This window comes from Vigna unguiculata, chromosome 11 (genome assembly GCF_037176805.1).
Source record: "Vigna unguiculata cultivar grain cowpea cultivar isolate G323 ecotype 2 chromosome 11, ASM3717680v1, whole genome shotgun sequence".
In the NCBI taxonomy this organism is placed as follows: domain Eukaryota; kingdom Viridiplantae; phylum Streptophyta; class Magnoliopsida; order Fabales; family Fabaceae; genus Vigna; species Vigna unguiculata.
Window position 1 is genome coordinate 9321459 of NC_140802.1, and position 72089 is coordinate 9393547.

At 34.6% G+C, this 72089-nt stretch overlaps 1 long non-coding RNA gene across 6 annotated transcripts; it reads left to right on the top strand.

Moving 5' to 3' along the window:
* The first annotated feature begins 5895 nt into the window (after nt 1–5895).
* Nucleotides 5896–42339, top strand: LOC114170051 (uncharacterized). 6 transcript variants are annotated; one of them, XR_014986493.1, is made up of 6 exons: nt 5896–6275; nt 6378–6752; nt 8534–8630; nt 8714–8779; nt 41811–42191; nt 42321–42335. It is a non-coding gene; the product is annotated as an uncharacterized LOC114170051 (long non-coding RNA). The 6 variants fall into 6 exon arrangements; XR_014986492.1 differs by lacking the exons at nt 41811–42191; nt 42321–42335 and adding exons at nt 9295–9324; nt 9415–22075 and having other exon boundaries at nt 5910–6275; XR_014986494.1 differs by lacking the exon at nt 41811–42191 and having other exon boundaries at nt 5912–6275; nt 42321–42339.
* Nucleotides 42340–72089: the final 29750 nt, after the last annotated feature.

Consider the following 72089-nt stretch of genomic DNA (forward strand, 5'->3'; position numbering starts at 1 on the left):
ATCATACCTTTAATTATATATTTGTTTTCATTTGTGTGATTCCTTCCAATAGTCTCCAAATTATTTATAAGACACACATTTGTTAATTTTTTTATATTTATATTTTTTGTTTATTTTCATCATATAGAATACTATTTCGATAAATTTTATCTAATTATTTTTTATTTTCTAACTCATTACAAGCATACTTTAATTTTTTCACTATAATTGTATAAATAATTTTTATTTACTACAATATAAAAATTTAATGTAATTGCCATGAATATTTTTTTTACCACCATTCAACATATATTATGGTTTAAAAGATACAAGATTTATGTTAAAATTTTATTATTATATTTATTATTTGTTCTTTGCGTTATTTTAATCAAGTGATGTATTATAACTTTTATTAGTGTATAATAAATAGATTCATTATAATTTAAAAAACTGAAGTAAACAAACATTTAAAATATATTTTAATTTAAATATTTTTTTCCTTTTATATATATTTTTTTAAAAAATTTCCTTTTATATTTTTAAAAAATATTTTTAAAATTTATCAACTAGGTTTCATTAATGTTTGCAAATTTAATAAATGTTTTGGTTCTCATTAAATTTTATTTGGTATTATAATATAAAATGTAAACAATTATAATTTATTTCAAAGTATTTGATATCGAAAAAATAACCATACTCCTAATATTGAATATTTGATAATATTATGTTTCCTTTAGCGTAATTTTTTATTATTTTATAAAAATTAATTAAAATTAATATTAAAGTAGTAAGAAAACGGGTACGGGTATGGGTACAAGATTATACCCGTTACCCGATGGGGATGGGGATGAGATAAAAGTTTGATACCCGTTGGGTTTGGGTATGGGGATGAGGATGAACTTTTTTTACGGGGATGGATATAGGATAGTGAAACCCGTCCCCGCCCCGCCTCGTTGCCTAGCCACATGTTAGCTTGTGGTTTTTTTATTTATTTTTTTTTAATTTTTAATTTTTTAAGTTTTTAAAAAAATACAAAAATTGTCACGTGTCAAATTTAGATCATGCTTCGTGATAGTGTGACGTGAAATTGTAAGAGGCACGTGTCATTGTTAATGCAAAAAATCTCAATTTAATCCTTGTATGTTTATGGTGTCTCAATTCAATCCATTTTTTTTAAATCGGAACAATTTCATCTATTCCAAATTTAGACCAAACTTAACTTTTATATAAATGTTACAATGATATTTTTAATGAAATTCAGCTTATTTAAATTTATATTTTGAATTGAACTTTATTTAAATTTTGTTTTAAATACTATATATCAATAATTTATAGACAAAATGTTTGAGTTGGTTTAAAAATAACAACTTTATAAATTCAAATATAAAATTTTAAAATTGTTTTATAATAATTTAAAATAGATGTATTTATTTATAATTTTATTTAACAATTTATAACATTTTAAATTGTTATAAAATTATTTTAAAATAAATATATTTAACAATTTGTAACATTTTAAATTGTTATAAAATTTTACATTTCAATTTATAAAGTTTTTATTTTAAAACCAACTCTAACATTTGTCCAGAAATTATTTATATATAAATATTTGAAACAAAATTTAAGTAATGTTCAATGTAAAGTATAAATTTAAATAAACTTAACCTTGGTAAGAATATCATTGTAACATTTACATAAAAGTTAAATTTTGTCTATAAATGGATACAAATGAAATTGTTCCAGTTTAAAAAAAATTGGGACCAAATAACAAATATAGGGATTAAATTGAGATTTTTCACATTCAATAGTGACAAGTGACACGGTGTAAAACCCTCTTTTTTTGTCCTAAAATGTAAAAGGCCTAGCCCTATCTGTTGGGCCTAAGGGCTGGCCCATAGGGTGCCCAAAACCCCAAAACCAGCCCTAACCCCCTCATTTTTGCATTTTTTTCCAAAACTAATTTCCCTTTCCCTTTCCCTTGGCTGCTTCATAAGCTCTGCTAGGGTTTGGCCCCGTTCTTCACCAAGCTAGTTGAACTCCACTTCGGTTCCACCTCACCAATCTGTTCCTAGAGCTATGGTGCTCCTCCGTAGTGTGCCCATGGTATTTGCTATCCTTTGTCCAGGTAAGGGAAGCTAGAATTCCTTTTCTTTGAAATACAGTGTACTTATTTTTGTTCTGGAATGAGTGTGTTTGATTGATGTGGTGCTACTTTTTTTTTCTACACTGTACATTTTTCGTAAAATGAAGGTTCCTACTTTGTTAACCGTTGGATCGAGCTAAAATTTTAACAACTGATCCTTAACACATAATTCTTAACTTTGACTGGTCGGGTCTTGAATTAGAGCTCTGTAGTGAGAGCAGGTTTTATCGCAAGTTCACAGTAGTTTGGTTATTGATAGCACTACACACTTTTCGTAAAATGAAGGTTACTACTTTGTTAACCGTTGGGTCGAGCTGATATTTTAACAGCTAATCCTTAACATATACTTCTTGACTTTGACCAGTCGGATCTTGAATCGGAGCTCTGTAGTGAGAGCAGTTTTTATCACAAGATCACTGTAGTTTGGTTGTTAACAACATTGACCTTTGTTACTTGTTTGGTGCATAACTTTCTTTATAGTTATTCAATTAAGTTGGTTCTTGTTTCATTTGGTTCTTGATTCAATCATATTTAATTTGAATATAAATACAAAATTTCTTGAGCTTTACACAAGCTGTAGTTTTATTTCTAAAATCCCAAATTGTTTGCATAATGTGTTGTTAAGTTGGATTGCATAAAAAATATAAGAATTAGTTATTTTCCAAGAGAGAAATATGTTATATGATTTTAATATGTGTCTTCAAATGCTTGTGTGAGAATATAGGAGATTCTATTTGATTTAATTGGTAGTGTCTTCATTGGTCAGGACGTAATTCCATGAATCTCTAGGTGAGATCTCATGGTGGTGCCTCATTGGTCAGAACGTAATTCCATGACGGTTGCGTGGTGGTGCCTCATTGGTCAGGACGCAATTCCATGATAGTTTCGTGGTGATACCTCATTGGTGAGGGTGTAATTCCATGAATCTCTAGGTGAGATCTCATGGTGTTGCCTCATTGGTCAGGGCGTAATTCCATGTTGGTTGCGTGGTGGTGCCTCATGGTCAGGACGTAATTCCATGACCCTGTTAGTGGGAGTTTCGCGGTGGTGTCTCGTTATATAATTTAGTAAGGATTCAAGGTAAGGATTACATCCTGACACTCTAAAAAGTCAGTTAATCTTACGTAGAGTGTACTAACTCAAGTGGTGAGAGTAACAGGAGGCTTGAGACACTTTAAGACTAACCTTGTGAGTGGTAGGATGAGACCATTTGACAATTAGCTCGGTAGAGTAGTAGAGGCTACCACAAGTGCAAGCATCCGGTGAATCCGACTAATTATATGTATCCAGATAAGTCGTGTCTTGAGTCGTAGAGGCTTGTTTGCGAGTCATAACATGATTGGTTGATATATGTACTTTGGGCTATGAAAGTGTATGCGATTGTATGATGAAAATGTTTTTCTACTCTAACTTACCCTTTCTGCTTATTTGTATGTTCTGTGTGTGGTTTTCTCTTTTTGCGATGATCATTAATTTATTGATGTGAGCAGATGTGGGAACTCCTTATGGTCAACAAGGTAATAGAGATTTCGCTGCTTAACTCGTCTTGGGTCCGATCTCGCTTCTTCGAGTTCTCTGTTAGGGCCATAACCCATGTTTTACTTTGCTCCTTGAGAATTCATTTTATGTACTATTTGACTTTTATCTTGTTTAGTCTATGACATCGTGGTGTGCATTAGACTTCTCTCTAAGTATCTGAGACTTTGTTGTAAGGAGTGATACTTATATTCCCCGTTGTTACTCTTTATTTTACCTTGTGTGATGTTTCATTTAATTATGTTATTATTTAAATGAGACGTTACACACTGTCACTGCCACATCATACTCCCCCTTTGGTAGAACGTAGCTTGACACATGCTAATAATATTATTATTTTTTAAATAAAAGAAAATTAAAAAAATTAAAAAAATCAAAAAAAGAAAAACACAAACTAACATGTAACACCTCTTTAACGCAATTAGTGCATTATTAACCCGATTTGATATTTTTCTATAAAAATGAAACTAATAAAATATTTAACCTAAATAATTCTACACAAATTTTTATTATTAAATATTATTAGAATAATATTCGTACATTGCACATATACAAAGACCGTTTATAAGTATATACAATGATTTTTTCTTGTTTTAATTTATCTTTAGATTTTAACATTTTTTCAGAGACATTAAAATTTAATTATATTCTAATTGATAATCAAAGTTTAGTTCTTTTAATAAAATATTTTCAATTTTTAAAGTTAAATTATGTATTTTAACATATAATAAAATTACTTTAAATTAGCAAGCTTTAAAAGATTAATTAAAATAAATTAAAATTATACAAGCAAAATAAAGTTTGAAGAGTAAAGAAAAAAAATAAAAGTTTAAGGTACATGCCTGTAAAAAAATAAATTAGGAGAATTAATTGTTACTCCCGGTAGAAACTAATGAAGCAAACTGTTATTACATTGTGCCACCAAAGCGGGCATTAATTAAGATTTATTTTAAGAAAATTAACGACTCATTAGTTTTGATGTAAATAAAATAAAATTATAATTAGTAAGCAAAACCAATGAAAAAACATTAAAGAAAATAGTATTATTATAATTGAATAAGAGATGCCTCTTGATAGAAATTAATGGTTCATTCTTAAGTTTTTTCTTCTTACGTTTGCATAATTAAATTCCTCTCGGATATAAATATATTACGTAAATATGTGATTTATCGGATTATGTTATTATTTATTAAATTCTTTACTTAATAGTTTTCACTATTAAAGGGAAATATTTCGTGTTATCTGTGACATATCTTTCTAAATCACTACATTCTTTAACAATTAAACACAACAAAAGTTAAAGAAATTTAAAAAAAAGTTCATATAATATTATAAATTAAAGATATATATATTTCAAATAATTATATATAAATAATTTTATATAAATTTGTATTATTAAATAATAAATATTATTAGAATAATATTTGTGCATTGCTCATATACAAAGAGTAGTTATAACTATATACAGCGATTTTTTTTTTCTTGTTTTAATTTATCTTTAGATTTTAACATTTTTTATTCCAGAAACCTTAAAATTTAATGTATTCTAATTGATTGTGAAAGTTTAGTTGTTTTAATAAAATATTTTCAATTTTGCTAAAGTTAAATTATGTATCTTAACATATAATAAAATTACTTTAAACTAGTAAGCTTTAAAAGATTAATTAAAATATATTAAAATTATACAAACATTGAAAAAAAAAATCAAGAGAGTTAATTGTTCCTTCTCATGGAAACTAATGAAACGAACTATTGTTACAACCGTTAAAATGATCATTAATTGAGATTTATTTTTAGAAGAATTGCTTATGTTCAAATTGAATTAACTGTTCATTAGTTTCAATGTAAATAAAACTACCATTAGTAAGTAAAACTGATGAAAAAAATTTAAAGAAAAAATCTTAATTAAATTGTTCATTCTACCCGTAACTTAGTCTATGTGACCAAACAATTAAGATGGTTCCTGTTTTTGGATTTACAAATCTTTTTATTCGAACTCATGGACTCAATGCAAGCTCACAGGTTTGAATTAGTCCAGTGAGTTCACCACCGATTTTAGTGAGTTTAGGCAAAATACAAGTTTACAACCGAATTATCTCGAAAAACTAATGTAAAAGTACAAACTCGAACTAGTTAACTTGCTGATAACTATTTTGACGGCTCCCATATGTTATTAAAATGAGCCGGTGTATGTTTTATTAAGTAAAAAAACCTTGCCCAAACCAAAAGCCCAACATTTATCGTTTTTTTATTAGGGTAACTTTCCCACATCAGAAGCAGAAGACTGACTATACACACACAAAAAGTAGTCTTTGCAATCAACACCCTCTTTGTCGTGTCACTGTCCTCGTCTTCGACGCTGGTCGCTGTCCTCGTCTCCGAGGCTCGCCGCAGTCCTCATCAACGACGCTCGTCGCCGACCTCGTCAACGACGCTCGTCGCCGTCCTCGTCAACGACGCTCGTCGTCGTCCTTGCCGTCATCCTCACGACCCTCCCCTGCAACTCTGTTGTTCTACTTGTTTTCTCACTGCATTTGTTCTCCTCTTTTTTTTTTTTCCTCCTCACGTCAAACCCTAACATCACAAAACGATGGAAGATCGACGTGGTGATAGATAGGTTTTCTTCTTCTCCTTCACATTCCTTGTTCATTTCTTCAATTTCCCCATCTCTAATTTGACCGAGAAAATATTTTTTCCTCTATTCCTACTCATTTTTTAGTGACGACGACCTAGCCATTCCCGACAAGTTTCTTGCTCTCGCACAACCCCCATGCGTCACCAGATTCGTCGCCGAATTGACTTCTCGCTGGCAAGGGTCGATACGTGGCGCCGGAAACCCCTGACTTCCCAGCCAACTCAAGGGAAGGCACGAAGCTACGAAGTCGCCTCGCCGAAACCATTCGAGCTTGCGACCATCTCTGAAGAGGTCACTGTTGTTGGCGTCTTCAAATCAAAACTCCAGCAGCGGTGTCAACGAGAACTGCCCGAGTCAGCCGCCGACCGTTCCTTCTCCTACGACGGCAATGTCCTCTGTTCGTTTCTAAGTGTCAAACCGTCACTGTCACCGGTGTCGGCGATCTGAGCTTGTTCTCTAGTAAGTTTGATTTTCTTCGAGCCTTTTCCCTTGTTCTCTATTTTGGTTCATTCATTGTCCCCATTAATGAATTCATGTCTTCAAGAGAGAAAATATCTTGCTCTCGTTTCTCACCCATTTGGCTGGTGGTTTCAATTTTTAATACATTTTGGTCGTAGATGGAAGTTCGAGTTTATAATTTATTCTGGGATAGATGATTTTGTTTGGCTTCAACGAGTATTGAGGATAAAACTAAAGTTCGAACCGGAAGTTTGAAAAATTATTGAATGAAGAGGTGCAATTTGTTTAATTGTTATTTTTAAATAATTGCTTGAGAAAATTGAATGATTTGGGTATTTGTTTTAATGATCATTTTGATTCTTGTTTGGATTTGAATTCATTGAAGTTTGGTACGAGCTGCTACTTTTCGTGATGGACGTTGCGTTTAGGAGGGCTTGTTTAATGTGATTCGATCTTATTAGTGAATGGTCTCCATAAATCAGTGAATTATTAATCAACCCTTCATCATGTTTTTCACATGTTTTCTTCAATCAAGTGAATTAGGTGGTATATATAAGAGATTGAATAACAAATTAGACTGAAATGATCTATATTTAGCAAAGTGTGGATAAAGTTAAAATAATATTTTTCAAACATTTAAGAAAAAAAAATCTTCTGAATCAAGTGAATTAAGTGGTATATATAAACTTAACGAGATTGAATAGCTAATTAGACTGAATTGATCTATATTTAGCAAAGTGTGGATAAAGTTAAAATTATATTTTTCAAACATATACTTAAAAAAAAAAAAATTTAATTATATGGTCTGAGCATAGATATGATATTCTTTTTTGAATGTGAATTTGTTTCATTGGTTAGGGGAATCCATTTTTGAATGTGAATTTAAGATATGTTTAATTTCCTGTAATTTCCCTCTTCTCTCACATTACGAATTTATCATTCTCCTTAATGAAATCCATCATTTAGATGAGTTATCCAATGAAATCTATGATGTTATCTTGCTGTCAATCTTTGTGTGTTTCATTTTCCTATGACAATGGCTTGTTAGGTAAAAATTTGTGATATTCACTTTCTCCATACATATGCCAGTTAATTGGATTGTGGTATTTGTAAGTTATCACACTGATATATGTCATCTTCAGGCATATTGTTTGTAAAAATATTCTTAGCTTGCATGTAATTTTTGGCAACTGAAAAAACATTGTTTGCACTTGTAATATATGTTTTCACGAATATGCACTTTCTAACTCAGTACAGTTGTAGCTCACTTTTCCATGTCATAAGCCAAAATCTATGTAATATTTTTCTGTTATTGCAAAATCTTTTGTTCATACTCAAACATTATATATTTGCTCACTAGTCCTCTCTTTATTTTTGGCTTGCAGACTGATAAGCTTAGTGATATATAGTGTCAGCCTGAGTCACAACTTAAGTTTATTACTTAGCCTGGCTACAAGTAATTTATTGTTTTTTTAGTGTTTTGTTCAGATTGATTTGTAGTATTATTTGAAGCTTTAATAGGGTTTTGATTGTAAGATTAGACCAGTTCATCTGCCCGTGAGAGATAGTTTCAAATGCTTTAGCTAGTCATTGAACATTTCAACAATTCCATGAAACTTGTGATTTGTGAGAACTTTTAGTGCTAGTAATCTTTTTATATTTTTCTTTGCTATTATTATAACTGTAGGGAAATTCATTGTCAACTGCCCCACTATTTCATAAAATTCATTTTGGGAGTGAAATAGATGGCTTCCTTTCTAGTAATTGTTTCATGTTTTCAGATAATCGAGTGAAGAAGAGTACTAAAATGGAACACATATGGGTTCTACTTACCCGAGCATGAACATGGGAAAAAACAGTTCTTTGAGTACTTACAAGGTTCTATTTTTCAATTTGAATTTAATTATAAATGTTTGTTTTGATTACTCCGTAAAAAATACTCAACTATAATTTGTTTTCAGGTGAAGCAGAATCTGGCTTGGGGAAGAGTTCAATGACTTTCGTACTAAACTAGCTGGATTGAATAGGTATATATTACATATGTTTTGTTAAGCATTTGCCTAGACCAGGCAAAAGAGTTGTTTAAATTTGACCTATAATGACTATGTGGTAAAAGAGTTATTTAAATCTGACGTATAATGACTAAGGGAAACAGTACCCTAATAACAAATTCTAATTGGACACTTGAATATTATCTCGAAATATCAGAGAGTTTGAGCAATATGTAATTACAGAGCTGAAACGTAAGACAAATACAATATCTATGAAACTTTTGGGTTCAACAGTAGCATGAGTCAACCTGGAAAGAGATAAGAATGCTATGGTGAAAAGGGAGCAGAGGAATATTTAGAAAGGGAAGAAGCAAAGTATTCAGAGAGAGAGTCATACCACACACGCCTCTCCTTATTTTGCATAGTCTTTTAAATTAGCTTTCTTTCCTGATGCGTCCACTTTTTTTGTTTTCTGCCACTCCATAAACATCCTCCACGTGGCTAACTAACTTTTCCTCTTCTTTTCTTGTTACATTTCCCTCCCCATGAAGAACAACCTTATCCTCAAGGTTGAAGGAAGGGTAAGAGTTTTGAATCTCTTTAACATCCTACCATGTAGACACTTTAGTGGAACTAGAATCCCATTGGATTAATACTTGAGGAACTTCCAGTGTGTTCATGATAATGACTCTACGAGCCAACACTTTATATGGATGCACTATCAGACCCCATTCTGATGTTGTGAAGGGCAAAGGCAAATATTGTTGGGAAGGAGGACCTTGAAATTTCTTAAGCATGGATACATGAAAGACAGGGTGTATCTTTATTGCCGGTGGTAATTGCAACTTGTAAGCCATTGTCCCTATTTTTGCTATTACTTCAAAGGGACCAAAGTATTGCATTCCTTGTAATTTTTACGTAATGCCACTGAATTTTGCCTATAAGGCTGCAGTTTAACCAACACGAATTCACCCACCTTTATTGGCGTGTTGTTTCATGTAGTGCTGAGCTTTCTGCAAATTGAACTTCAATTGTTGTAGCACATTGTCTCGTTCCTGAAGAGTCTCTTGAATTGAAATAGGATATGTTGGTTCTATTTGGTACCTAATTATTGAAGGAGGTTCATGACCAAATAAAGCCTTGTACGGGTACATACCAATACTATGATGAAGGGAAGAATTATACCAAAACTGGGCCCATGACAGCATTACAAACCATGATTTTGGATTGTTAAAGACGAAACATCGCAAATACATCTCTAGAGTCTTGTTCAATTTTTTTGTTTGCCCATCCGTTTGAGGATGGTATGAAGAACTCATCTTCAACGTTGTGCCTTGGGCTTTGAATAATTGCTGCCAAAATGAATTGATAAAGACTCGGTCTTTGTCAGATACAATGGACTTGGGAAACTCATGGAATTCGACTATGTGTGAAATGAATGCCTCTGCCACACTTTTGCTAGTAAATCCCAGTTTTAAGCCAATGAAATGCCCATACTTGGTTAAACGATCAACCACCACTAATATGTTTGTATATCCATGCGGAGAAGGCAAGTTGACTATGAAATCCAAGGCTATATCTTCGCATACCTGTTGTGGAATTGGTAGGGACTGCAACAATCCCGCTGGTAACACATGATCCACCTTCGCTTGTTGGCATATAGAGCATGCACAAACAAACTTCCTGATATCCCTTTACATTGGGGCCAAAAAAATTGAGAGCAAATCCTTGCAATTGTCTTTGTGCAACCCACTTGGCCATCGATTTTAGAACAATGAAATTCTTCTAAAATTTGGGTAATAAAATCAGAGTTATTAGGAATGACCATTCTATGCTTCCAGAATAACACTCCATTTTTAAAGCATAATCTGTCCTGTCGGACTTATGTGTCATACATTGTTGAACAATAGGCAAAAGCTTATGATCTTGTTGAGTTAATGCTGCTACGTTGTTAGCTATCCATTAACAATTTGGTTCAGACCATGCTACCATTAAACTCTTAGATAGTGCATCAGTGGGTATGTTTTATTTGCCTGGCTTATACTGAATCGTAAAGTTATAGCTCAAAAATTTGGGAAGCCACTATTGTTGCTCAAGAGTGTGGAGGTTTTGCTCAAGAATTTCTTTCAAACTCTTTTGACCTATTTTGATGACAAACTTGTGACCTAGAAGATAGGTGGATTGCTTTTGCATTCAAAGGGTTAATTTCCCGAACATAGGTGGATTGCTTTTGCATTCAAGGGGTTAATTTCTTTGAGAAATATGTAATGGGGTGTTTCCTTTAGCTCAACACTGCACCAATGCCACTTCTCGACGCATCAGTCTCAGGAAAAAATGGCTCTTTAAAATTGGGAATGGCTAAAATGGGAGCTTTTGTCATCACCTCTTTTAATTAAATAAAAGCTGTATTGGTGATATCTGTCCATTGAAATGAGTCTTTCTTTAACAAATATGTTAAAGCAGTTGCAATTGAAGCATAGTTCTTATCAAAACAACGATAGTATCCTATCAATCCCATAAAGGCTTGTAACTGCTTAATATTTCGGGGTAGAGGCCATTTGGTTATTGCTTCCAATTTCCCACACTCCATTTCTACTCCTGCCCTCGACAATGTATGTCTGATATAATCAATCTTTGTGACTCCAAAGCAACATTTTGAAAATCGTGCAAACAATCGTTGTTGCAAGGTGCGCAACACCAACTCTAAATGACATAAATGCTCCTTCTAAGTAGAACTATATATTAAAATGTCATTGAAGAAGACTAACACAAATCTACGCAACATGTTTTTAAAAACCCCATTCATTAAGCTATGAAATGTTGCAGGTGCATTTGTTAATCCAAATGACATTACAAGCCATTCATAATGATCATGATGTGTGCGTAACACTGTCTTATGATGATCTGCAAGATTCAACAATATTTGATGGTATCGAGATCGTAAATCCAATTTAGAAAAGAAGCAAGTGCCAAATAATTCATCAATAAGCTCATCCACAGTCAGAATAGGAAAATAGTCCTTTACAATGATAACATTGACAACTCGATAATTTGTACAAATTCGCCAAGAGCCATCCTTCTTCTTAACCAAAATGATGGGAGAGGAAAATGGACTCTTAATTGACTGTATATCCCTTCCTACAACATACCATCAACCAATTTTTCAATTTCTACTTTCTGACTATGAGGATAGCGGTAAGGGCGAACCTTGATCGGACCAGAACCTTCCATCAAAGGAATTGAGTGATCATGCTCTCGTGTAGGGGGAAGAGAGGTAGGAATGCTAAAGACCTTACTGTAAGTGTGTAGCAAAAGCTGCAATTTGGGCTCCATATCCTTTGGTAACTCTAACAAAGAAGGAGGGATTGAGGTCAATTCGTCTAACTGAATGGTATACACTTCAGCTACAAAATTGGTATTTATCATTCTACGTATATGATTCAATGGAGCTACAATGGGCAACATTTCTTATTCCCCTTGAAGAATTGCCATTTTGCCTTCATGCAAAAATTTAATTTGTAATGCTGCATAATGAGCCAAATGTGGGCTAATAGTCTTAATGTATAGTCGTCACCTCTTAATAAGTTTCGACACTCATTAAAGTAAAAGGTGTCATACGTTCATGATGATTGATTCTAATCAGTGAAGGCTTAGGGAAGCTCAAACAAGTCATTTTTCAGGATGATAAAGATAGTCTTTTATTAGACAACCTTTGGTGTTCTACAATAAGCTAATCTCCATTTTGTATATATCAAAGTTTTATAGTAAGAGTAAAAACATCATGCCACAGTCCAACATGCAACTTAAGACGCATGTTCATAATCTTGACCCATTTACACATGCCTAAAAGGTGGAGGTAACTCTTCTGAATACCTTTCTTAAAAACTATTCTAAGGATGGATCCAACAGTTGAAAATGTACATAAAATCTCTCTTGGCAAAGGCAAATGTTCCAACTGTAGAGTAGTGAATGCTTAAGTTCATCTTATAAGTTTGAACGTATGACATTTGGTTGTACCAATACCATCCCAATTAAAGATAAACAATTGATTTTTTTAGTCTCACTATGGTAAAGGATCTTACATGCCAATTTAATGTATGTTTTACCTTTCATTTCTCTAACATATGGAATTTACTAGACTCTTCATGAAAATGGAAAAATTAACGAGCCATTTTCTGAAATTATCTATAAGCATCTTGTCTTTATATGTTGTGTTTTGGCAAAAACATAAAATGAAAAGTAATTGTTGCTTTCAAAAGATGTTGTTCCACATTTGTTTTGTATAAAGGAAAAAATGATGCTGACTTTGACCTTTATCAAGTTTCTTCTAAATTTCAACCTGGACATAAAGACAAAAGGCTAATAGATAAGCCGAGATAGTGACTTGTAGCTAATTTCCAACTTCATGTAAATTCTTACATTAAATTTCATGTTTAGAGAAATGAAGGAAGAAATTTACATTAAATTGACATGTAATATCCTTTACATAGTGAGGCTGCGAAATATCATAAGTTTATCTTTGATTGGGATGATATTGATACCCAACAAAATGTTATACGTTCAAATCTTTAAGACGAACTTAAGCATTCAATACTCTACACTTGGAACCTTTGTCTTTGTCAAGAGTGATTTTATGTATATTTTCAACTGTTGGATCCATTCTTAGAATAATTTGTGAGAAAGGTATTCAGAAGAGTCACCTTCACCTTTTAGGCATTTGTAAATGGGTCAAGATTATGAACATGCGTATTAAGTTGCATGTTGGACTGTGACATGATGTTTTTCCTCTTACTATAAAACTTTGACATATACAAAATGAAGATAAGCTTATTGTAGAACACCAAAGGTTGTCTAATGAAAGACTATCTTTATTATCTAGAAAAATACCTTGTTTGAGCTTCCATTAGCTTTCACCGATTATAGTCGATCATCGTGATTGTATGATACCTGTTACTTTAATGAGTTTCTTCACTCATTTGAGGCGACGACTGCATTCAAGTTTGTTATTTGGGTAGTAACAACAATGTCATGCCAAAGTTTATTTTTGAATGTCCAAATTGGTTAATACTCTATTGTTAACCGCATTCTATATTTTGTATTACTAGGAGAACCTAGATTTTTATCTTGGCATGACATTGTTGCTACCATCCAAACAACACACTTGAATATAGTCGTCACCTCTTAATAAGTTTCGACACTCATTAAAGTAAAAGGTGTCATACGTTCATGATGATTGATTCTAATCGGTGAAGGCTTAGGGAAGTTCAAACAAGTCATTTTTCAGGATGATAAAGATAGTCTTTCATTAGACAACCTTTGGTGTTCTACAATAAGCTAATCTCCATTTTGTATATATCAAAGTTTTATAGTAAGAGTAAAAACACCATGTCACAGTCCAATATGCAACTTAAGACGCATGTTCATAATCTTGACCCATTTACATATGCCTAAAAGGTGGAGGTGACTCTTCTAAATACCTTTCTCAAAAACTATTCTAAGGATGGATCCAACAGTTGAAAATGTACATAAAATCTCTCTTGGCAAAGGCAAATGTTCCAACTGTAGAGTAGTGAATGCTTAAGTTCATCTTATAAGTTTGAACGTATGACATTTGGTTGTACCAATACCATCCCAATTAAAGATAAACAATTGATTTTTTTAGTCTCACTATGGTAAAGGATCTTACATGCCAATTTAATGTATGTTTTACCTTTCATTTCTCTAACATATGGAATTTACTAGACTCTTCATGAAAATGGAAAAATTAACGAGCCATTTTCTGAAATTATCTATAAGCATCTTGTCTTTATATGTTGTGTTTTGGCAAAAACATAAAATGAAAAGTAATTGTTGCTTTCAAAAGATGTTGTTCCACATTTGTTTTGTATAAACGAAAAAATGATGCTGACTTTGACCTTTATCAAGTTTCTTCTAAATTTCAACCTGGACTTAGAGACAAAAGGCTCACAGATAAGCCGAGATAGTGACTTGTAGCTAATTTCCAACTTCATGTAAATTCTTACATTAAATTTCATATTCAGAGAAATGAAGGAAGAAATTTACATTAAATTGACACGTAATATCCTTTACATAGTGAGGCTGCGAAATATCATAAGTTTATCTTTGATTGGAATGATATTGATACCCAACAAAATGTTATACGTTCAAATCTTTAAGACGAACTTAAGCATTCAATACTCTACACTTGGAACCTTTGTCTTTGTCAAGAGTGATTTTATGTATATTTTCAACTGTTGGATCCATTCTTAGAATAGTTTGTGAGAAAGGTATTCAGAAGAGTCACCTTCACCTTTTAGGCATGTGTAAATGGGTCAAGATTATGAACATGCGTATTAAGTTGCATGTTGGACTGTGACATGATGTTTTTCCTCTTACTATAAAACTTTGACATATACAAAATGAAGATAAGCTTATTGTAGAACACCAAAGGTTGTCTAATGAAATACTATCTTTATTATCTAGAAAAATACCTTGTTTGAGCTTCCATTAGCCTTCACCGATTATAGTCGATCATCGTGATTGTATGATACCTGTTACTTTAATGAGTTTCTTCACTCATTTGAGGCGACGACTGCATTCAAGTTTGTTATTTGGGTAGTAACAGCAATGTCATGCCAAAGTTTATTTTTGAATGCCCAAATTGGTTAATACTCTATTGTTAACCGCATTCTATATTTTGTATTACTAGGAGAACCTAGATTTTTATCTTGGCATGACATTGTTGCTACCATCCAAACAACACACTTGAATATAGTCGTCACCTCTTAATAAGTTTTGACACTCATTAAAGTAAAAGGTGTCATACGTTCATGATGATTGATTCTAATCGGTGAAAGCTTAGGGAAGCTCAAAGAAGTCATTTTTCAGGATGATAAAGATAGTCTTTCATTAGACAACCTTTGGTGTTCTACAATAAGCTAATCTCCATTTTGTATATATCAAAGTTTTATAGTAAGAGTAAAAACACCATGCCACAGTCCAACATGCAACTTAAGACGCATGTTCATAATCTTGACCCATTTACACATGCCTAAAAGGTGGAGGTAACTCTTCTGAATACCTTTCTTAAAAACTATTCTAAGGATGGATCCAACAGTTGAAAATGTACATAAAATCTCTCTTGGCAAAGGCAAATGTTCCAACTGTAGAGTAGTGAATGCTTAAGTTCATCTTATAAGTTTGAACGTATGACATTTGGTTGTACCAATACCATCCCAATTAAAGATAAACAATTGATTTTTTTAGTCTCACTATGGTAAAGGATCTTACATGCCAATTTAATGTATGTTTTACCTTTCATTTCTCTAACATATGGAATTTACTAGACTCTTCATGAAAATGGAAAAATTAACGAGCCATTTTCTGAAATTATCTATAAGCATCTTGTCTTTATATGTTGTGTTTTGGCAAAAACATAAAATGAAAAGTAATTGTTGCTTTCAAAAGATGTTGTTCCACATTTGTTTTGTATAAAGGAAAAAATGATGCTGACTTTGACCTTTATCAAGTTTCTTCTAAATTTCAACCTGGACATAAAGACAAAAGGCTAATAGATAAGCCGAGATAGTGACTTGTAGCTAATTTCCAACTTCATGTAAATTCTTACATTAAATTTCATGTTTAGAGAAATGAAGGAAGAAATTTACATTAAATTGACATGTAATATCCTTTACATAGTGAGGCTGCGAAATATCATAAGTTTATCTTTGATTGGGATGATATTGATACCCAACAAAATGTTATACGTTCAAATCTTTAAGACGAACTTAAGCATTCAATACTCTACACTTGGAACCTTTGTCTTTGTCAAGAGTGATTTTATGTATATTTTCAACTGTTGGATCCATTCTTAGAATAATTTGTGAGAAAGGTATTCAGAAGAGTCACCTTCACCTTTTAGGCATTTGTAAATGGGTCAAGATTATGAACATGCGTATTAAGTTGCATGTTGGACTGTGACATGATGTTTTTCCTCTTACTATAAAACTTTGACATATACAAAATGAAGATAAGCTTATTGTAGAACACCAAAGGTTGTCTAATGAAAGACTATCTTTATTATCTAGAAAAATACCTTGTTTGAGCTTCCATTAGCTTTCACCGATTATAGTCGATCATCGTGATTGTATGATACCTGTTACTTTAATGAGTTTCTTCACTCATTTGAGGCGACGACTGCATTCAAGTTTGTTATTTGGGTAGTAACAACAATGTCATGCCAAAGTTTATTTTTGAATGTCCAAATTGGTTAATACTCTATTGTTAACCGCATTCTATATTTTGTATTACTAGGAGAACCTAGATTTTTATCTTGGCATGACATTGTTGCTACCATCCAAACAACACACTTGAATATAGTCGTCACCTCTTAATAAGTTTCGACACTCATTAAAGTAAAAGGTGTCATACGTTCATGATGATTGATTCTAATCGGTGAAGGCTTAGGGAAGTTCAAACAAGTCATTTTTCAGGATGATAAAGATAGTCTTTCATTAGACAACCTTTGGTGTTCTACAATAAGCTAATCTCCATTTTGTATATATCAAAGTTTTATAGTAAGAGTAAAAACACCATGTCACAGTCCAATATGCAACTTAAGACGCATGTTCATAATCTTGACCCATTTACATATGCCTAAAAGGTGGAGGTGACTCTTCTAAATACCTTTCTCAAAAACTATTCTAAGGATGGATCCAACAGTTGAAAATGTACATAAAATCTCTCTTGGCAAAGGCAAATGTTCCAACTGTAGAGTAGTGAATGCTTAAGTTCATCTTATAAGTTTGAACGTATGACATTTGGTTGTACCAATACCATCCCAATTAAAGATAAACAATTGATTTTTTTAGTCTCACTATGGTAAAGGATCTTACATGCCAATTTAATGTATGTTTTACCTTTCATTTCTCTAACATATGAAATTTACTAGACTCTTCATGAAAATGGAAAAATTAACGAGCCATTTTCTGAAATTATCTATAAGCATCTTGTCTTTATATGTTGTGTTTTGGCAAAAACATAAAATGAAAAGTAATTGTTGCTTTCAAAAGATGTTGTTCCACATTTGTTTTGTATAAACGAAAAAATGATGCTGACTTTGACCTTTATCAAGTTTCTTCTAAATTTCAACCTGGACTTAGAGACAAAAGGCTCACAGATAAGCCGAGATAGTGACTTGTAGCTAATTTCCAACTTCATGTAAATTCTTACATTAAATTTCATATTCAGAGAAATGAAGGAAGAAATTTACATTAAATTGACACGTAATATCCTTTACATAGTGAGGCTGCGAAATATCATAAGTTTATCTTTGATTGGGATGATATTGATACCCAACAAAATGTTATACGTTCAAATCTTTAAGACGAACTTAAGCATTCAATACTCTACACTTGGAACCTTTGTCTTTGTCAAGAGTGATTTTATGTATATTCAACTGTTGGATCCATTCTTAGAATAGTTTGTGAGAAAGGTATTCAGAAGAGTCACCTTCACCTTTTAGGCATGTGTAAATGGGTCAAGATTATGAACATGCGTATTAAGTTGCATGTTGGACTGTGACATGATGTTTTTCCTCTTACTATAAAACTTTGACATATACAAAATGAAGATAAGCTTATTGTAGAACACCAAAGGTTGTCTAATGAAATACTATCTTTATTATCTAGAAAAATACCTTGTTTGAGCTTCCATTAGCCTTCACCGATTATAGTCGATCATCGTGATTGTATGATACCTGTTACTTTAATGAGTTTCTTCACTCATTTGAGGCGACGACTGCATTCAAGTTTGTTATTTGGGTAGTAACAGCAATGTCATGCCAAAGTTTATTTTTGAATGCCCAAATTGGTTAATACTCTATTGTTAACCGCATTCTATATTTTGTATTACTAGGAGAACCTAGATTTTTATCTTGGCATGACATTGTTGCTACCATCCAAACAACACACTTGAATATAGTCGTCACCTCTTAATAAGTTTTGACACTCATTAAAGTAAAAGGTGTCATACGTTCATGATGATTGATTCTAATCGGTGAAAGCTTAGGGAAGCTCAAAGAAGTCATTTTTCAGGATGATAAAGATAGTCTTTCATTAGACAACCTTTGGTGTTCTACAATAAGCTAATCTCCATTTTGTATATATCAAAGTTTTATAGTAAGAGTAAAAACACCATGCCACAGTCCAACATGCAACTTAAGACGCATGTTCATAATCTTGACCCATTTACACATGCCTAAAAGGTGGAGGTAACTCTTCTGAATACCTTTCTTAAAAACTATTCTAAGGATGGATCCAACAGTTGAAAATGTACATAAAATCTCTCTTGACAAAGGCAAATGTTCCAACTGTAGAGTAGTGAATGCTTAAGTTCATCTTATAAGTTTGAACGTATGACATTTGGTTGTATCAATACCATCCCAATCAAAGATAAATAATTGATTTTTTTAGTCTCACTATGGTAAAGGATCTTACATGCCAATTTAATGTAGGTTTTTTCCTTCATTTCTTTGAACATATGGAATTTAGTAGACTCTTAACGAAAATGGATAAATTAACGAGCCATTTTCTGAACTTATCTATAAGTATCTTGTATTTATATGTTGTGTTTTGGCAAAAACATAAAATGAAAAGTAAATGTTGCTTTCAAAAAATGTTGTTCCACATTTGCTTTGTATAAAGGCAAAAATGATGATGACTTTGACCTTTATCAAGTTTCTTCTAAATTCAACCTAGACATAAAGACAAAAGGCTCATAGATAAGCCGAGATAGTGGCTTGTAGCTAATTTCCCACTTCATGTAAATTCTTACATTAAATTGAATGTTCAGGGAAATGAAGGAAGAAATTTACATTAAATTGGCACACAATGTCATTTAGATAGTGAGGCTACGAAAGATCAATAATTTATCTTTGATTGAGATGATACTGATACCTAACAAGATGTTATACGTTCGAACCTATAAAATGAATTTAGGCATTCACTACCTTACAGTTGGAACCTTTGCCAAGAGATCTTTTATGTACATTCTTAACCGTTGAATCCATCTTTAGAATAGTTTTTGAGAAAGGTATTCAGAAGAGTCACCTCCACCTTTTAGGCATTTGTAAATGGATCAAGATTATGAACGCGCATTTTAAGTAGGATGTTGGACTGTGGCATGGTGTTTTTACCCTTACTTTAAAGCTTTGAAATAAATAAAACGGAGATTAGCTCATTGTAGAACACCAATGATTGTCTAATGAAAGACTATCTTTACGATATGGAAGAATAGCTTGTTTGAGCTTCCATTAGCCTTCATCGATTATAGTCAATAATCGTGATCGTATGATACCTGTTATTTTAATGAGTTTCTTCACTCATTTGAGGCGACGACTACATTCAAGTGTGTTATTTGGGTAGTAGTAACAATGTCATGCCAAACTAAAAATCTAGGCTCCTGTAATAATAAAAATATAGAATGCGATAAACAATAGAGTATTACCCGACTTGGGCATCAAACATTTAACTATGGCATTTAGTGACGAGTATTTTATATCACTCTTTATTATAAATATATTAGGGGACTTTAAGTTTGTAAGACGTTTTTGTAACCTAAGGTTTGTAACCACTTAGATATTGTAAATTGATCTTCTATCTAGTCAAAAAGGGACTTCTATGACATGAATTATAGCAGTTGAATCATCTAATTTTAGCCACGTTCTATAGTTCCCAGTAGTAGGAGAATAAAAATTTCTGTTTGGCATGACATTGTTGCTACCAACCAAACAACATACTTGAATATAGTCGTCAACTCTGAATGAGTGATGACACTCATTAAAGTAACATGTGTCATACGTTCATGATGATTAATTCTAATCGGTGAAGGCCCATGGAAGCTCAAACAAGGTTTTATTTCTGATGTTAAAGATTGTCTCTCATTAGACAACCTTTGGTGTTATACAATGAGCTGATCTTCATTTTATTTATATCGAACCTTTGTAGTAAGGGTAAAAATACCATGCCATAGTCCAACATATATTTGTAATTTTTACTCTTTTACCAATGCTTAGGTGGAAATGACTCTTCTGAATATCTTTCTAAAAAACTTTTATAAGGATGGATCCAATAATTCAGAAAGTACATAAAATATCTCTTGACAAAGGCGAATGTTCTAGTTGTAAATGAGTTAACACATAAGTTAATCTTATAGGTTTGAACGTATGACATTTGGTTGTATCAATACCATCCCAATCAAAGATAAAGAATTTGTTTTTTTTAGTCTCACTATGGTAAAGGATCTTACATGCCAATTTAATGTAGGTTTTTTCCTTCATTTCTTTGAACATATGGAATTTAGTAGACTTTTAACGAAAATGGATAAATTAACGAGCCATTTTCTGAACTTATCTATAAGTATCTTGTATTTATATGTTGTGTTTTGGCAAAAACATAAAATGAAAAGTAAATGTTGCTTTCAAAAAATGTTGTTCCACATTTGCTTTGTATAAAGGAAAAAATGATGATGACTTTGACCTTTAACAAGTTTCTTCTAAATTCAACCTAGACATAAAGACAAAAGGCTCATAGATAAGCCGAGATAGTGGCTTGTAGCTAATTTCCCACTTCATGTAAATTCTTACATTAAATTGAATGTTCAGAGAAATGAAGGAAGAAATTTACATTAAATTGGCACACAATGTCATTTAGATAGTGAGGCTACGAAAGATCAATAATTTATCTTTGATTGAGATGATACTGATACCTAACAAGATGTTATACGTTCGAACCTATAAGATGAACTTAGGCATTCACTACCTTACAGTTGGAACCTTTGCCAAGAGATCTTTTATGTACATTCTTAACCGTTGAATCCATCTTTAGAATAGTTTTTGAGAAAGGTATTCAGAAGAGTCACCTCCACCTTTTAGGCATTTGTAAATGGATCAAGATTATGAACGCGCATTTTAAGTAGGATGTTGGACTGTGGCATGGTGTTTTTACCCTTACTTTAAAGCTTTGAAATAAATAAAACGGATATTAGCTCATTGTAGAACACCAAAGGTTGTCTAATGAAAGACTATCTTTACGATATGGAAGAATAGCTTGTTTGAGCTTCCATTAGCCTTCATCGATTATAGTCAATCATCGTGATCGTATGATACCTGTTATTTTAATGAGTTTCTTCACTCATTTGAGGCGACGACTACATTCAAGTGTGTTATTTGGGTAGTAGTAACAATGTCATGCCAAACTAAAAATATAGGCTCCTGTAATAATAAAAATATAGAATGCGATAAACAATAGAGTATTACCCGACTTGGGCATCAAACATTTAACTATGGCATTTAGTGACGAGTATTTTATATCACTCTTTATTATAAATATATTAGGGGTTTTTAAGTTTGTAAAACCTTTTTGTAACCTAAGGTTTGTACCCTCTTAGATATTGTAAATTGATCTTGTATCTAGTCGAAAAGGGACTTCTATGACATGAATTATAGCAGTTGAATCTTCTAATTTTAGCCACGTTCTATATTTCCCAGTAGTAGGAGAACAAAAATTTTCAGTTTGGCATGACATTGCTGCTACCAACCAAACAACATACTTGAATATAGTCGTCACCTCTGAATGAGTGATGACACTCATTAAAGTAAAATGTGTCATACGTTCATGATGATTAATTCTGATCGGTGAAGGCCCATCGAAGCTCAAACAAGGTTTTATTTCGGATGTTAAAGATTGTCTCTCATTAGACAACCTTTGGTGTTATACAATGAGCTGATCTTTGTAAGACTCGCGAAAATTAATTAATTAAATAATTACTTAATAAATGCGGGTAGAAAGCGCCTTTATGGCATTTATTATGGTTTAATGTGGTGTGGAAAAGTACTAGCACAAGTGGTTGAGAGTACTTTGGTTGTGTGAATGGACTTGGTTTTAAGTCCTATGTATGCTAATTATGTGTTATTGTTTTATTATTAATTTTTAATAATATGTATGAGTATAGAATTGATAATATAAACTATTATTGATTGGAGTGTATCACCAAATGTGAATTGGCATAGTGGTTGTGCTTGGCATTATGAGCGGAGGGTCACAAGTTCAAACCTTGGTACATGGAACTTAACCTTTCTTTTTACTAAACTTAGCTTGGGATGAATGTGGAAAGGTAGAGAGAACCTAGTAGAATGGGACAGCCAAGAGGGTTGGAAAAACCACCAAATAATTAACCTTGAAGGGGAATTAAAACCACAATAAAGCCCAATTTCGTTTTATTTTTAAAACCCATTTTAAAGACACCTATAAAAGACAAAATTTAGGTAGAAAGAAGGGTTTCTGCAATTGTTTTGTGGTATCTTGAGAGCATAGTGAAATTGGAGAGTGAGAGGTTGAATTGAGTGTGCAAAGGGCTGAAGCAAGGTATTGCTGAACAAGGAACTTTCTCTTTATCGCAATCTCATTCAAAAATTACAAGTTAAGGGAGTTGAACTCTATTTTTCGTACTACAGTTATATGTACGTGATTTTGATGGATTTGTGCCAGGAAATTCAGATTATGTATGATGGAGATTAGGGGTTTGGGTACTGTGATAATTGTTTTATCAAATTGCTCATGGAATTGTACAAATGTGAGAGTTTCCTACACTGTGAATATTGTTTGTGGTTCGACTTGAACTTCTGGGAACCAAATTGTGCCTAAGTCATGTATATATGTTTGTGCATCGTGTCCAATTGTTGGTAATGCGTAATTGGTGATTTTGGTATTGGCTTTGAGTATTTTGGTGTATGGACAGTGGCGAAACCTTGCAAGTTTCGCCCAAGCGACTCCCTCTCGTCTAGGCGAGAGTTGCAGGAGTTCAATCAGAGTTTTGGCTCGAGCAATTCGCTCAGACGACCTGAGTTAGTGTTGAGCGACTTGGTCTCTCGCTCAGGTGAGAGACACTTGCCTAAGCGAGGTCGCGAGGTGACCTGGGTGTTCTGAGCGCGAAATCTCGTCCAAGCAAGGAGTTTTGTGAGTTGAGCGAACCAGGGTCTCGCTCAGGCGAGACGGCCTCGCCTAAGCGAGATGTCGTGGTCATGTGTGATGTTTTGCTTGCATTGTAGCCTTGGCGAGATTGAATTAGGTGTTTGGCCGAGAGATGATCTCGCCTAAGCGAGATAACGTGATGATGTTGTTGTTTTAAGCTCGCTCAGGCGAGGTGAGCTAGCCTAAGCGAGGCTGAGGGCTTAGCTTGGGCGAGAGTGCCTAGCTTAAGCGAGTTTATGCGAAGTTCCATGTGTGTGTGATTTGGCTGTTTTCTTTTAAGTATAGTAAGTATATGCATGTGGTGTGGTAATTAGGGCTTCAAGAACTAAGTCCGATAGGGGTCTGGGATGTGCTTGGTGGTTGGACACATGATGAGCATGGAACTGTTTTGTTCCCGTCGGCTACTATTGGGCGAGGAGTCCATAGTATGGTGATTGCGTGCGTGCCAGGGTCCAAGTTGAGAAGACTTGGATGTTTTACTACAGAGGAAGAGTCTGTAGAGCAGGACTATGAGTGGGATAGGCTCATAGGGTTGGACCACGAATGAGTTAGTTTTGTGGGAGCACAGTGAAGTCCCAAGACCTAGTTCATGTATATGCCTCATGATGGACTATGAGGTTGTGGTTGGGTAATTTGAAATCATGAAATGTTAAGTTATGTTATTTTGGGATGGGTGGCATATTTGATTCATGTATATGTTTATATATTGTTCATAGCTCACATTATTTGTGTGTGTGTGGCGATGATCGGATAATTTGTTATCTGGGAGCAGATGGTTTGACAAGTGAGCCAGGAGATACATAGAGACGAAGAGCATGTGCTACTTGGGCTTTTGAAAGCAAACTTTATTTTTGTTGATTTTGATGTAAAACTTATTTATGCTGAACTTTAGTAAATTTTGTATAGAACAATTGTGTACATTCAAACTACGTTACGGTTACTTTTTTGGGTTTTAATTTTCCGATGTTTTTTAGGGAAACAGTATCCTATTAAATCAGGTATTTTATTTTTTAGTGGTTATTTTATATGTTATTTATTAAAAACCAGTAATATTGTTTAGGGATGTTGCAATCTTAATTTTATTTATATTGAATCTTTGTGGTAAGGGTAAAAATACCATGCCACAGTCCAACATTCAATATAAGACATATATTTGTAGTTTTTACTCTTTACCAATGCTTAGGTGGAAATGACTCATCTGAATATCTTTCTAAAAAACTTTTATAAGGATGGATCCAATAGTTCAGAAAGTACATAAAATATCTCTTGGCAAAGGCGAATGGTCTAAATGTAAATGAGTTAACACATAAGTTCATCTTATAGGTTTGAACGTGTGACATTTGGTTGTATCAATACCAGCCCAATCAAAGATAAACAATTGATTTTTTTAGTTTCACCATGGTAAAGGATCTTATATACCAATTTAATGTACGTTTTTTCCTTCATTTCTCTGAACATATGGAATTTACTAGACTCTTCATGAAAATGGAAAAATTAACGAGCCATTTTCTGAACTTATCTATAAGTATCTTGTATTTATATGTTGTGTTTTGGCAAAAACATAAAATAAAAAGTAAATGTTGCTTTCAAAAAATGTTATTCCACATTTGCTTTTTATAAAGGCAAAAATGATGATGACTTTGACCTTTATCAAGTTTCTTCTAAATTCAACCTGGACATAAAGACAAAAGGCTCATAGATAAGCCGAGATAGTGGTGTGTAGCTAATTTCTCACTTCATGTAAATTCTTACATTAAATTTCATGTTCAGAGAAATGATGGAAGAAATTTACATTAAATTGGCACACAATATCATTTAGATAGTGAGGCTGCGGAAGGTCAATAATTTATCATTGATTGAGATGATACTGATACCCAACAAGATGTTATACGTTCGAACCTATATGATGAACTTAGGCATTCACTACCTTACAGTTGGAACCTTTGCCAAGATATCTTTTATGTACATTCTTAACCGTTCTATCCATCTTTAGAATAGTTTTTGAGAAAGGTATTCAGAAGAGTCACCTCCACCCTTTAGGCATTTGTAAATGGGTCAAGATTATGAACACTCATTTTAAGTTGCATGTTGGACTGTGGCATTGTGTTTTTACCCTTACTATAAAGCTTTGAAATATACAAAATGGAGATAAGCTCATTGTAGAACACCAAAGGTTGTCTAATGAAAGACTATCTTTACCATATGGAAGAATACCTTTTTTGAGTTTCCATTAGCCTTCACCGATTATAGTCAATCATTGTAATCGTATGATACTTGTTACTTTAATGAGTTTCTTCACTCATTTGAGGCGACGACTACATTCAACGGTGTTGTTTGGGTAGTAGCAGCAATGTCATGCCAAACCAAAAAGCTAGGTTCCTGTAATAATAGAAAATATAAAATGCGGTAAACAATAGAGTATTACCCGACTTGGGCATCAAACATTTAACTTTGGCATTTAGTCACGAGTATTTTATATCACTCTTTATTATAAATATATTAGGGGACTTTATCTTTGTAAAACCTTTTTGTAACCTAAGGTTTGTACCCACTTAGATATTGCAAATTGATCTTATATCTAGTCGAAAAGGGATTTCTATGACATGAATTGTAGCAGTTGAATATTCTAATTTTAGCCACGTTCTATATTTCCCAGTATTAGGAGAATAAAAAATTTCAGTTTGGCATGACATTGCTGCTACCAATAAAACAACATACTTGAATATAGTCGTCACCTCTGAATGAGTGATGACACTCATTAAAGTAACAGGTGTCATATGTTCATTATGATTGATTCTAATCGGTGAAGACTCATGGAAGCTCAAACAAGGTTTTATTTCTGATGTTAAAGATTGTCTCTCATTAGACAACCTTTGGTGTTATACAATGAGCTGATCTTCATTTTATTTATATCGAATCTTTGTAGTAAGGGTAAAAATACCATGCCACAATCCAACATTCAATATAAGACGTATATTTGTAGTTTTTACTCTTTTACCAATGCTTAGGTGGAAATGACTCTTTTGAATATCTTTCTAAAAAACTTCATGTAAATTCTTACATTAACTATGGCATTTAGTCACGAGTATTTTATATCACTCTTTATTATAAATATATTAGGGGGCTTTAAGTTTGTAAAACCTTTTTGTAACCTAAGGTTTGTAACTACTTAGATATTGTAAATTGATCTTGTATTTAGTCGAAAAGGGACACCTAGGACATGAATTATAACAGTTGAATCTTCTAGTTTTAGCCACGTTCTATATTTTCCAGTAGTAGGAGAACAAAATTTTTCAATTTGGAATGACATTGCTGCTACCAACCAAACAACATACTTGAATATAGTCGTCACCACTAAATGAGTGAGAACAATCATTAAAGTAATAAATGTCAGCATGAATTTAGCATTCACCGATTACAATCAATCATCATGATCAGATGACATCTATCACTTTAATGAACTTTCACCGGCATTGCCTCTTCGTCCCCTTTCAGTATTTGGCCATGTTAATTTGATTGGAGCTATTTGTTGTTTTAGGGTCTTTTATCTCTCTCTTCCTCCATGACATCTTTTGTTACCACATTTAAATATTGTATCTCATCTGCCATTGTGTGTTTGACCCGGTAGCCTTTACTAACTGTGTCGATGTGCACTTGCCCAATTATAAGTTAGATGACACGAATTATGAGTCTTGGGCATCAAATATTAAACTTTAGCTCGAGAGTTAGTGGTAACTTCATCATCTTACTTAAAAGGTGACTAATATTGCTCCCGGTGATTTTTTCGTTGAATCAATGATCAAGTATGCATGGTTCTAAAAAATACCATCCATTCTTCTCTAAAACAAATGTTTCGTGCCTACGTAATATGGTTTGATGTCTTGGAAGAGTGCAAATTATTATAATACATCAATGTCACTCAACGTCTTATGGTGTTTGATACGACCTTTTTAATATTGTTGATTTTTGAAATTAGGACCCTATGACTGATTATTTTGGGTAAGATGTGTTAGACAAATGACATCAAGAATGAAGGTTGAATTGATGCTTTTAAAAAATTTGTCTTGATGTCTATACTTGAAAAAATCATTTTTCTTTTATTTTATTAATTAAGTGTGTTATCGGAAGCGTAAAAAAGGGTAAAGCAATTGAGAAATTCACACAGTAATTTTATAGTGGTTCGGGAATAGCCAACCCTATATCTAGTTCCCAGTCATCCCAATGTGAGAATGACAATCCCAATTCACTATCTTTAGAGTATTTCAATTACAACCACAATGACTTAGTGAAACATGCAAAAGAAAAATTCTAAAGACTGATAAACACATATCTTTAGCCGTTTTAAGATATGACAACACCTCATATGTACAAAACAAAGATGAAAATTACAATTAAAAATTGGAACATTATCACCAAGAAAGTAAGAGTATTGTTCCTGCAGAGAACAAATAAGATAGATTAGGCACAAGCGTCACCTTACCATGTAGTCCGCTATCTCCTCAGTTGGCCTCTTCTCGGTCGATACATGTTAACTTGAACCCAGGAGGGGTTACCTGCAGAAGAGTCTCCGAAGCTCAAGTAAGTCAAAGTTCTCCTAAAGTCAAATCAGTGATTAATGAATGCGTACCTTTAAATGATGGGGTCCACGCGTATTTATAGAGCATTAATGACGTTTGACCATTTCATGGGCTAGGCCTTGACTTGGGCTCTAGGTGAGGCTTGTGAGTGGGCCAGGGCCCAAACCCAGGCCCTTAAGGTTTATTGGAAGTGGACGTCTCCATCATGATGAGTTCATTAGAGTGGTCGGCCTAGGTTCTAAACTTAGCGGATATGCTAGAGTGGTCGGTCTAGGCCGGCTATTTGTCTTGATGGCTTACGTTGGTGTAGGTTAGGCTAAGCCGGACTAGGCTGGATACTTGGCTGCCTTGACATGCGTATTGTTTACTTGTTTGGTCTGGCTAGGTGTGGTACACTAGTCCCCCAGCCTTGTCCGATATGAGTTGTCGGCCAAGGGTGATATGTGTTAATATGCTAGTAGAACCGGCTAGGTGTGATACACCAGTCCCCCAGCCTTTAAGTGTGGTGAACAATGTTAAGGCTAAGAATTTGTAACTGTCAGAAGGTAGGTGAAAGGGTGTCAGTTTGTGAAATCGAAAAAGTTTTGGCGCCGTCATTTTGAAGTGTCATATCCTTCGTAATGATGGTGTCGATTGGTCTGGGGTATCATTTTGGCGGGAAGATTTTCGTCGTTTGAGATCGTGGACTATAAATATGGGTTTGAAAACGGATGGGAGGTTACTTTTTTCATTTGCGAGAATTCTGAACCCAGAGATCTTGTGCACGTAATACTGTCCGACTAGTTCCCACTTTCGACCGACATCTTCTCGTAAAAAATAAAACCAGGTATGTCTAGTAGTGATAGCATGTCTACGTTTAGTAGTAGCGAGAGTACTGAATCGGAGAGGAGTAAGGATAGGTTGCTTGGTGACGAGGGTACGAGTTCTATGGCTGGTACTAGTGGGATGCCAGTGGAGGTTGTGAGGGAAGTTCGGGAGGATCCCCCCGAAGAGTTAGACGAGAGCAACTGGCCGGCGAAAGGCGGCAAGGGATGGGTGGCTGGTGATGTCCGTGATCAGTCGTCTCTGTTCAGGTGGTCCCGCTTACTGAACTCTTGGTTGAATTACACACTTGTTATCTCCAAGGGTGTCAGTAGGGGTATTGTTTCTTTGGAGAGGGTCAGCGCTATCGACCGGGTATGCCACGGGCAGGAAGGGGCTACCGAAATGTTCTTCTACATGTACATGTGCCACTTCTCTAAACTTCATGTACGATTGCCGCTAGACGATTTAACCATGGGCGTGTTGCGGGCGTTGAATGTGGCACCCACACAGCTGCATCCGAATAGTTAGGCTTATTTGCAGGCCTTCCGCATCCTGTGCCAGTCATTATATTTGGAGCCCACTCCTTACGCTTTTTTGTATTTCTACGATACTAGACCTCGGCGGCCGGTTACTTGGCTATCCTTGATAAGTCGCCCTAGCATCAGTAGACTGGATGCCTTCTCCCAGTCTTTCAAGCATTTCAAGGACGGGTACTTCAAAGTCGTCGTCAAGGAAGGGGGTAAATCTCATTTTTTGAATGCTGATGGGAGTACCAAGTTTCCTTTTAGCTGGACCAACAATCCTTCTCGATATAAAGACATGGGAGTGGAGGAGTTGTCGGCTGGTGATAAGGAGGTGGTGGGGATGTTGTTGAAGTTTGTGGATAAGTTGCCCACTAAGGGCCTAGTTAGGGTTTATAATTCGGTGCATCCGATAATAGATATTGAAGGTATCTGTTTATTACTTAAGCTGTGTTAATAATGCTAAGTTGTTTTGATCCGAGTCGTGATATGTTATTGCAGGGCATATGGCGCAATCTGGCAAGAAGAATCTGACGCTCTTTCAATCATTGAGGAAGGAAATGGCCGCTAAGGCCAAGGCGGCTGGGAAAGCTGATGTTCCCAACCTGCAGGAATCGGTTGTGGAGGTGCACGTACATGGCGGGACGAAAAGGAAAGCTAAGCTTCTGCCTCGACCCGGGAAGGGCAAAGATGTGAAAAAGATAAGGGCAGCTCTTCTTGGAACGGCTAGCGGGGCGGGGTCGGCTAGTGGGGAGAAGGTGCCTGAAGCCGGGTTGATCGAGTTGCCGAAGATATCCGTTAGGAAGGATATCTCGATCGACCTCCCGGATACCGTTGTTAACTCTATTGATAATATAGAGGTGGATCATATTGTGAGAACAATGGTAGAGTTTAGAAGCAAGGCCTTAGTCCTGAGCCGGCGTGTAGTAAGGTGGATAAGCTGGAGGAGGAGAAGGCGACTTTAGAAAAGGAGAAAGAAGGCTGGGAAGCGGAAAGGAAAAGGCTGGCAACATGGAAGGTGCGTTGCTTGGATTCTAAGGATAAACTGAATAAGCGTATAGGGGAGTTGGAGGAAGACTATGAGGACTTGAAGGATAAGTATGATGAGGCTGTTGGGGAACTTGATGATCTGAAGAATAGCGTCATCCAGGAGCATATCAATGGTTTTGAGAAGGGGTTGCGGCAGGCGGCCTTTTTCCATCCAGATGTGGATGTCTCGAATTCAAGGTTCGACGTAGATAATGACATAGTTGATGGGAAGTTGGTGAGGGAGGATGAGGGGGATGCGGAAGCTGCCGTGGAGGGTGATGATAATAAGGCAACGTAGGACCTTTATTTTTTTTTGATTTGAAACTGGAATTCTATGTCTGTAATAATCTGTACACTATGTCTGTAATAATCCGTACACTATTTTACTTTGCTTTTAATATGATGAATGCTTTGTGTATGCTATGTTTTTTATTGGATGCCGATAACTTGTGTGATAGTGGTGCGTTAGCGGTATGGTATAATTATGAGTGGGTGTTTTGATGTATGTGATGTTTGGCGAATTCGATTTTTTATTGAGGGTATTCGACCCTGGCCGTTTATTTGTGGTAAGTGTGGGAAACGAATTAACATCAAGTTAAGGGTGTTTGACCCAGGCCGCTTACTTATGGTAAGGATGGGGAACTTGAACGAATTAACCGAGAGTAAAGGGTGTTCGACCCAGGCCACTTACTTGGGGTAAGGGTGGGGAACTTAAACGAATAAACCAAGAGTAAAGGGTGTTCGACCCAGGCCGCTTACTTGGGGTAAGGGTGGGGAACTTAAACGAATAAACCAAGAGTAAAGGGTGTTCGACCCAGGCCGCTTACTTGGGGTAAGGGTGGGGAACTTAAACGAATAAACCAAGAGTAAAGGGTGTTTGACCCAGGCCGCTTACTTGGGGTAAGGGTGGGGAGTTTAAACGAATAAACCAAGAGTAAAGGGTGTTCGACCTAGGCCGCTTACTTGGGGTAAGGGTGGGGAACTTAAACGAATAAACCAAGAGTAAAAACATAGAGTCATGAAGTATGGAACCCTTCTTTTTATTTATTGAATAGGGGTGCCTCGTTAAAACCTCCTTGGCCAAAACCCTCCTTAGGAAAAAAGGACCAAGTGAGGAAAAAGAGTACACCCGGGGTTACAAGTATTGGTTCAATTACAATACACATTTAGCTGAAGTAGAACTTGAGGTGTGATATATTCCATGTGTTGGGAATCTCTTCCCCAAATAATTGTTCTAGGCGATAAGCCCCTCCTCCCGCATCTTCTCGTATGCGGTACGGGTCGTCCCAATTGGCGGAGAACTTACCATCCTTCTTTCTAGCACTGCTGGCCATTCTCCATACTAGGTCCCCGACGATAAATGATCGTGGGTGTAGATTTGCATTATATTTCCTTGCAGCTTGTTGTTTGGCAGCTAGATTGCGTATTTGGGCTTTTTCTCTGAGTTCGGGTAGGAGGTCGAGATGTAAGGCCATGTTTTGGTGGTCGTGGGTTAGGTCGTATAGTTCTCGGTGTAGGGATGGTTCACCAATTTCTACCGGTATCATGGTGTCTGCACCGTAGACTAAGCTGAATGGGGATTCGTTTGTTGATGATTGAGGGGTGCATCTGTAAGCCCATAGTACTTCTATTAACTCTTCAGGCTATCGGCCTTTGATGGTATCCAACCTCTTGCGCAGCTCCACGAGGATAACTTTATTTGCTGCCTCTGCTTGCCCATTGGTTTGTGGATGTTCTACAGAGCTTGTGATGTGCTTGATGCCTAGGCCGGTGTAGAATTTGGCTAACTCCTTGTCAATAAATTGTCGGCCATTGTCTATTATAATGGTATGTGGTACATCATATCTGCATATAATGTCCTTCCACATGAACTGTTGGACTTGCTGGGCCGTGATGGTGGTTAGCGGCTTGACCTCGATCCATTTGGTAAAATAATCAATGGCTACGATTAGGAATTTTACTTACCCCTTACCGGGTGAGAAGGGGCCGAGGATGTCCATTCCCCACTTAGCGAATGGCCATGGGGACAGTATGTGGTGTAGTTGTTCCTGTTTCTGATGAATAAGGTTGTCATGCTTCTGGCATGGCTTGCACTTCCTGACATGATCATGGCAATCTGCTTCTATAGTGGGCCAGAAGTATCCGGCTCTGAGAACTCTTGTAGCCATGGTGCGTGCGCCTGAATGATAACCACAAATTCCTTCGTGTAATTCTTTGATGATATATTGGGCTTGCTCTACCTTAACACGTTTAAGTAGGGGTTGGCCGTATCCGCGTTTGTAGAGGTCATCGCCTACCATAGTGTACCTGGTGGCTTTAGCCAGCCAAGTTTTGTCTGCGTCGAGGGGGGGTTGCCGGTTTTGAGGTATTGAATGTAGGGGGTGGTCCAGTCTTAGGTTTGGGAGGGGGTGACGTTGCTTGCTGGGGTGTGGGTTAATGTCTGGCAAGTGTGTGTGATGGAAGGTGTGGAGAGTGTTTGCTGTAGTAGGGATCGATTACGGTTTCTGAGTTTGGTGCTGGCCAATTTAGAAAGGATGTCGGCCCTGACGTTGTCAGTTCTCGGGATGTGTTCGACACGGACTTGTTCAAAAGCGGATTGAATAATCGCACGGACCAGATGGTAATACTGTAGGAGGATGGGGTCTTTGATTTGGAATTCATCATTTAGATGACCTACGGTGAGTTTGGAGTCGGTTTTGCATGTTAACTTCTTGACGCCGACTTCACGGTCTAGGGAAAGGCCGGCGAGGATGGCTTCGTACTCGGCTTGGTTATTTGACGTTTTGAAAGCAAAGTGAAGGGATTTCTCGATGAGGATGTCGTTGGGGCCTTCTAAGACGATGCCAGCGCCGGCACCCCTTGGGTTTGAGGAGCCATCTACATGAAGCGTCCACTAGTCCTCAACGGGTGTTTGTTGTACGTCGTTGACGAAGTCTAAGAGACACTGGGCTTTGATGGGGCCGTGGGGTTCATAGCGGATGTTGAATTCTGACAGTTCCACGGCCCATAATGACATGCATCCGGCTAGATCCGGCTTTTGTAATATTTTTTGGATTGGGTAATCGGTCTTGACGGTTATAGTGTGGTTTTGGAAATATGGGCGTAGGCGGCGTGCTGCGTGGACCAAGGATAGGGCTAGTTTTTTCTACCATCTGATACCTGGTTTCAGGATCTTGAAGTGTTCTGCTCACAAAATACACAGGATGTTGTGTGCCTTCTACTTCTTGAACAAGCGCTGCGCTGACGGTATAGTCGGTGGCCGTGATATATACCAGCAGGGGTTGGCTGGTGTCTGGTTTGTGAAGGATAGGGGGTGACGTTAGGGTTGTTTTAAGTTTTTGGAAGATCTGTTCACAATCATCAGTCCACGTGAACCGGGCGAATTTCTTTAGGAGCTGGATTATGGGTTGAGTTTATTCAGCTAGTTTGGATAGGAAGCGAGAGATGGCCGTGAGGCGGCCGATTAGGCGTTGGACTTCTTTGACGGTAGTGGGGCTGCGCATTTCAATGATAGCCTTGCATTTTTCAGGGTTAGCCTCTATGCCGCGTTGGGTTAGCATGAAACCAAGGAATTTACCCCGGTCGACGCCGAATACGCATTTGTCGGGATTTAGGCGGATGTTATAATGGCGCAGCGCGGAGAACACTGCCGCCAAGTCTTCAGCGTATTGATGATGGCTTAGGGACTTGACAACCATGTCATCGACGTAGACTTCGACACAGTGTCCTGTTATATGGCTGAAGACTTTGTCCATTAGTCGCTGGTAAGTTGCCCCGGCGTTTTTGAGGCCAAAGGGCATGACCCTATAGAAGTAGTTGGCATCGTCTGTGATGAAGGCAGTCTTGTGCATATCTGTTGTGGCCATGGGGATTTGGTTATAACCTAAATATGCATCTAAAAAGCTAAGCACCTTGTTTCCTGCCGCGCCGTCTACGAGTCGATCGATGTTGGGTAAGGGGTAGGCGTCGCGGGGGCAAGCCTTATTCAAGTCTGTGTAGTCTACGCACATCCGCCATTTGCCATTGGCTTTCTTTACCAAGACAACGTTAGAAAGCCAAGTGGTGTATTGAGCTTCTTCTATAAATCTTGCGCTCAGTAACTTATCGACCTCCACCTTGGTCGCTTGTCGGCGTTCTACCCCAAGCTTGCGCTTTTTCTGGGACACGTAGCGGGCTTCTTTATATATGGACAGCTTGTGGGATGCCACCTAGGGGGTCTACTCCAGGGAGGTCAGCGGCCGACCAGGCGAAAAGATTTGTGTTATTGATGAGGATGGGTGTGATTGTGGCACGCTCATCAGAGTTTAAACCGGTGCCTAAGTTAATGGAGTGGCCATTGGGGAGCTCTAAAGGAGTGGTGTCCTCGACTGGTTCGAGGCGGACATCCCGACCTATTCTGGGGTCAAGGTCCTCGCCGGATAGGGCTATGCGGGAACTAGGGGGTTGTTCGATATGGTTGGTTTGTTGGATTGGGAGTTGTGGTCGTAAGCTTGCCATATAGCACTCGCGTGCCAAGCGTTGGTCACAGTGTATGGTCAGGATGTCGCCGGATGGGGCAGGGAACTTCATGGCCAAGTGAGGGGTAGAGACGACTGCGCCAAGTGTATTGAGGGAAGGACGACCCAGGAGTATGTTGTAAGATGTTGGCGCATCGACTATAAAGAAGCGGATTGGGATGGTTTTGGTTTGGGTTCCTTCCCGAAAGACGGTATGGAGGTCTATGTAGCCCCGGGTGGATACTTGTTCGCCAGAAAAGCCGTATATGGGCTCATCATATGGGATCATGGCGGTGTTAGGAAGTTGTAATTTTTGGTAGGTGGCCCTGTAGAGGATGTCAACTGAGCTGCCTTGATCTACAAGGACTTTCTTAACAGCATAATTTTCGATTTCAACGGTGATGACCATGGGGTCATCCTGTTGGTGGTCGAGGCCGTGGAAGTCGTCATCTGTGAATACGATGGGGAGCATACGACGTCTGTGGTGGGAATGAGTGAAATGGTTGATGGATTGTATATGGCGGAGGTGTCTCTTTCTGGTAGACGAGGTGGAGCCTCCACTTGCGAAGCCACCAGAGATGGTGTTAATGGTGCCTCGTAAGGGGGGGTCGGTAGGGGTGATGTCGGTGCGGGCGGGTTCTGGCTGTTGATTGTTGGGTTGGGTGGGGTGGCTATTGTGATGGGCGTCGTTTGGTTGGCGTCTGTGGTCAGGTCGCGGGGGGTGGCAGGATCGGGAGGAGGAGGAATGGTCATCCCTACGGATGAAGCGGCGAAAGTGGCCAGCACGGACCAGTTCTTCTATTTTATCCTGGAGCGCTTTGCATTCTTCCGTAGTGTGACCATGGTTGCGATGGTACCGACAATATTTGGTCATGTCGGCGTTGGGAGGTGTGGTTGTCTTGCGTGGTGGGGGGAGGAGATCAGCTTGGAGGGCTTCGTCTGGAATGCAGGAGTGGGCTATTGTGAGGGGGGCGTATCTGGTGAAGCGAGGTTGGCGGGGTTCACGTGGACGGGTATCAGGGCGTGGGTGAGGTTGTGGGGTGGGGTTGGAGGTGGGGTTGGAGGTGTTGGCGGCATAGTCATTGCAGAATTTGGTGTAAAGGGTTTGCATTTCCTCCATGCGGACGTAGTCGGCTACACGTAGCTTGAGTTCGTGCATGGAGGCAGGTGGGTGGAGATAGACGTTGTTGGCGAAGGGGCCGGATTGTAGGGTAAGAGTCATACATTGGAGTATCATCTCCTGGTTGAGGTGCGGTGTACGAAGGGCGGCTTTACTAAAGCGATCGATGAACGCTATGAGTGGTTCATTGGGGTCCTGTCTGATACCCAGTAGGGATATGGTGGTGGTTTGATGTGGGCAGCTTCTAGCGAAATGGGTGGAAAACATGTGGGAGAGGATGTCGAAACTATCGATTGAGTAGGGCGGGAGAGTGGTGAACCATTCTAGGGCAGGGCCTTTGAGGGTGGTGGGGAAAGCTTTGTAAAAGATTGCGTCTTGGGATGTGTACAGGGCGACATGGGTGATGTAGACTTTCAGGTGTTCGTCAGGGTCGGTTTTGCCGGTATAGCGATCCAGGTTGAATGGTTCCCACTAGGCCGGGAGAGGGGTGTTGGCGATAAAATCCGTGAATGGGTGGCGGCGTCTGGGCTGGTGAGGAGGGGGGGCATGTGAGGCGGGGGTGGGTGGTTGATCATAGCAAGAAAGGTGGAGGTGATGTTGTGAGGAGGAATGTGGGTTGTGGGAAGATATTGTAGGTTGTAGGGTGGGATATGTGTGGTATGGAGGGCGGTGGGTATGTTGTAGGGGATGTGGGTGGTGGGGATGGTGGGGGCGGGAGTTGGGGGTGCGGTGAGCCCCGGTTGACCGGATGGAAAGTGATGGGGATGGGTAGAGGTAACGGGTGTTTGTTGAGTGGTGGTGAAGGTGTGGGGGGTAGGATTGTATTCACTTTCTTCCTCTGTAGGCTGGAAAGCCGGAGACTTCACAACTTCAGAGGTTTCTTTGGCTTTTCCCTTCAGGTTGGGATCCGCCTCGATCCTTCGCCTGAGGCGAGAGTTCTCTTATCTCAGCGCCTCCATTTCTTCAGCACTGCGCTTCTTCAGGTCTGCGAGTTCTTGTTGCATCTTTGCTTGGCCGTCTAGGATGGCGGCCAAGTCAGGGGTGATGTTGGGAGGTCCAGAGGGACCAGCATCCACTTGCTTGTTCGCTCCAACTCTGTTGTGGGTAGAAACCATCTTCAGAGAAAAAACGGGTACTAAAGGTGTTCGTCTTGTGCCCCACGGTGGGCACCAATTGTTCCTGCAGAGAACAAATAAGATAGATTAGGCACAAGCGTCACCTTACCATGTAGTCTGTTATCTCCTCAGTTGGCCTCTTCCCGGTCGATACATGTTAACTTGAACCCAGGAGGGGTTACCTGTAGAAGAGTCTCCGAAGCTCAAGTAAGTCAAAGTTCTCCTATAGTCAAATCAGTGATTAATGAATGCGTACCTTTAAATGATGGGGTCCACGCGTATTTATAGAGCATTAATGACGTTTGACCATTTCATGGGCTGGGCCTTGACTTGGGCTCTAGGTGGGGCTTGTGAGTGGGCCAAGGCCCAAACCCAGGCCCTTAAGGTTTATTGGAAGTGGACGTCTCCATCATGTTGAGTTCATTAGAGTGGTCGGCCTAGGTTCTAAACTTAGCGGATATGCTGGAGTGGTCGGTCTAGGTCATCTATTTGTCTTGATGGCTTACGTTGGTGTAGGTTAGGCTAAGCCGGACTAGGCTGGATACTTGGCTGCCTTGACATGCGTATTGTTTACTTGTTTGGTCTAGCTAGGTGTGATACAAGTACAAAGAAAGAATGTTCAGTAGTTAGCTCTTTTCACATGTTAATTTTCTCTACCAACTTGAATAATAGAGGCAAAAACTTAATCAATATTTTTGTGCTTCCACTCAATAATAGTGTGTTGTATTTTTTTCTCGTTCTCTGCTAGGGTTCATAAAGTGTGCCATGCTCTACTCCTAGGGTTTTCTTTTTATCTCACCTTTACCACTGTTAGGCCTTAATGTTAGCCAGCCAACCTTCAACCCCCCCCCCCACCACTTTTATTCCTTCTGTTAGCTTTTCCAGGGTTTTCTTTTTATCTCACCTTTACCACTGTTAGGCCTTAATGTCAGCCAGCCAACTTTCAACCCCCCCCACCACTTTTATTCCTTCTGTTAGCTTTTCCATTATCTTAAAGTTGTCTTTTGCCTTATTAAAGGCCAACCACTAATTGTAATTTTAGCTTTGATTAATCGAGAGGATTTATCCCCATTTTCATAGCTCACCTTTCAGAGAAGTTTCTCACCTCTTAAGGTTCTAAAACACAAAGAGTGTTTGTGAGGATCCTTGCGAGAACGAGAGAGAATCGTTCTATTTGAGTTTTTGCTGCATTTTAAGGGTGATTCTTCATGGTTCGATCGGTGTTCCACCGATTAGAGTAAACATTTGATGTTTCCATGACGGAGCGACCTCATCAATTCTTTTTGTAGTGTGTCTCTAGTTAATATTCCTATTATATATGATCCTCCTGTTGTGCATAATCCATCATCGGATTCTCCTCCTCGACCGTCTATTCAGGTATATAGTCGAAGACATTGTCCCCAACAACCACCAAGTGACTCACTTCAAGTGTAAACTATTTTGTCTCTTCTGGCTCTGATAACTGATCTGACCTTCCAATTGCCTTCCATAAAGGTATAATTCTCCTCGTAATTCTTCTCCAAGTTATATTTCTTTGAGTTACCATAGATTATCTTCACATTTTTATACTTGCCTTTCATTTATTTCTTTTGTGTACATTCCTACATTTGTTAGTGAAGCCTTAGCCCATCTTGGTTGGTGTCAAGTTATCCTAGGTGAACCAAAACCTTTGCCAAAATTTTCAAACCAAAGATCTTGGCAAACTCATATAAGTTTTAGGTATTGAGGTAACGCAATCCAATTATGGTATTGTTATATCTTAAAAGGAATTATGCATTGGATATTTTGGAGGAAACTTGGTGGATGAATTCAAAACGTGTTGACACACCATGGATCCTAATACCAAACTTCTACCAAATTAGGGTGGCCTCAAATCCTAAGCAGTATAGAAGATTGATTGGAAAATTAAGTTACCTTACAGTTACTCATCTTGACATTTCCTTTATAGTTAGTGTGGTGAGCCAATTTCTCAATTTTCCATGTGAAAATCATTGGAATGCAGTCATCCGTATATTAAAATACATTAAAGGATCTCATAAAAGTTTGTTATATGGTTCCAATAACCATACAAGAGTTGTTTGCTATTGAAATGCTGATTGGACATGATAGAAGATCTACTTCTAGGTATTGTGTATTCATAGGTGATAACTTGATTTCTTGGAAAAGCAAGAAACAAAGTGTTATGGCAAGATCAAGTGCAGAAGCAGAATATAGAGTTTTGGCCTCAACCACTTGTGAACTTGTTTGACGTATAGTAATTGCTTAGAGAGTTGCAATTTGGAGAAGTCACTCAAACAACTCTTATATGTGACAATAAGACTGTTCTATCAGTTCTAATCCCAACTTTCACGAGAAGACGAAACACATTGAGTTTGACTCTAGTTCAACTTTGTGAAATAACTTAAGAGGTGTAGGATAAGTGGAGTCGAAAATAGTGAAAGTGAAATACCACTACTTTTAATGTTATGTTACTTATTATGTGAATTAGAGGCAGGGCTCTGCCCCTCTTTTTGGACCCAAGTCAGCTACGGATATTAGCTGGTTGATCCTACTAGTAGGCATATGCTTGTCTCAAACATTAAGCCATGCATGTGTAAGTATGAACTAATTCAGATTGTGAAATTGTGAATATCTCATTAAATCAGTTATAGTTTGTTTGGTGGTATTTACTACTCAAATAACCGTAGTAATTTGAGAAAATATTGTATCTGAAGACATCAAGACTGAGTTTGTTTATTGGTAGATATTGTTGATATTATTTATAACAATATATTCTATTTATCATATTTATGTTTGGTTATCATATAAACTTATATTAGTGTTTATTATAAATATATTCACTTTATGTGTATTTTAGACACAATGGAGACTAAATCTACAATTTTATCTATATTTAACCGTTATGTCAAGTTATGTCATTTTGCTAAGGTGCGTAAGGGCAAATAGAGTGATGTAGAATGCCATGTCAGTTTAAAAGATTGAAGAGACAAGGCGGAACACGAAGAACACATTTTAAGTTTAAAGAAGGAGAAAGGGAAACTTAACCAGTTCCTTAAAAATAAACTTTAGATACATTAGGTAAGGTTATGAGATAAGTTTTAGGAAAGGTGTTGTGTAACACCCCTCAATCATTGAGAGCATGTCAGGTCCGCACGGGGTTGAACCCCAGACCTGACCTTTAACACCCCTCAATCACTAAGAGATGCCACCAGTTGAGCTGCAGCACAACTGGTGGCATCTCTCAGTGATTGAGGGGTGTTAAAGGTCAGGTCTGGGGTTCGACCCCGTCTGGCAACAACCCACCATAGTATGAATGGACGGAGAAATGGTGAGGGGTTGGGGTGTATTGGGCTGTGGACCTGACATGCTCTTAGTGATTGAGGGGTGTTACATGTTGGAGATCTCACATCAACTAAAAAATAACATCAAATCTATATATAATACAATTGAAGGTAGCACAAAGTGCAAAAAATTCTACTCAACCACAAAAAGCATCACACAAAATTTAACAAAAAATGGAAAATTTTACCCACTCTAATTTTGTGACACATGGTGCTTTATATGGGTGACATGTGTCCAAATTTTTGAATTTTAAAAAATTTCTCTCACCTCTTTCTTTATTTGTCAGCTTTCTCATCTCTCAAGCACCAACCTCATTCTCCAAACGGTTCATCTTCCTCTCTCTCCCGACTTCATCTTTCTCTCTCTCCCACCATAAACAAAAATCATCGTTCAGTGACTTGCAAAAAAGAACAGATAAATTAAAACTCTCAATTAATACTAATCATAGCTTTCTCTTTAACTCCCAACTTTTCTCTCATCCTCTGATGCCTCAAACCCTAAATTTTTTTACTCCCAACTTTTCTCTCATCCTCTACCGCCTCAAACCCTAATTTTTTTTACTCCTAACTTTGCTCTCATTCTCTGTTGCCTCAATCTTTCTCTACGAGCAAAACCCTATTTTTCTTGCTTCACTCTCAATATCTTCTTTTTCTCTCTTCTCACTATCTTATCTCTTCACAAAAAACCCTATTTTTCATTCTTTGCCCTCACTCTCTTCTCACCGTTCGAACTTCTAACTTTTTCTCTCATACCTATCACACTCTCTTTCAACTTTTTCTCTTCACCACTGATTTGTTTTTTCTTCTCTATCGGTACAAGTTTTGGTTCTGGATTTCTCATTTTATTGGGTCTCGAAGGTTTAATCATCCTCTCTCCACCATATTATTGGGTCTCATAGGTTTACTCATCTTTTCTCCACCACTGATTTTTGTTGTTATATATTTTATCTGTTTATTATTTTCTCTTCACCACTGATTTTCGTAGTTATATATTTGATTTGTTCTTTGTTTTTGTATAATTTTTTTGTTTTTCAGATTTTGAGTTAGGGTTTGGCTTTACGCTCTGGATTTCTCTCAAGTTCTGGTTTTCATTCTTGCTCTCCTTAATGGTTTTTTTTTTCTCTTTTTGTCATGGCTCTCTATCTCTCTATTTACATGGTTTATGTTTTTTGTTTCTTCCACTTTTTGTTGACATTTTGTTCCACTTTCTTCTTCTCAATGTCCTCACCAATAGGGCTTCTGGATTGTGAAGCTTCTTTATGACATGAAGCTTCTACTATTATCTTAGTTTTTGTTTCGAGATGTAAGATATCTTCCAAAATGAAAAGAAAAGAACTGAAAAATTCTTGAAAGATGAAGGCAAAACTCTCAACCAAAAGAACAAAATTGGTTTTAAAAAGATTTGGTTTTTAAAAGGTATGATTTTTATTATTCTACGATGGAGTATTATTTGGTTATTTATGTTACTCTGTTCTTTATTATTGGCATGTGTTAGTTTTGTTATTGCTATAAATTTTTTGTATTTTTGTATTTTTTATTTTTTAGTTTTTGGGTAACCAATTCCAAACAATGAAGTCAAATCCAATCGATCCAACCGAACACGACAATGCCACTATGGAGGCTAGAGAGGAAGGTGTAAAATGGTGTTTTTGGAGAACTAAAAGACCAAAAAGTTGAGATCATTGGTACTATGCTGACTGATGAATCTTCAAACTTTTTAGTGGGATATATGGATGACAAAGAATTTGTGGCTTTTGCTTTAGGAGGCTTTTCCAAGCTCCTCTTATTCAAAATTTTCTGTTAATACAAGGAAAATTTTATCATATTTGGACATTTATTATCTCATGTTTGTTGTCTTTTAGTGGTGCTAATTTGTTCCTAACAAAATTTTCACAATGTATATGTACAAACTAAAAATTTGAATGATTCGTGCTAGGTGTTGTTGCAGTTGAGACGGGAGTAATTGTATTATGGTTATCTAATGAAAAGGAATTATCTTCATGCAGATTTTGTACTATCTTCTAAAATAATCTCACATAGTTCCTCTTTAGAAGAATTTGAGAAGGAAGTAAACACTTTTAAGAGACTACAAACTTTTTTTATCCTTGCAGAAAACTAGGAGACGAAAGATTTGGAAAGTCTATTTTGGTAAACCTCATCATCTTTTTTCATCAATTTTTGGTAAAACACTAACATAGTTATTTATAATTTGTCTTAATAGTTTTTCATGAAATTTATTCTACAAGTTTGGCATACTATACATACTTTGCACATAAATTAAACAACTTTGACACTACTTTTTGAAAATTGTTGGCATATCAGACTCTGATATACATTGAAATAAATTTGCTTTTAATAATCTGGATGATTTATCCAAATCAGGGGCAGGAAAGAGAAGTTGTTTACTTTTTTACTTTCATTCCTATGCTTCAAAGTATAAATTTAATTTGTTTGCTGCTTAAGATGGATCAAGTTAATTGCTATAGAAATTAAGTTCAACAATATGGATCAACTTAATGAAACTACTACTACTTGCTTTTTTACGAGGAGAAATAACAAAGAAATTTGCTATTTTTTGTGTTGATCTAATTGTCTAATGGTAAATTATTGTAAAGTGTAGATTTTTCTTGCTCTTAATTTTGCCTACCCAATTTTTTATGAACATAACTTCACTCAAAAATGTTGTGTTGGTTTTTCTCAGTTTGGAAGAGAGTCAAAGAGTTGAAAAAAAATTTGAGAATTTAAAGAACATAAATTTACACTCACATGGTTTGATTTGAAGAAGTCACATAAATTTCATGAAATGATTTCGTAATATTCCAATACAATGTAAAATCACTAAGTATAGGACTCTCAGACATAGAAATAATATGTGCTATGTATGATAAAATTGTTTACAAATTTAGTTACATCACCAAAATAAATAAAAAAATCAGATTATCATGATATTTATTTTAATAAATTTTATCTTATTTTTCAAATCAATATATGTTTCAAGTTCAGGCACACCTTACTAGCATCATAAAATTCAACGTGAATAATAAAATTTTTCAATGGTATTAGATGTCGAAGAAATTGCCTCTAATAAAGTTAAATTAAAAGCAAATGTACCTACCGTCCTTTTAAGAAACATTCATCAAACAAAATTATATTTCTAATAAAAACGGTTGCAGCAGTGAGTGATTTGGGGAAGAAATGTTATTTGGTTACTACGAAAACATTGGTTCAATTATAATTTAGTTTAATTTTTTTGTTCAGTTAAAAAATAATTAAAACTATATTTAAATTTATTTCGTCATGAATGTTTTATAGCATAATTTTTTACGAAAGTAAGTCAAAAATTTATTTCTGTAATTAATATATTTTAAGAGGTACTCTTAAACATTTTTATTGTATTTAAAATGTTGTTATGAATGAGCATTAATACTCAATTATACATGTTAAGAAGAATTTCTTAATATATATTATTGATTTGGAATGTTTTATTATAAGTGAATTATGGTATTTTAAAATTATTATCTCATTGTTAAATTCATTCATTATAAAATTGCTTATGTTTTAATATTTAAGTTAAATTTAGAGGATATTTTAGTATAAAGATAATAATAATGAAAATATTTATATTTATAATAATGAAAAAAGAAAACATCAGAGAAAATTTAAAAAGAAAACATCTCTATATTAAATACTATGTAGAAACAAATAATAAGAAACAATAAACTAATAGTTAATCTGAATGAACGATAAAGGATAATTGTTTGAGACATCAGCAGTGAGTATGTGGGCAATCAGAGGATGTCAACCTCATATCTTTATTTTTTGCTGATTTTTTTCATGATACGATAAATTTTAGGTTTTTCTTTTATAATTGTAGATTTTTCTAAGTATGTAGAACAATTAATGATTTTATTTTAACACTTATATTTTTGAAAAAGAAGGTATTTAAACTCTCATTTATATTTAATTACATAATTTAATATTTAATTTAATTTTTTAGTACTTTATTTTATATTGTGTACTTTAAAAAAATATTATTTTGTTTCAAACACGAAATATTAATATATAATTTTGAAATAATTTATATATGTTTTTGTTTAATAATAAGTATGGAAATACGAAAAGAATTAAAATAAAGTAAAAGAAGGAAAACAATTAAAAGAAGCAATTTTTTATCGGTATTCATCAATAAAATTTATATACAGTGTATGAAAATAATTAAGGTAATAAAATATAGAAATACGAAAAGAATTAAAATAAAATAAAAGAGGAAAAAAAATCATTTTATCCGTGTTCACAATGACATTAATATAAATTTCTTTATACAAGAAATATAAATAGTAACATTATAATTAATAAATACGAAAAGTAATAAATACTAATGTTATAATTAATAAATACTAAACGTTATTATGTTTTGGTTCTATATAAAATTGTGGTTGCAAAGTTGGGAAATTATAATTGTATTAATTTTTAATTGAAAATTTGGATGATGTATTGAAGATGGATTTTAATTATATTAATTTTTTATTGAGAAATGAATTTTAGTTATAGTAATATTTAATTTAATTAGGTGAAAGGTATGTAACAAAAGATAAGGACAAACTCCCTCTAAATTTGGATTTTATCTTCCTCGCCCTATATTCACTCATGGACAAACTATATGTAATAGTTTCTAGAGTGAAATAGAAAAGAAGATTGGATTGAAAATACTAATTATGGATGAAGATGAAAATGTAACTAACCACTACAACTACAAATGTGATTTACAAATAAATATTTAAAAATATTTGATAAGAGGTATACAAATTAATCTTATACTAGTCCGGTTATTTGTCAATTATTGTATTACATTCTTTTGTTTTTTTAATCCAATTTTAAATTTAATAAAGTTATATCAATTTTATATTGCCAATTATAATGGTCTTCTGACCCATGAAATCAATCAGAAGTTTTGTATAGATGTTCATAATATGTACATATATAAATGTTCAAAAAGTTAAAACTTTATATTGAACAAAATAATAATTACTACAATTAATATTGTTATGATCTTGGATGTTCATAAATGTTACGTTCATTTATAAACATGATAAAATTGATATCTTTTATTTTAAATCATATTTATCATTACTTTTAATATCTATTTTTAACTTCTTAATTTTTTTCATTTACTAAAAAACAAAATTCATTCATCTAAAAAAATATCCTGTGCGTTGCACGGGTCAAAATTCTAGTTATAGTATATAAGTAGGTGCAAACATCACCTTATAAATTGATTTTGTGAGATTAAGTTAAGTTTAAAGTGCACTTTATAAGAAAAGGAAAGAGAAGAGAACAAAGAGGTGTTACGAAAAATATGATTAGAAGCATGAGTCAACTTTTGACAGATTGTGAAACGTTAGTTGTTGACAAACTAGGAGTTGTAGATGATTGTGCAAGACCTTTAGATTTCAATCATATATTTTTTATATTTCTCATTAGAAAACTTTGGTTAAACAACCTTTAGATTTGGAGACATTGGTTTTGTTTTGTTGAAAACTTGCAGCGGAATGATTAGTGTTTGAACAAAAACCAAGAGAGGGTGAATTGGGTTCTTAATATTAAAATTAATACTTAAAATTTTCCCTTTTAATATCAAAAATCAATTAAAATTATTTCCTTTATTTTAATAAACACAATAAAATAAAGAGAGCAAAGAAGAGAAAATTGCACAAAGTATTTATACTGGTTCGGATCAAAAGACCTTACGTCCAGTTGTTAATCTCTCAAAAACAAGATTAACTAAATCACTAAAATAAACCAAATTTACAATCAATGATAAGAAATATTAGGTTTAGAAAACAACTCTCTTGAATCACACAAGAGATGAAGACGCCTCCCTTGAAATCCACAAGGGATGGAAACTGCTTCCTTGAATCACACAAGGAATTAACACCTCCTTTGAATCACACAAAGGATGACTGGCTTCTCCTAGCAACAGCAGCAGCACTGAATCACTCAAGATCTCACTTGATGAAAGTTATCGCTTTACCCGCAGTAGGTTTTTCAAAGCCTTCCCACAAAGAGTTCTCAAGTACTCAGACTTCTCTAACTTCTGTATTTGATAATGAAATCCTACCACTCTATTTATAGAAGCCTATTTAGAAATTAGGTTAAGAATATGAAAATTTAAGTCACAACTGCCATAGATAATCAATTATCATAAGTGATAATCGATTATCACAGAAACTTTTCCAAAAACTTTTTCTCGCTGTGATAATCTATTATCAGCCAGGATAATCTATTATCAGTAGGTGATAATCGATTATCATAGAGGTTTTTCTCAAAAATCAATTTTAACTTAGATAATCGATTATCACTAAGAATAATTGATAATTCTAGTGAGTTTTGCAAATAAATAAAATTCTCTTGGTGCTCTACTACTTAGGTTTTGCCTTTTGACTCTTGACATACTAATTTAACTATTTTAAATAACATACACATATTACAAGACCTAAATAACTAAGCCCCTAATTCTTCAATGTATCTCTTGAATCGAAGCATTCTTTTAAGTCTTCAACATTTTTCCATGCATCATCATCAAATCTTCTATATTTCTTCATAAGTCATCATCATCATCATCAAAACTCTTTACTGGAGGAAGATGTTCATCTTCTTCTTTTTGTCAACAATCTCCCCATTTTTGATTATGATAAAAAATTGCTGAAGACTTGTGATATGTCATGCTCTTAATAAACAACTTAAGAGAAAAGAATAGTTAATCCAAATAAAAGATAATTAATTTTTCTCTCCTTTTTAAAACATAAGGTATTATCAATAAACACATATCTTTCCCTTAAATAGGTACCACTTATCACAAGATAATAACACAAATATATCTCCCCCTTTTTTATCATAATCAAAAATGAAATTCTTTAGACAACTCCCTTAAATTAGATAACTTAAGTTCCTCTTAAAAAATTGTTTAAGATATAATATTCCTCCTACATGTAATATTTCCCCTTTTTGATAAACACAAACATTTTAAGAACAAATACTCCCCCTTAATCAAAGACTCCTCCTTAATCAAAGACTCTAAATATTCAAAAATATGAGTTTAAGGAAGGAAATGTTATATTAACAAAATGAACTCCAACGTACTAATTTGCATTTATGAAGTACCTAGTTGTTGCTTATGGTCTAAATTTTCGAAAAGCTCACTCAAACGGTAAAAAAATTGAAAATATGCGTCCTACTATGCAAGATAATCTATTATCAGCTTAAGATAATCAATTATTGTTTCATAACCAAGCACAAAAATTTCCATATTTGCTGATAATTGATTATCCTCTGAGATAATCGATTATCCTCATCGGAGTTTTCTGGAAAACACTGAAATTAATGATTTTTATGACTTTTTCACATATCTAAAAATCCCAAACCCATTATAAAATCATAGAACTCACTAGGATACCAAAAGTTTGATAAATATATTAGCTCTTGAACATGCAAAGGGACTTTCTTGATTTTGAAATAACCTGCGAGACAGAGAACAATAACATTTTGGTCCCCAATAAACTTCTTTGGGTCCTTTGAGGTTAGAGACATGTTACTTTATAATAGGAATCCAAGCACATCTTCCATTAGGGAAATCAAAATGTTTGATTCTACATTTATTTGAAGTGTTCCCCTTTTGCATATAATAAAAACATGTTACACAATTTATATTCCTATAATAAGGCTTACCTTTTTCCACCCACACCCTATGGGATCTTTTATTCTTATTCTTAGGAGCTTGCTTGTTGTTACTTAAATCATTTTTCTTAAAATTAGGCTTTTTAACACTTTTATTTTCTAATGCATCTTCAAATTGTTTTCTAGAATATTTAAATCAAACATATAGCTTTTACAAGATGCACATTTAATAATTTTAGTCTCTTTATTTTCTAAAATTGAAATTTTATTTTTCAAGACTTCTTCTTCTTTAAGAGACTTTTCAAACTTACTTTGTAAGTCCTTAAAATCAAATTTTAATTTCTTGTGAGCAACATCTAATTTACTAGATTTAAAGAGCAATTGTTGAAATGCATCATATAGAGCATCATAATCATTTTCACCACAAGAGCTTACCTCACTGTCAAAAGAGTCATGGTCAGCAATCAAACATATATTTGCTTCCTCATCAGATTCACTAGAGCTGGATGAACTTGAAGAAGAACTTGAAGAAGAATCGTTATCCTCCCATTTCTTTTTCTTGAAAACCTTTTTGCCCTTATTCTCTTTTCCCTTTTTAGCATTTGGGCATATCGCTTTTACGTGACCTATTTCACCACTCCCATAGCAATTGAAATTTGAAACAAAGTTTTGGTTTTCGTTTTTATACCTTTTGTGATGACCTTTATTTTTTCTTTTCATAAACTTTGCGAATTTCTTTATCACAAGACTTATATTCTCATCATCATAGTCATCATCTTCTTTTGAGCTTTTGCTTTTTACAATCTCAGATTTGAAAGCTATGTTCCTTTACCTTCCTTGGTCTTCTTCTTCATTTAAACGTCCAAGTTCAAGTTCATGCTCTCTCAACTTACCAAAAAGAACTTCCATGGACATTGTTGTAAGATTTTGAGAATCAATGATCGCCGTAATCTTTGGCTGCCATGTCCTGTTCAAAGATTTCAAAATTTTAATATTTAATTCATCAATATAAAAAATTTTACCTAACCAGAAAGATGATTGGCGATGTGCGTAAAATGCTTTTGCACATCATAGATGGTTTTGCCTTGTTGCATTCGGAACATCTCATATTCTTGAATTAATGAGTTTTTCCTTGCATGCTTAATATCATCTGTTCCTTCATGGGTTACTCGTAAAATCTCCCACATTTCTTGGGCACTTGTACACACTGAAATTCTATAAAATTCACCAAGAGTTAGTGTAGATGATATTATATTTCTAGCCTTAACATCGTATTGAGCTCGTCTATTTTCCTCTATAGTCCATTGTGAAAAGAGCTTTGGTTCCTATGCATCATTAACAACATTAACAAGAACAAAAAAACCATTTAACACATCATCCCAAATGTTGACATGTGAAGCCAAGGTGGTTTGCTTCTTGAAGATTTGATGAAGATTGAATGAAGCTCTTTTGAACTATCTTGAAGCCATTACCATTGGAAAGAAGCCTACATTGATGAAGGAAAGGTGATTTGATGATAACCATGTTGATCAAGGCTAGAACGTGTTCTCTCCATGTAGTTACATCATTTAGAAAGTGTATTTTAAAGTTGTAATTCATGTTGTATACCTTATAGCATTAATTAGATGTTTTTGGTCTTAGGTGTGTCTTTTAATCCGTTGAATGGTTTTTCAACAGGTTAAAATGTCTCTTTTAATCTGTTGAATGGTTTTTTAACAGGTTAAAAGGTTGGTTGCAATAGTCTTAAACTGCAACAAATTCAATAAGTTGATTTAGTTTTTAATCGACTGAGTTTACTTAAGTCAAGTGAAATCAACCGATTGATTTGAAAATCAACCTGTTGAATTTCGTAATAGTTTGACTATAAAAGTTGTGATTTTCGAAAGAGAGGTCTATTTATCATTTTAGAGCACGATTTTGTTCTGGAAACTTGTGAAAACTCTCTCCTTCGTGATCATACGTGTTGCAGCTGTTGAAGATTGATCTTGGATCAATTCTTGGAGCTTTTGGCTTGGTTTGAAGCTTGGAGAAAGTGGTTTGTGGTAGGCTAGGTTGTGCTACCACTAAGGTTTGATCTTTCTCAAGCTTTGTGTGTGTGCCTGGTGGTTTTCTAGGTCTGCAAGAGGGTTCTTGTTGTGCTGGTGTGATTCTTGTGTGATTCAAGAGTCTTTTGTGGTGTTTTTGCATATTTTGGAAGTGTAAGGGTGGATACTTTGTAAAACTTTTGAAATAGTGCAAAGTCAAGCTAAGGTTGCCTTGACAAACTGGATGTAGCTTAGGTTTGAGTGAACCAGTATAAAAATCTCGTGGTGTCCTCTCTTCTCTAACCTTTCTCTTTTGCATTTTCATTTTAAAGTTTCAAGAACTTGTGCTTTAATAATCTTTTTCATGTTCTTGCATGTTTCTATGGCATTTGCAGCATTGAGCATGTTTGTATAATCATTTGGAATTGTTCTTGATCACTCTTGAGTAGACATGTCAAAGTGAGCCAACCCGGCTCACACGGGTTGGCTCACCATGAGCCGGGTTGAAAATGAGTGAACCCAACCCGACTCACTTTATGGTGAGCCAGAAATTTTGTAACCCGGCTCAACCCACCACGGGTTGGTGGGTTAAGTGGGTTGGCTCACCAACCCACCTAAAAAAATTATTTATTTATTTATTTATTAGTATTCAAATATTTAAATAAATTTTTAAGTAACCCATGAGATAACAATCATAGCAAAATCAAGAACCAATATTTTGATCATGCTCACCACCAATATATGAAGAATTATTTTCAAGAAAGTATCCATATAGTCTAAGAAAGAATAGCTAATATTACAAATTTTCTGTCATGCTATTCAACAAAATATAAATTAAAAAACTATACAATTTTTTTCATGCTAATTTAGAAAAAATTGTTTATAAGACTGTTACTTGAGTAATTTAGTATAAAGATTATAATTAAATATTAAAGTATCAACATATATAACTCGACAATCAAATTAATTAAACATTCAAACTATTCAAATATAATTAAGCAACATTTTAGCATTTAAAAATATGAAATTGTGAACAAATATAATAGGAGTAGTAAATAATTATTAAAATAATTAAAAAAAATTATAAAAAATTATAAAAAAATTGTAAAAAAATATTGGTGGGTTAAGTGAGCCAACCCACCTTCAACCCGACTCGAACCCATTTAATCTGTGGGTTAAGTGAGTCGGGTTGAGTTCAACCCACTTTTGAAAAAGTTGAATTTTTCTCAACCCAACCCGGCTCGAACCCGTGGTGAGCCGGGTTGGCTCACGGGTTGAAACCCATTTTGACATCTCTACTCTTGAGCATTGTCTCTGGTTTAAAATTAAAATTCGCATTTCTGCATTTTTCCCAGTATTTCAGTCGACTGTTTTCCTGTTTCAATCGGTTGATTATACCAGAATAGAATCTGTTTAGTAAAATTAATCGATTAACTCTGTTTTTGATCGATTGAAAGTGTACAGTTCAGTCCTGTTTGCATCCTAACTTGGTGATCTATTTGATTCAATTAAAGGTGGTTTTTAGCTTGCAAAGATAGCCTAAATTTTTAACTAGCCAATTCAACCCCCCTTCTTGGCTTTTCAACCATTTCAAAACTAACACCAAATACCCCTATCAACAGATTCCAAAAATATTTGCATCCTAACTTTCTAGAAGGGGTAATTTTCACCAACAAAAAGCGGAGGTCTATTTTTGAAAAAGTTTGGTTTTGCCCAACCATTTTTGAAAAATTTGAAAAACTATCAAAGCAAACTCTAATACCAATTGTTGAAAATTTGCAGCGGAATGATTAGCGTTTGGACAAAAACCAAGAGGAGGGTGAATTGGGTTCTTAATATTAAAATTAATACTTAAAATTTTCCCTTTTAATATCAAAAATCAATTAAAATTCTTTCCTTTATTTTAATAAACACAACAAAATAAAGAGAGCAGAGAAGAGAAAATTGCACAAAGTATTTATACTGGTTCGGATCAAAAGACCTTACGTCCAGTTCTTAATCTCTCAAAAACGATATTAACTAAATCACTAAAATAAACCAAACTTACAATCAATGATAAGAAAGATTAGGTCTAGAAAACACCTCTCTTGAATCACACAAGAGATGAAAACACTTCCCTTGAAATCCACAACGGGTGAAAACACTTTTCTTGATTCACACAAGGAATGAACACCACCTTTGAATCGCACAAAGGATGATTGGCTTCTCCTAGCAACAACAACAACACTCAATCACTCAAGATCCCACTCGATGAAAGTTATCGCTCTACCCACACTAGGTTTTTCAAAGCCTTTCCACAAAGAGTTCTCAAGTACTCAGACTTCTCTAACTTATGTATTTGATAATGAAAGCCTACCACTCTATTTATAGAATCCTATTTAGAAATTAGGTTAAGAATATGAAAAGTTAAGTCACAACTGCCATAGATAATCGATAATCATAAGTGATAATCAATTATGACAGAAACTTTTCTAAACATTGTTCTCGCTGTGATAATCTATTATCAGTCAGGATAATCTATTATCAATAGGTGATAATCGATTATTAGCAGTGATAATCAATTATCATAGAGGTTTTTCTCAAAAATCAATTTTAACTAAGATAATCGATTATTCCAGTGAGTTTTGTAAATAAATAAAATTCTCTTGGTGCTCTACTACTTGGGTTTTGCCTTTTGACTCTTGACATACTAATTTAACTATTTTAAATAACATACATATATTACAAGACCTAAATAACTAAACCCCTAAGTCTTCAATGTATCTCTTGAACCGAAACATTCCTTTAAGTCTTCAACATTTTTCCATGCATCTTCATCAAGTCTTCCATATTTCTTCATAAGTCATCATCATCATCAAAACTCCTTATTGGAGGAAGATGTCCATCTTCTTGTTTTTGTCAACATGTTTCGGTGAGTGACAATTGTTGCTATGACCCTTTCTTTTACTGTATAAACATTTAGGATGTCCTCTACCAACACTTACTCCTTTAATTCCATGTTTACCTTTTCAACGTGGAGATAACATGGCTGAAGATATAGTAGATTCTTGAAGATTACTTACTGCCTTTAAGATCTCAAGCCTGAAAAAGTCAAGTTGTTAAAGTTTCCATGGTTGAATTTCTTGACCAGTTAAGATTTGATCCCTAATATGATCAAAATTTGACTTCATCGAAGGATCATAATCATATAAAATTTGTCCAACTTCTTGATTTCTTCTAGAGAATCAACTTCTAAAAACATATGCAGTTCTTCAATAGCATAACAATCACCAGCAACAAAAGACATTGTGAAAAATTGTGTAAGTAATAATTATTGAATTACTTTTCTTATAACAAAAAGAAACAATACACAAGTATTTAAAAAAACAAAATCATGATAAAAGGAAATAAATATCCAAAATTAAAGACTCTAAATTAGGAGCAAATCTATCTAATAAACTTCTAATTCCCTTAATTTTAGAGAGTGTTACAAACCGATCTATATTCCATAAATGTGCAAAATTTACACCTATATTTCAACAAACATCATATAACATGATTTGCTTGTTGAAGAAGTTCTTGCTTGTAGGTAGAATAATAGACATTGAATGTGATTTTCAAAGATTCTTTGAGCCTTCTTCCAAAAAGTTGTGCAAGTTTTGAGGGTTCCCAATATATTGGGTTCCTAGATTGCCATCGTAGAACACAGAGTATAAAATCCAGCTTTTGCCATTGTGCTGAGTTTACTTATGAGATCTCACTCACATCTTTTTCAAAATTTATTACGGAACCATTGGCCAACAAACCAAAGTTCCATAGAAGCTGCCCAATCCATTCAAGCTTTTATGATGTTATGGAAGGAGAGCCTAAAAAATAGTTTGCTGGTCCATAAGCCATTTCAAGAGGCACAAAACAGAGCGTGGTGCTCAATAGTGAATGACTTTTTAACAGTACTATTCAAAATAACTTTTTAATAAACCTTACTTGTATCCTATTCTAACTGATTTTGTGAATATATGGAAGTAATGCATGAAGTGTTAGGAACACGAGCCTAGAAAGAAAATAAAGCTAATTTGAAATGATTTCATTTTATGTATTAGCAATTAATACCTAATATCCAAAACTAATGACTTAGGCACAGGAAGGGAAAAAAAAAAGAAGCTAATCATTAATTAGTTAGCTCAACTTCATATATAGTCATTTTCTTACAAAAATGTCTTTTAACTTTATACTTGCTAATGCATATCTTTTTTTACACATTATTGTTAAATGAAAACGAGACAGATTAAAAGGCATGCTTAGGTAATCAACACCAGGGTTTAATACTAGCTAGCCATTATTTCGTTAGCTTATTTTGGTTGGTTAAACTCGTGACCTTCCTAGATAGACTCCTTTTAACTTATTTCAGAAAGATTCATCACAAATTCCTTGAAAATAGCTAAAGAAATTGCAGGATGGTTACCAGCCTTTTCATAAGCTTAATCCAACACCTTTTTTTAGCTTAAATTCTTGTATCAGAAAATAAGCTTCGGCGGAACTAGGTAATGACAAGGGGAGCCACGGCTACCCCATTTTTTCTTTTTTTTGAATTTTTTTTACATATATTTATATATTTTTTAAAATTATATTATATATTATTTATATTAAGATTATATTATGGAAAATTATAATAAAAGATAAATAAAATTTTTTATGGAGATATTAATTTAAAAAAAAGATTAGGTTTTTTTTTCTGATTATAAAATCTTTCTACCATGTAAATTATCATGAAAGTGTGTGAAGAGAGATAGATATAAATTCTTGCATGATCTCTCACAGATTAAGGTTAGTATCTTATTATATCGTTACCTATGGTAATTTTTTTTAAGTTTTGAATTTATACAATATTGCTTATTTAATTAAAGTAGTATGAGTTTTGTTATGTTTTACATTGTGATAATTGTGATTTGTGAATATAAATTTTATTTTTTCTAAATAGACGAGTGGTGATAAATTTATATTAGAAAGATTATGATAAAAAGTAAATTGATTCCTTTTTTTCAAAGAGGAAGGTTTTAATAAAGATGAAAAAAATGCATTTACGTTAACTAAACTTGAGAAATTTAATAAGAACAAATCTCTAAAGTTCTCAAAAATCAAATTGATGAGATACGAATGACTTATCTAAAATGGTATTCATGGTTTGGTATAATGATATAATAGCATGATATAATAGCGAATGATAGTAATATTTTTTTGAATTCTACTATTATGTGTGTTTGTTTTAAGGAGAGGAAATGAAGAGAAAAAATGAAGAGTTTTTCTTCTAAAGAAAAATTATATATAACAAATCTAATTTGACCCCCCTACATTTTTAGTCCAAGTTCCGCCTCTTTGATCGTTCTTCATCATGCCATCTCATTGACTCAATAGTCTTTGAACACATAAATAGTCTTTGAAGTCTAGGAATCAATGGAAAACGCCACAAAACTTTCATAGGAACTTTATGCTTTTATTTAGGTTCCTCGAACTCAGAATTGACTTCATGAAATTGCTTCCATCGTGAAGATTTATAAATTTTGCAGAAATCAAGTTTGCTATTCTCTTTCCAAAATAACATGCAATCTTTGGGACATGCATGAATCTTCTTATAGTCAAGGCCTAAATCACTGATCATGGTCTTTGTTTTGTGAAAAGACTGAGGAATATTCAAGTTAGGCATGACTTCTTTCGGCCATTGTAAAAGCTCGGTGAACAAAGCATTACTCCATCCATGAAGACACTTCAATAAATACAATTGAATCACAAAAGTTTAAAAACTTTCACATCCAGGGTGGAGTTCTTGATTTGCCTCATGAATCAAATTGTTGAACTTTTTAGCTTCACCATTTGGACCCTTTCTACTTACTTTTGCTTCCACAACATTTCTAAATGTGTCCTATAATAAGCCACTAGTATCATCTTCTACATCTTCGTTATGTTCAATATCATCATCATGTGTTGATGGTGAAGATATTTCTTCTCCATGGTGAACCCAAATGTTGTATCCTTCTAAAAATCCAAAGGCTATTAAATGATCATACACCACATGGCTTCTTACCCAACAACAATTTTTACAACTTGCACAAGGCCATAAAATCTATTGTCCCACAACTCCTCCTTTATTGTAAGCAAAATCTAAAAAAGACTCTGTCATTGATATACTCTCTACTAAACATTGGATGTTTAGACCACTCTTTATCCATCAACTTTAATAAAATAAAAAAAGGATATATAATGAATCATATTAACATCTAACCACACAAAAAGTACTCAATATTTATGTGAATGTCCCTATTCTTCAATCAATGTTGAAGGGTTTATAGATGCTTGTATTATGACTTGTAATAATAAACTATCATTCATAAAAAGTTTTATATATTAAAGGCATAAACATACATTATTGTGAATAACATCTTAAATACATTTAACATACCTTATCTTAGAATAAATGGCAAATTTAATTTTCCTTGCCTTAAAACCTTTGAGATCAGGGTGTAGAGGAACAATAAAGCACCACCCAAGAGTACGTCGCTGTCAATGTTAAAAAGTACACCACCCATTAAAATTACAAACTTGGTAAAATTGATATAAAAGTATGAAAGTGGTGATATTGGCAAAGTTAAAATAACCTTTTTTTTTTCAAGCAACTTATTAGTTCTAACAATTCATGATAAAAACCAATGTTTGAATGTTATACCTGGATTGCGTTGGATGTTGAGATTGGTAGTCTAAATAAAATCTGCAGACTTAGGGAACAAACTAGGTCACTAAAAGAACTAATGAACAAGTAAGAAATACATAATTTAATAAAGGTTAAATTACTCTTTTGATCATTCTATTTGTCAAGTAATATCAATTTAGTTCTCAAAGTTTTTTTTTTGTCTCAATTTGGTCCTTATTTTCTTAAAAATGATTCAATTTAGTCTTTACCATTAGTTTGATCAAACGATGTTAAAGTCAATGCCACATGTCCATTTCAGGTTTTTTAATTTTTTTTTTAATTTTTTTGATTTTTTACATGTGTCACTCTACAGTTGTGTCATGTGTCAAAATGATTCAATTTGGTTCCTATATTTGTTTTTAGTTTCAATTTAGTCCTATTTTTTTTTTAAATGAAACAATATTATCCCTCCTTAAGTTGATACTCAATTTACTTTTTTATAAATCTTATGGTGATATTCTTACTAAAATTAACGTTTTTATTAAATATTTCTAGAAATATTTTAAATTAACTTTAAATTATATACAAAAAATTAAACTTTGGTTTTGTTTTAAACTTGAAATTTAGTTCGTAAACTTATGTGTGACAAGTTATTTGATTTTTAATCTTCACTAAGTTTGTATAATATGATACACTTGATGTCTTTATATATGATGACAAAATTGTTAATTGTTGAAATTAAGTTTGGCGTTTAACTTTATTTAATAATAAAACTAAAAAAAAACTTGTTTAAAAATATTTCTACAAATATTTAATAAAAATTTCAATTTTAGTAAGAATATCATCATAAGATTTATACAAAAACTAAATTGAATATCAATTTAAAGAGGGACAATATTGCTTCATTTTTACAAAAAGTTGGTACTAAATTGAAACTAAAAACAAAAATAGGGACCAAATTGAATAATTTTGACATGTGACACAAATGTGGAGTGACACATGTAAAAAAAACATAAATTGACACGTGGTGTTGACTTTAACACCGTTTGATAAAAATTAATGGCAAAGAGCAAATTGAATCATTTTTAAGAAATTGAGAACCAAATTGAGATAAAATAAATCTTGAGGACCAAACTGGATATTACTTGACAAATAGAGGGACCAAAAGAGTAATTTAACCTTTAATAAATTATTGACAAAGAGTAATACAAAGTATAACTAAGGTAGAGATCAATTGAAAATGTTAACTATCACACGAAAAATAATTTACACCATTAAAAAAATAATCTTAACAATTCAATTAAAAAATAATATTATAAACACTAATAAATAAATCAAAATTAACATCAAATGAATAAATTAACCAACATATCAGTTTAGGTGGTTACTTGTTATTAGATAAGTAAAATGCAATTAAAAAAAACAGTAGATTATCTCAATTAATGAATATACATGGTGCAATTATATAAATTTAGTGAGTTCTCCAAAAATTATATGATTTTTTTATTCATATTTTTTTATAAATTAACTCTAGTAATCTAATCAAAGTCTTCTAATCCACTTCTTTAAATAGATTTCTTCATACATATCATACCAAACAAAGTAATAAAGTGTACTGCACCACTTTTAATGTATATATGAAATACAACGTATTAATGTTATGTTGGATAACACCCTCCCAAATACCTAGGATTTGACTTTTTATAATCTTTGTTTAGGTTGCTATATATACATTAACTTATATTTATTGGAATACTAAGTGTGATGTATACATTAACTTGTATTTATTGGAATACTAAGCGTGATGCATACATTAACTTGTATTTATTGGAATACTAAGCGTGATGTAGGTGTGAAATGGATTTTTTGTATATAATAAAACTGGTTGTACTTACTTAAAGATTAGTTATTCTTTATGATTATTTTTGAAGTCTCTTAGAATATTGTTTACAGGAGATGATAATGTATACCTTGTGAAGACCAATGGCATAATATAACTATAAATCGGTGTAAAAACAAGTTCTAAAATCAGTAAAAGTGATAAGGGAAAGTTTTGTAAGTGTACTTTTTCGATGGAAGAAAAAAGGGAAACAATTATATTTTTTTGATTTTTAATATCTCACAAATTGAAAACTAGGATAGATTAGGAAAATTGGAGAAAGTAACTCGGAGAAAATGAGTTTGGGATGATGCTATGTTCCAAAAATAATCCAAGCTGAGGGAAAGTTCTATGAAAAGATAATTTTACTTTTGGGTAGAACCTATTTAGAGAATTTCAAAATGTGTTTATGTAGTTGGATTTTTTTTTTTCTTTCGTAGTTGAATAACAAATTGAAAATGAATTTCTCAATCCAGCCCCGATCCTTCCCCCAAATCCACGGTCCCCAAACCTATTTTTATTTTTCACGATAAAGGAATCAAAAAGCACGTTACAGTAAAACTCGTGTCCCTTCACTTTACATATGAAACAGAGCCAACGAAACTGCCATCACCTTAAATGTCACTACTCACCTTTTCCACCCTTTGTTGCACTAATCACAGTACCACATGACAAAGGAAATACATAAACACTATCAAACCCGTTTTTGTAGTAAAACCAATTATTATCCTAATTTCACCGTTAAAACCCTAAATTAGTATTCCAACATGAACATACGAGACATAGGGACGCATCTAAGTAAGGCATTCGCAGGAGATGCATTAGGAGGAGACGTTCACGAATTGACGTTGTTGTGAGGAACAAAAGTTGTGAAGTGAATGTCGAGAAAGAGAGAAGTGGCGAAGTGAAAATGAGAAAGTGAATTTTTATTGGCTAGTGAAATGTGTGAAAAGGTGAAATGTGAAAGAAGGGGGAAGGTAAAAAGTGTTGAGGGGAAAAGTGAAAACATGAATTGGCTAGTAAGCTGTTTTTACTGAATGTGTTTAAGATTTTAAATATTTTTTTGCAATTATGTTTATGTTACTTGTAAAAGGGTCACTTTTTTTTTTTCATTTTAGCCACACATTTTAGTGGTAACACTTAAAAAAGTGTGGTATAAATAAACACTTTATAATACGGAGTTTTTGGTAATCTTTAAATCACATTTATAAAAAAGTGTGGTCTTTAGTCATTTTTAAAGTACACCTATAAAAGTGTTGTCTTTTATATGATTATGCAACACTTTTACATGTGTTGGCAAGTTTTGTGTTGTCTAAAGTGAAAAATGGTATAGTGAGCCTATAGAGTTCCAACAAATCCTTCAAGCAGGTAACATGCACCATTTGCAGGCAACATGCATAATCTTTCTTCTGAGGCTTTTTTTCAAGATTATGTAATATGTCATTCTCTTTACTTTTGCTACTTTATGGTTCTTAAAAGGCTACTTTCTCATATGTTATTGTCTTTTCCTGTCGTAGGAGGTTCCTTCAATGATCGACCCTTATAGTGATATGCGCTTGGACATTGACCACATGTCATATGAGGTAAGTATATTATGCATTTTCCTATGAATGGTAAAACCTTACTGATTATCAAAAACTTTACTTTGCTTAAGTCTTGGAAATTGGACAACAAGAGCTTCTTGAATTAGGTGAATGGATTGTGCAAAGTAGATAAGGTTTTGTTAGAAGACATTATTACAAGACAATTGCAAACAAAAACTTATTTATTACCTAATGAGTTGGAGGGGTCAAGTTCTGAAGAACAAGAATATAATATTTTCATAATATGTCAGCTATCAAATATAGCAACATAAATATTTTATAAGGTACTAGTTGATTTGTCTTTTTTATGTACTTGATTGAGGTTATTCATTCAAGTTTAACGTAGTAGAAATATGTTTTACTCTTTCCGTTTGTCCCTTGTGTAAATCGAAAGCATCAACTATTGTATTAGAAATATGTTTTACTTTTTCTCTTATTAATTGAAATGTTTATGCATGATTTCACCAGATGAATATAAGAACAAAGAAGAGTTTGGAATTCTTCAATGTGAACACGAATACCATGCAAATTGTGTAAGGAGATGGTTACATGAGAAAAATGTTTGTCTGATGTACAGATCAAAAGCATTGACTATTGCATAAAAACAAAAATTAGAAACACAATTCATTATTTGTGCCAATTCATATGTTGTTGTGTATGAAGTAGTACATGTTGCTACCATTTATGTAATACTGAACAAACTCATTGTTTATCGTTTTCATGAACCAGTAAATGTCGTTACATTGTCGTATTCGACAATGTTTAGATGTTAACTTTTGGGAAATTACATTTTTGATATATTTTCTTATTTTTCAGTTGAATGTCTTGTTTGTAAGTGCATGATAAAAAGAAATTATTTACACTTTCCACATGAACCAATAAATGTAGTTGCATTGCCAAATTAGACAATAAAACATTTATCATGTTATTATATAGTTATTTAGATGTTAACTTTGAAAAATTACATTCTAGATATCTTTTTATTTTTATTTTTCAGTTGAATGTTCTGTTTACAAGTACATGGCACAAGGAATTGTATATATTATTGACGATTTTTTTCCTTTTCATATGATGTCTATGTATCATACATCAGATAGTCTTAGTTTATATTGACGTACCAAACACACTCTTCTTCTCATAGCTTCGCGAGAGGAAGAGGGTTTCATGGCTGCAGAAGAGAAAGGCGAAAGAGAGAAGGAGAAGGTGTTGTCACAGGAGGAGAGAAACTCTAAGACAGAAGCAAAACATCGTGTAGCGTTGGGAGAGAAGACGTAAGGCAAGGTGAGAAAAATAAAAACTTTATTATGTTTATGTATTGTTGAAAAGTGTTACGGTAAAGGGGAAAAACCCAAAGGGGTTTTTATAGAAAAGGGAAAAAATGGGAAACAACTAACCCTAGATTACTAATTTAATCAGTAATCAAAACTAAGGGAAAAGGGAGAAACCCTAAGGGGTTAGGGTTTCAATATCCTCCCCTCAAGCTGGATGGTGAATGCTCAGCATCCCAAGCTTGTGAACTTTGAGCTTGAAGTTGGTGCGGTGGAGAGCTTTCATGAAGACGTCGGCGAGCTGGTCTTCGGAGCAGATGGGAAGAAGACAAAAGAGTTTGTTCTGTAGCCGTTCACGAACCACATGATAGTCGATGTCGATATGTTTCGTTCGCTCGTGGAATGAAAGGTTTTGAGCGATATGTCGAGCTAACTGATTATCGTAGTAGAAAACTGGTGGTGGATGAAGCTGAGTGCAAAGATCACGAAGGATATAATTGATCCATTGGATTTCACAAGAAGTGGTGGCTAGGGCCCTGTACTCGGCTTCAGAGGATGATCTGGAAACAATGTTCTGCTTCTTTGACTTCCAGGATATGAGCGAATTCCCTAAGAAAACACACTAACCAGTGATGTTGCGCCTGGTTTCAGGGTAAGTGGCCCAGTCAGAGTCACTGAAACCCTTAATTTGTAGGTCATTCTCTTTAGGAAAAAATAGTCCACGACCAAGATCAACATTAATGTATCTTAGGATATGTTGAGTAGCTTGGTGATGATAAGTAGTGGGTGTCTAAACAAATTGACTAAGGAGATGCACTGAGTAGTTGATATCAGGTCCAGAATTGGTGAGGTAAAGGAGTTTCCCTATCAACCGTCTGCAGGAGTCAGCATTGCATGGGGGCTTGTTGGTGTCAAAGAGAGGTTTTATGTCACTCATGAGGGGAGTTTGGCAAGGTTTGTTGTTGACCATTCCTGTTTCATTTAATATGTCCAAGGTGTATGTCCTTTGGCACATATGGATCCCTTTTTTAGTTCTTGATATTTCAAAACTCAGAAAGTATTTCAGTTTGCCCAAATCCTTGATTTTAAAAGTTTGATGCAACATACTCTTGGTTTTATTGATGATATCCATAGAGTCCCTTGCTAGAATAATGTCATCTACATACACAAGTAGAGCAGTGAAAGTACTAGTGGTTTTATATGTAAAAAGGGAATAATCAGAATTAGATTGAACAAAACCAAGATTTAAGAGAAAAGAAGACAACTTAGCAAACCATTGTCGACTAGCTTGCTTGAGGCCATACAAGGACTTGGTTAGGCAACAAACTTGACCTTGTTTGGTAAGTTTTAGTCCTGGTGGAGGTGTCATGTAGACCTCCTCATTTAAGTTACCATGCAAGAAGGCATTATCAACATCAAGTTGATATATGTACCAGTCCCTTGTAGCAGCAAGTGCTAGAATGATCCTCACAGTCGTGAGCTTAGCCATAAGAGAGAAAGTGTCAAAGTAGTCCACTCCTTCAAGTTGAGAATATCCTTTTGCAACCAATCTAGCCTTGTGCTTTTCTATAGTTCCATCTGCATTATATTTGGTCTTGAAAACCCATTTGCACCCTATGGGCCTTTTTCCATCAGGGAGATCAGTGAGATACCAAGTCTTGTTGTTCTCCAAAGCTTGTATTTCTCTGTTCATGGCATCCATCCATTCAGTAATTTTACTGACTTCTGTATAAGACTGCGGTTCATGATTGGCAGTGATAGCAAGAGTGTAGTTGAGATGTTCCTTAGACAAACCATTATAAGATACAACAGAATTAATAGGATAAGCAATTTTATAGTTGTTTTTAAGTTGACTGGTATGTTTAGATTGGCAGGAATTATTAATAAGAAAGGAACCATTAACTTGGTAATCTTTTAGGTATTGAGGAAGCTTTCTGTTCCTTGTGGATCTTCTCAGATTCTGAATATCTTCTTCTGCCTCATTCTGTTGATAGGTTGTGCTGTTATTTTGATTGTCCTAATCATGAGCAAATTGGTTCTCAATCTGTGCAGGTTCAGTTTGTCCCAGGTTCAGTTTGTCCCTGATTAGAATCATTAATAATCTTGTCTTCATCAACATCAATAATGCTTTCATCATCATCTTGATTTTCTTCTGTAGGATTGTTAAGATAGACACGGTCTTCCCTGGTATTAATTCGGGAATCATTCAAGAAATTTAGATCTTGAGGTATAGTATTCTCAGTAGTGTCATTATCCATAGAGCTGCAAGGAAAGATAGTTTCATAGAACAGAACATTTCTACTTATAAAAATCTCTCTAGTTTTTAAATCAAGAAGAATATACCCTTTTATTCCATTTTTGAACCCAATAAAAACACACTTCCTTGCCCTAGGATCAAGTTTACTTCTGTTAACATCAAAAGTATAGGCAAAACTTAAACAACCAAAGGTTTTTAAATCAAGATAGGTAGGAGGTTTCTGGTAAAGCATTCCATAAGGAGATTTATCCTTTAAAATAGCAGAAGGCATTCTGTTTATTAGGTGAACAACATGGTTAACAGCATAAGACCAGTAGCTTTTAGGTAAATTGGATTGAAAAAGTAAACTTCTAGTAACATTTAAAACATGCTGGTGTTTTCTTTCGACGACAGAGTTTTGTTGTGGAGTTCCCACACAACTCTTTTGATGAATAATGTCATATTTGTTATAGAGATCAATATACTCAAATTCTGAACCATTATGAGATCTTATGACCTTAATATCCTTCTTAAACTGATTTTTGATATAGATGACGAAATTTAACAAAAGATTTCTAGTTTCACCTTTAGAATGCATGAGAAAAATCCAAGTATTTTTAGAGTAATCATCAACCACAGTAAGAAAATATTTGTGTCCATGTATGGAAGGAATAGAAATGGGTCCCCATATGTCAACATGTATTAAATCAAAACAATCATCAAAATTAGTACTACTATTGGGGAAAGGCAGTTTGTGTTGCTTAGAATAATGGCAAATATCACATATGTTTGTACAGAATTATGAGTATAAGGAAAAATTCTACAGATCTGTTTTATAACATTATTACAAGGATGTCCCAGCCTGTAGTGCCAAACATTGGTATTTTTCTTAGAGTAATTCACAATAGTATTAACGAAGGCATGATCTTGTAGAGTGGAGGTATTTTCATCAAGGTAGTAAAGCCCATCTAAACTGCTAGCATGCCTAATCATCTTGGATGAATGGTTCTCCTGTATTTGACAGTGCTCACAAGAAAAAGTTAATTTGCAATTCAAATCCTTAATGAGAGTTTGAACAGATATTAGATTGAAAGAAAATTCAGGGATGTAAAGAACATTAAAAAGAACTAAAGAATCTGAAAAATTCTTAGTTCTAGCAAACTCGGCAACAACAGTGGAATTGTTAGGTAATTTCACAGTAATGGGCTTGATTCTATAGAAAATAGAAAGTTAATTTAGGTCATAGGTTACATGGTTAGTGGCCCCTGTATCAAGAATCCAGAGTTTACCTTGTTGATGTTTGTGGGTTGACGCATTATTTTTTAAGCTTTGGATGTGACTAATAGTGTGTTTTGACTCATCTTTGTCATCCAAAAGTTTCAGCAGCCTTTGTATCTGTTTAGCACTAAGGGAAGCGTTGACAGTACCTTCATCTGGGGCATGATCAGCAGACTTTTGAGACTCAGAACTAACATTAAGGTTGCACATCTGCTATGTGCTTGCAGATTTATTATTGGAAGAGTTTTTGTCCTGTTCTTTCTTTATTTATACCAAGGAGGATACCCATGCTTTGAATAGCATTCCTCTGCAGTCTGGTTCATCTTGTGGCAGTAGGTACATTGCTTTCCTTGATTAGGATTTCTGCCTCTGCCTCTTCCTTGTGTTCGAGATCCATTGCCTCTTCCCTGACCCCTCCAAGAACCTTGTTCTTGGATTCTATAATTTCTGTCAGCAGTATTCATCAAGATTTTGTTCTCATTGGTCACAATTCTAGAACCATTGCTCTTCCTTTCTTGTTGCATGATAAGAGAAAAGACTTTGTTGATGCTAGGTAGGGGTTCCATGAGTAAAATTTGAGTTCTAACACTGTTGTAGTTATCATTCAATCCCTTTAAGAAAAAAATAACATGTTCAGTTTCCCTTTGTCTCAAGAAAACCTTGGTAAGGTCACAATCACAAGGTCTCTCACAGGTGCAATTGGGCACTGGTCTCAAGAAATCCAACTCCTCCCACAATTTCTTTAATTCTGTAAAGAATTGACTTATGTTTCTATCTCCCTATCTAATAGAGTGAATCTCTTGCAGCAGATCTGAAATTTGAAAGTAATCTCCTTGAGAGAATCTTTCTTTCAATTCGTTCCATAATTCCTCGGCAGAATCTATATACATCACGCTTTATGCAATATCTGGTGCAAGGGCTCTCATAATCCATGAGAGAATCATTACATTGCATCTTTCCCAGGCTTCATAATTTGGATCAGTGGGAAGGAGAGTTATAATGCTGCCATTAACGAATTTTAGCTTGTTCTTGGAGAGCAAGGCACGTTGCATGTTCCTGCTCCAAGAAACATAGTTAGTGTCATTTAGAACATTAGAAACTAGAACCAAACCTGGATTTTCCCCAGGATGCAGATAGAATGGGCTGGTGGGTATGAGGGATTGGTCAAGATCGGAGCTGTTGGCCTTCTGGCTGATGTTTTCTGGTTTTGTTTCTGGTTTTTCATCCATGATTCTTCAAAAATATGCCAAGAAACACTTTCTTGGTAGAATGTAGAGGTTTGCGGAAGCGTAGCAGGTTCAAGAACCTGCTCTGGTACCATATTGAAGTACCAAACACACTCTTCTTCTCATAGCTTCACGAGAGGAAGAGGGTTTCATGGCTACAGAAGAGAAAGGGGAAAGAGAGAAGGAGAAGGTGTTGTCACAGGAGGAGAGAAACTCCAGGACAGAAGCAAAACATCGTGTAATGCCGGGAGAGAAGACGCAAGGCAAGGTGAGAAAAACGAAAACTTTATTATATTTCTATATTGTTGAAAAGTGTTATAGTAAAGGGGAAAAACCCAAAGGGGTTTTTATAGAAAAGGGAAAAAAGAGGAAACGACTAACCCTAGATTATTGATTTAATCAGTAATCAAAACTAAGGGAAAAGGGAGAAACCCTAAGGATTAGGGTTTCAATAGTTTAGTAAATAGAATTGTAATCAAAATTAGAAGTTACTTTCTTAAATTTAAAAGTTTTATAAGGTCTATTTTGTAAAAAAAAGTATTTTGGAATTAGAATTATAGTGTTTCTGAAATTGTAAATGTTTACCTTCATACTTTTGTAATAACTTTGGAGGTTATTCTTGGTGAATGAATATGGACGGGGTTCCCTGTTTATTTTTTTTTTTTTCATTTAAAATTGTCATGGAACTTTGTCATAGCTTTTATTGTTACCTAGTTAGCTTTTTATATTATATAAAATAAATGTTTCTCTTGTATAATTAAAATTTCCTATAAATAATCGTGTTTGCTTATTAAACGATGTATAGGATTTAAATCATGATAAAATATTACTTCTAACTATTAACATTTTTTAAAAAAAATATTGATATTTAAAGATATCAAGTTTAAGAATACTAGCTTAAACAAACAATTTAAGAATACACTTTTTTAAACTATATATTGAGAAGATTAATTACACAAGTAGAAGATATTAACTTTAAATATGATCACATAATTCGTTTTAGTTGATATTCAATACGGTAATTGGAAATGTACATCAAAATGAAATGAATCACGTTTCAAAAAAGAAATTAGTTATTACCCAAAAAAATTATATTTTCTTTAAGATCCTCCGGTAGTTTTCTTTCTATCCACTCCTTTTCCAAACATTAGCCTTCTATTCTAAAACTAGTATTTTACTTATAAAACAATATATATATATATATATATATATATATATATATATATATATATATATATTTGTATATCCTATAAAGTGCTAAAAGATATTTTTAACAATCTTGAAATGAAACTCTTTCTGAATTTGATTCAATATATATATATATATATATATATATATATATATATATATATATATATATATATATATATATATATATATATTTGTATATCCTATAAAGTGCTAAAAGATATTTTTAACAATCTTGAAATGAAACTCTTTCCGTACCCGTGGATAAAAACCCGCAACGGGTAGGAAACAAACATTAAAAATAAATTTCCGCTACCCGCAGGTACGGGTATTTTTGATACCTGCATGTTAACGAGGTGGGTACGGGTATCATCGTATTTGTACCTGTGGATAGCCGTACCCGCTAAACTTTAATTCACAAAAGTACCCTCATTATATTTATATATATATATATATATATATATATATATATATATATATATATTAGTAAAAAACATTTTGGCCTAATTTTTTCTAAGTTGCACATCTAGTCTTCTGTCTTCATTCTTCAAACATCAAGTATTGGTACGTCGTCTTCTTCCAAGTACACCCCTTGACATTCTTCTCTTTCCTTTATTTGAAATTGGGCATATACATCAAATCCTATATAGACAATGACGTTCATGGTATGCTTGTTGTCAAATGATGGAATCAAAATAAGAATACTTGGCATGTGGCAATTGAGGTTTATTATTTGTTTATTTTTTAGGAATCAATTGGAGAAAGTGAACTTTTTGATCAAAACACTAATTAAAAAATTTTCATTGTGTTGAACGTCATTTTATATTTAATTTTATAATTATTTGGACTTGCATGAACTTGAGTTTATTTGAACTTTATTTAAAATTTATGATAGTCATGTATTTTATTTTATTTTATTTGAATTTATGATTAAATATTTGTTTTTTTAAATAATTTTGTAAATACTCGCGGGTACCAGTGGATATCCGCGGATATGAACAAAATAGGCGGGTACCCGCATAACGGATATATACCCGACGGATATGGGTACGGGTACGGGGCGAATATTTATCCAACTGGTAGGGTACGAGGGAGCTACTACTTGTACCCTACCCGCCCCGTTGACATCCCTAATCATATGTATAGTGTAAGGTGAAACCAACATGTTCTCGATGTAGATGGCTGGACTCATTTTGACTAAGCCTATTGTAAGGTGAAACCAACGTGTTCTCGATATAGGATGGCTGGACTCATTTTGACCAAGCCTAATAATAGGAAGGAGGCTTTTTTGTAATTCTAGGTCATTTTGACCAAGAATTTGTAAATATGGGTTGGTTGAAAATTTATTTGTAAAACTAGGTCATTTCGTCAAGGGAGAGGACGACATTAAAGGTGAAGTCATCCTGAGCTAGTGCTGTTAGCAATGTCCCTTGATATCTTCTTGTCAGAAATGTGCCATCTACTTGGACAACTAGCTTGCAATAGTTAAACCCTTGGATGCATGGTCCAAAAAACCAAAATACGCGTTCCATAATATAGCAAGAAGGGTCAGGTTGGCCACTTACTTGTACAGGAGGTTCAGTGCATTGAATTATTGTGCTGGGATTGCTTTCTTGTACAGCTTGATACCACCTGGGAAGTTCATTGTAAGACTCTTCCCAATCTCCAAACTCCTTAGCAAGCGCTTTTTGCTAACTATTCCAAGCTTTGTCATTTGAAACTGAATATCCGGAACGATTTTTAATTTCAGCTACCAAACTTTTGATAGGTATGGAAGGATTTTCCTTTACAGAGTTCATCACAATAGAACCAATTTGGTTGGAATCAAGATTGACATGATCTGCAGGTTGCATGGTTGACAAACATATGTGTGATTCGTCAATCTTTCTAATTTCCCAATTCAAACTCTGCTTGCTATAAGTAGTCCGTAAACGCCATGGGTAACCTTTTTTGTAGTCGACACATCGACATATAAATTTTTCAAATTTGCTCTCAACAATAGCAAATCTATAACCATTATCAATATGGTATTGCTTGATATATGACATTGTGGACTCTTTTGTGTCAAAGACATGCCAATACATAGTGAATTTTTAGTCACTGGATTTGAAGCTTCAAGTGAGGTGTGACTTGATGAGCCACTATGACCCGTTGTATGGATTGTATATTGGTTGGTAACCAACTCATCTTCACTGAAATCAGACAAAATATTTGGATATTGATTCAATTGATCAGCCATTTGTGTGCAAATCTGATGAAGGTAAGAAAATTTCGTGAAGAAAATAATAATAATAAGGTAAGAAAAAACTAAATGAGTTGAGAGTAGGTGTAAAAAATCGAGAAACTTAAATATAGGCCATTGCAACACATTTATTATCCGGTTTAATGCACAGAAGCTGCCAATGATTGTTTAATAAATAGCCCTATTTTAATGCACAGAAGCCGCCATTAATGGCAACTGTTTTGTCTTAAAACCTGAGACATGATTAATTAAAGCACGCGACTTCTTTAAATAACCCACAACTTCATTAAACAACCTAGCGACTTCATTTAAGAAGGCAACGACTTCATTACACTGAAATTGGTGCATGTCAGGACGACTTTCGTGCATTAAAGTGAAACCGTCAGGCGGCCTGGCGACATCAATTGATTGTCGTCCGCATTAATGACGACTTCAATTTCCCGCGTCCTTGACACCATCATGCGCGCATCTGCGCACATTTATTTTATCTTTGATTGTGATATCCTGCGCTGCACCAGTCAAAGGGAAATAATGGAATTCAGATATTCCTCCTACTCCCTATGCCATGCACAGTTCAAACTTTTCATGTAGTGGTCTAAACTAATGGCAGCTTTTAAAGTTTTTTCTGAATGCACGAAAAAGAAAACAAAAGTGCACGAAAAAGCTAACTTTTAATTTTTTTTCTTGTCATTTAACTAACTTGAAATTGCTACATTTTTTTGGGTGGATGAATGTAACGCATCGGATAAATCTAGCTTCAATTTTAGTTACTAAATTTCGGTTGAGATTTGATCAAATACAAACAAGACAGGTAATACTTAAGGTAATTCAAAGCTTTTTGTTTTTTAACATTTCAAACTAAAGTCTACAATTTTGTTTCAGTTCTTGTGGAGGCCTTACATTCAACACGAAGTTAGTCCATTGATTGTGGTTGGCATCCCTCTGGTGTCCAGAGCAACAATCCCAATAATTTGCTTCGCGACAGTAGAAATCCATCAGGCGGATAGGGTGATGCGTCAATTTGGTTTAAGACAAAACATTCCGTCTGAGCCAGTTAACCTGGATCAAGTTCACAGGGATGACTTAAGGGGGAGAAACAACAGAGATTGGGTAGCACATCATCACCAATGGATTGCAATTTGGAATGATCGACAAAATCAGATTATTCAAGGTACACCATTCAACGTAAATGGCCATTTGCCTGATGAAACACCGTATATGCAGTGGTACATAAACCACACTATCCGCTATATATCTCCATCAACAGAATCTTCCAACGATGAGATTATTTATACTACAATGTTGTACATCTGTTTATCATACATACTTATTCATGGAAATAACCATGTTATTTATTTTACAGTACGATATGTCACAAGAACCTTCCCAGCCTGCTTCACAACCCTACATTGGCCATGTTGGGTCTTCTCCAGATTTCATACATCATCCCCAACCCTTTTTCGGACAGTCGCCTGTGGGTCAGGGTCAAATGTTTGGACATTCACATCCTCAATTTGGAAACCCATCAAACACATCATTCCAACACATCCCTTCCTCCTATGGTTTCTTCCCGCATCAGTCAAGTTATGGTGCTGGTCCATCACATATGTTTGGCACCACAACCATGACACCACCATCTGCCTATTATCCAGGATCTTCATCATCAATGCCATTCTATCCTCCGCCAATGCCCTCCTAATCACCACAAATTCCGCAAAATGTCCAAAGTCATCAAGATGAAGATGATGATGATGAACCACAACAACAACAACCACCAAGACGTCCCAACAGACCTAGAAGAAGACCAACATATGGAACTGGAGGACATAGATGACTGTTTTATTATTTTCAAGTAACTAAATTATTGTATTTTATTTTTTAATCAATTTAAAAATATATTAATGTTTATTTTTATTTTTATTTCAATTTATTATCACTTATTGTTCAAAAAAAAGACTTAAAATGAAGTCGTCATCTGCAAAGACGACTTCACCAGCGCAACACCAGAAACTGGCCTTCTCCCTAATGACTTTGTTTTTTTAAAAAAGAAATGAA